This window comes from Pyrus communis, chromosome 10 (assembly GCF_041283825.1).
Source record: "Pyrus communis isolate YQ-2024b chromosome 10, ASM4128382v1, whole genome shotgun sequence".
NCBI classification, from domain to species: domain Eukaryota; kingdom Viridiplantae; phylum Streptophyta; class Magnoliopsida; order Rosales; family Rosaceae; genus Pyrus; species Pyrus communis.
Genome location: NC_142574.1, coordinates 9,338,161 through 9,410,249, shown reverse-complemented (window position 1 = coordinate 9,410,249; position 72,089 = coordinate 9,338,161). Strand labels below are relative to the sequence as shown.

The window sequence follows — 72,089 nt, the reverse complement described above, 5'->3', positions numbered from 1 at the left end:
TTCCCGATAAAAAATAATACTAATTGGAACACCATGATATTTGACAATTTTAGCAATGAAAGGTTCGGCCAACTGACTTAGCAGGTAGTTTCCATGAACAAGTACGAAATACGCTGACTTAGTAAGTCGACCTAGAATCACCCAGATACCATCATAGCCATTACGCGTGCGAGGAAGCGTGTACATGAAATCCATAATGATATCTTCCCATTTCCACTGAGGTGTAAGAAGTGGCTGTAGCAAACCGAATGGTTTCTTTCTTTCTGCTTTAACCTGCTGACAGACTGGACAACGATTCACGTACTCAGCAATTTCTCTTTTCATTCCTTGCCAATAGTAGAAGGGTCGTATAGTATGATACTTTTTAGTACTCCCAGGATACGTCACATAAGCTGAGATATGTGCTTCCTCAAGAATTTCTTTCTTCAATTCATCCACATTCGGTACATACATTCGATCACCTTGCATAAGTATACCATCAAGTCTTCAAATTTTGAGATCTCCCCTATTGCTGTTCAACACTGCTTGCTTTAACTTTTGGGATTCTGAGTCATTCATTTCAGCCTCGAGAACACGATCCAATAAAACTGGTCTAACTTGAAAGTTGGCTAGGCGATATTTAATACTGTAAGATTTCCTGTTGAGAGCATCTGTTACAGTATTCACACGACCTAGGCGATATTTAATACTGTAGTCATAGTTGATGATCAATTCCATCAATCTACACTGCCGAAGATTAAGTTTTTTCTGAGTAAAGATATGCTTGAGGCTTTTGTGGTCAGTGAAGATTTGAAACGTTTCCCCATAGAGATAGTATCGCCAAATTTTTAAAGCAAAAACAATAGCTGCCAATTCAAGATCATAAGTAGGGTAGTTTATTTCATGGGGTTTTAATTGTCATGAAGCATACGCGATCACCTTTCTATGTTGCATACAAGCCAAACCATTTTAAGATTCATCACTGTAGATTTTGAAATTCCCACTGTCATCGGGAAGTCCCAAAACAGGTGCATGAGTGAGACAATACTTCAACTGTCAAAAACTCCGTTCACAATCATCATTCCATTCAAATTTAAATCCTTTCCCAATCAACCTTGTCAGAGGCAGTGTTATGGCTAAGAAATCTTTCACAAAGCGTCGATAATAGCCAGCAAGACCAAGAAAACTCCGTACTTCATTGATAGTCTGAGGTTGCTCCCAATTTAACACTGCTACTACTTTCGGATGATCCATGAGAATACTTTAAGCTGATATCACGTGTCCCAAGAAAGAAACCTGATCTAGCCAGAACTAGCATTTACTAAATTTAGCATAAAATTGATTCTCCCTTAACGTCTTTAAAACCAAGTAAATATCTAGCATGTTGGCCTCACTCTTGGAATACATCGGAACATCATCGATGAAGACAATTACGATTCTATCAAGATATGGATGAAATACCCAATTCATCAAGTCCATAAAAACTGCTAGAGCATTTGTTAACCTGAATGGCATCATAAGCAACTCGTAATGACCATATCGAGTTCATAAGGCTATTTTCAAAACATCATCATTTCTTATTTTTAACTGATAATAATCGGACCTTAGATTGATTTTGAAGAAAACGCAAGCACCACGAAGCTGATAAAAAAGATCATCAATACGAGGTAACAGATAATGGTTTTTAATCGTCACCCAATTCAACTGTTTGTAATCGATACATAGCGTCAACATTCTGTCTTTCTTCTTTGCGAACAAAACTGGAGCTCCCCAAAAGGAAGTGCTGGGCTGAATAAACCCTTTATCAATAAGTTCTTGCAACTAGGTCTTTAATTTTCTCAACTCTGCAGAAGCTATACGATAAGGTGCAAGAGAAATAAGGTCAGTACCTGGAAGTAAGTCGATGGTGAACTCCATTTCACAATCCGATGGCAAGCCAGATAAATCATCGGGAAAAACATCAGGAAAATGTTTGACTACTCGAACATCTTCCACACGCACATGAATATCTTCAGTCCTCACTACGTGAGCTAAGTAGCCTTGACAACCCTTTCTCAACATTCGCTCCACTCTCACGACAGAAATTACTTCGTGTTTCAAACCACTATGTTCACCAACAAAAGTTACAATAGGCATGTCTGGTCAATGAAAAGTAACAATTTTTTGGCGACAATTCAACATGGCATAATTGTAATCTAACCAATCCATGCCCAAGATAACATCGAAGTCAACGATATCCAAGGGAATGAGATTAGCTGGCATTACTACATTCTCAATAAGAACGGGACATCCTCGATACTCCCAACTAACAGAGCAAATTTCACCTCTAGGCATCAAGAACTCCAAATCGTAACCGATGGAAGTGAGGTGAGGTTGAGTCTTTTGAGAAAACATATGAGAAATAACTAAGTGCGTAGCACCAGAGTCAATTAAAATTCAAGCAAAGTGGACTAGAACATTCAAAATACCATGATTAAGTCGAGATTACTCTTAGCAGCCTGTATGGTGATGTTGTTGATGCGACCTTGCACTTGTTCTTTGCCTTCACGACCTCTATTTGCCTGATTGTGATTGCCACGTCCTTAATTATCTTGACCTTGGTTGGTTTGGTTTGTTTGCTTGCCCGAGGCATTGCTAGAAGCTACATCGAGATTTTGATACTGTCCTCCAATACACCACTGTGCTCCTTCACCCTGATAGGGTGCGTAATCTCCCCGGCACTACTGATAGCAACCTTGGTAATATGGAATGTCAGGTGAGTACTAGTATGCTCCTCCTAGATACTGGGATATGTCACCCTGGTAGTGGAAAATACCACTATAACCTGTCCACTAGTAGGCACCAAGTTCTGTAAGTAATTTTTGCTATGGAATGACTGTAGCTGGTAGTGTAGGAAGCTGATTAATTTTTTTTTTATTTTGAGGACATTGATTGTGCCCCTCTTGGCCACATGTGTATCATCCTTTATTTCCCTCTTGCATTCACTGTAGTGATGATTATTGCACCTGTGACAGAACTGAGCATCAGAATTATTGGAGTTTCTTTGATTCTGAAAACATGAATTGCCAATCGATTTGCCGCCCCTTCGAGGTGTATTTGAATTTGAACCCATGCTAGATGATCCGAAAATGTTACCATTTTTCTTGAAATATTGAGTCTTTCAAGGACCAAGGGATGATTACCCTTTATTGTTATTCATCTGAGTGTTACTATTTTTCTCTCTATCATCATCATCATCGGGGCCATTTTCGGAATCCTCAACATGAAGTAAAATCTCAAAGAATTCTTGATAAGTGGAGTATGGAGTTGACACCGCCAAAGAACGAAGTTGCTTACGAGTCCCTTTCTTAATTTGATGAAGCATTTCTTTGGATTTTTAGCAATAGCAGGATAATAACAAGATAAATCAGTGAACTTCTGGTGATACTTTGTTGCTGACATTTTACCCCGTTTCAACTTTGTAAATTCTTCTCTTTTTCGATCCTTATATTCAGGAGGTGTGAATCTGGCATCAAATAGGCATTTGAAAGCATCCCAGCTTATGGTGTCCTATACAAATAACGGGTGTGACTTGTAAACCCACCATGACTCTACTCCTACATGAAAGACCCACATCACTATTTCGACCCATCGTTCCCCTGAAAAATTCCCTTGTCACTACATAGCGCGAAAAGTCTTTTCAACATGCTCAAACCAAACCACGACTACCTCAGGTCCCTCGTTGCCATAGAAATTATTTATTTGAAGATTAGATGTGGTCTCTAAGATAGTCCTTCGGGGAGGACGAATTGTTGTTTGAATGGCAGTGGCGATAGCCTCGCCGAGTTGTCCAAAATTAGGAAAGTTTGTCTCAGGTGAAACAGGTGGTGCTGTACGAGGTGGCATGATTCTGACATAAGAGATCAAAATTTTTTAGGACTTATAACACATATGAAGAATGCAGGACTGCCAACCTTATGCTCTAATACCAAATTGACAAACCCCGATCGGAGTCGAGGCATGTTGGTCGACACCCGAAGGTGATGTAGCCAAAAGGTAAGTGATCTATAAAATATGGATAAATTTAAAATGAAGTTAGAATTTATTTAAGCTAATGAAGAGAGTGCACAGTAATGGGAAGAACCCATAAAACATAAGTAGTCAGAGTATAGATGATAGTACGACATAAGTAGAGTAGTCGAATCTAGTTAAGGTACTTATTACACAACCGAAAATAAGCTCCTACATTTATTTGGGAGAATGTTAGAAAAACAGAAGGTGTGAGTGGGAAAAAACAAAGGTTTATGAAAGATATTTATTTTCTGAACATACTCAACCCTCACTATAAAACATGTATAGTTTCCACAGGTGCTGCCCTTACATGAGCTGACAGATTCCAAACGAATATTTCGTCAGATTGACAGAATATTTCGTTAACTCTAATGGACGTACCTAACGGCATCAGTAACAGTGTGAGAATATTTCGTTAACTTTAACGAAATATTCTCCTTCTTCCCCAACTCTCCGTTCACCGTCGCCATTGTCCACTTCACTGGAATCTGGAAAATTTTGGTCGAATTTTTGTAAAAACTTTAAAACTTTCTCATTTCTCAACCATTTTCGATGTACTTTATATGGAAATGAAGCTTGGGAAGAGATGAACAAGTTTGACTATTTTGAAAGTCCAAAAAAATGGACGGAAATGGACTAAAAATGGCTCAAAAGTCTCACCCCTAATATTGGAGCAATATTAGAAAATAAGAAAATAAGACAAGAATTACAATAATAATAATCATAAGGAAATTCACAACATCATATGTGTACAAAATTAATATAAACAATTAGAGAGAAAGTTAGAAAAACTGACAAATTTGGAGATTAAGGCTTGCATAAATGCAATGTCTTAAAGACAGAATTTCGCCCCTACTCTTGTGCTTGTAGTTTGGTAGGCGTCTGTCTCCCAGGATTCAACAATCTGTAATCCGAAGTCAAAGCACTTCAATTTTTGGACTCTGGCGAACTTTATATATTCCGTACTCTCAAGACACGAGTTAGAATTTGACTAAGAATGAGAGAAACAAAGTGGGGAAACCCTATTTCTCAAGAGTAAAAATTAACTCTAATTTTCTATCATTTAATACCAATGGTTTCATGGGTTTATATAGAATCTAATTTCTACTTATTAAGGAGGTGTAACTTTTCATCTATAAGTATACATCATTTATCAAGGGAATACACCTAAACAACATAACCTTTCTAAGAAATTGGTTAACATTATTTTTCATTCAATTATTAAAATTATATATTACAATATTATGTCCCAAAGCTGTGTGTCTACACATTGGCTTCACTTCAAACTTAGGCTAGGGACCTCTGGGAGTTGTGTGGTTGCTTGTAAACCTTCCAAAACCTTGTAACTAGAACGGATGGACTCGTGGGGATGAGGGGAACACAATGGTGGTGGTTTACAGTCTGATCCGTGAGGTTTGATGATGATTTTTTACTGTTGCAGAGAGAAGAGAGGTACAGTGAGAGAGAAAATAAGAAGAAGAGAAAGAAAGAAGGAGAGTTTTTTATTGGACAAGAGAGAGAGGGTTTCTGATTGGGCAATAGAAAATAGGGAGAAAGGTGGTTGGTTGGTGTGGTAAGTGAGCGACCAATTTTAAAGTGGGAAAGGGTCCAAATTTACACAATTTAAAACTACAAAATATCTAGCTCACCCTATCTAAAACATTTTTCACTAACACTGATTAATTCGCACACATGTGTACAATTTTATTCATTGTTAACGTACTCTAACTAAGTGTAACTTCTTCATTACAAATCCGATTCGGTCTAACTCGTGCTCACACATTCATAATAACGAGTACTATTTAATTACGATAATAGGAAAAATAATTTACAAGCCGAACAATAACGTCCACTTTGGATTCCACTTTGCCAACAAGGGCATAATCGTCATTTTACACACTCGAAAACTAATATTTAGACATCATTTTCACACATTTATATTTGGCCTTTGTATTAAGAGATGAAAATAAAAAGGGTGCTACAAAATAAGAAAAATGGTGCGTAAAATGATTTTTCAAAAATATTTTCGTCTTGTTGACAAAAAACCTATATTAAGTTAAAATTAGTTTTATGGGTTCAATATATATATTTTTTTTTTCTTATTCTTCTCCCTCTTGGAGGTAATATACATACTATCATATCTCTTGTTGTACAAGTAAGTTAATGACTCCTAAACAAACTAGGAAATACAATTATAATGATTATATTCCTAATTAAACTAGGGCTAACGGCAACACTCCCCCTCAAGTTGGTGCATAGATATCTACTTAGCCCAACTTGCCAAGTGAGTCTTGAAATCTTCCAGTGGAAACTGCATGGGTTAGAATATCTACCAACTGCTCTTCCATTCTTACAAATGGAATATCAACCAGCCCAACATCCAGCTTCTCTTTTATGAAGTGCCTATCCACCCCAACATGTTTGGTCCTATAATGCTATACTGGGTTGTTGGCTATCTCTCGTGCTACTTGATTATCACAATACAACAGCATAGGTACCTTTGTAGCCGTTCAATCTCCTTTGTATCATCCCTTATGACAATCATATCATCCATATATATAATGAGTAAGGTCACTTTATCATCCTTACGCTGAATGAACAAATATTAGTTCCCTTGCCGATATCCATACTTCTTCATAGCTTGAGTGAATCGCCTAAACGAAGCTCTCGGCAATTGTTTCAAACCATACAATGCCTTCTGAAGTCTACATACTTTTCCACTAAAGTTCTCAATACCATATCCTAGTGGAAAATCCATATAAACCTCTTCCTTTAAATCCCCATGCAAAAATGCATTTTTCACATAAAACTGTCTTAGAGGTCAATCAAGGTTAGCAGCAAGAGATAACAAAACTCTGATAGTATTCATTTTTACAACCAGTGAAAATGTTTCCTGATAGTCAACACCAAAGGTTTGTGTATAACCTTTGGCTATTAACCTTGCCTTGTATCTATCGATCGTCCCATCTACCTTATGTTTGATAGTAAACACCCATTTGCATCCCACAGATTTCTTTCCCTTAGAAAGTGTAACCACACTCCACGTTTTGTTCTTCTGTAATGCCTCTATCTCTATTTGCATTGCCTCCGTCCACTTTGGATCTCTCTAGGCTTCTTCCACCTTGGTAGGTATTTTAATCATTTCCATTTGTTGAACGAGCGCATAGTATTTTGGCAAGACTCGATGAGTAGAGACATAGTTAATGATTGAATACTGCACATTCTCTTCTGGAAAGTACCTATCTCGATTTTGTTTAGGAGGAAACACAAAAAGTGATTTAACAATTTCAGAGTGAGTATTTACCTCGTGAATATCTATTGGACCATGAATGAGTACTTGAGGAGTTTGAAAGGGGGTGATGTTGTCAGGCTTACTAGAGTCAATGTCTTCTGCCTAAACAGTTAAATTCCTCTCGGCCTTGGCATGCCTACTCGAGCTCACACCTTCATTCTACCATATGGAAGTAACAGGCCCATGTGACTTGTCGACTTCATTACGCACAGCTGGCCCACTCAGGCACTTGGTGGTGTAATGTTCATTTGGCCCACTTGGCCTTGCTGTCTCGGTTTGATTGTGCAACCCACTTGGGCTTACACCTATACCATTCTCACACCCTAATGGGCCTTCACAACTGCTACATGTGGCTTTAGTACCATGCCCAGATGGCCTTTGAGTGCTACCTTGTTCCTGCCCACTTAGGCTTTTATTGTTGCCACTTTCAATGCAACCATCTATTTTATCAAAGACAGCAAGGCATACATCTACCCATCCATAATCTTCACCTCCAGTCGTCTCCCCCTGAAGAGCATGGTTGGGGGAAAAAAAGGTTCATCTTCGGAGAAGGTCACATCCATGGTGACATACTGTCTAGTAGAGGGATGATAACATCTATAACCCTTCTGTTGAGGACTAAAGCCAATGAAAACACATCGCTCCGCACAGGGATCAAGCTTGCTTGTTTGATTTTTGTGAAGATGTACATATGCCACACAACCAAAAACTCAGGGTTTGAGATGAAGAGTGGAAATGAGCAAAACATGATCAGCAAGCACGACCAAAGGTGTTCTAAATGAGAGAACACGCGATGGCAGTCGATTTATAAGATAAATAGCATAGGTGACTACATCAGCCCAGTATGTCTGGGGTGCACATCTACCAATAAGAAAAGCATAGGTAATCTCAAGGATGTGCCAATTTTTTCGTTCGGAAACTCTATTTTGCTGTGGGATTTGAGGAGACGTAGTTTCATGAAGAATGCCTTTTTCCATAAAAAACTGAGAAATATCCTAATTAAGATACTCACCACCATTGTCTGACCGAAGCATTTCAACAGGGAGTGAATATTGACTGTAGACCATGTGATAAAATGTTTTGAAGATGCCACCCACATCGCTTTTATTTTTCATAAGGTACAACCAAGTCATTCTAGTACAGTCATCAACAAATGTTACAAACCAATGCACACCATGCTGAGTAGTAACCGGAGATGGCCCCTACACATCAGAATGAATTAACTCAAACAGAATTGTTCTTTGAGTCAAACTTGGAGAATAAAAAACCCGATGACTTTTAGCTAATGTGCAAACATTACACCTTAATGAAGAATCTGGAATATTACGAAATAATGACAGAAGTAATTTTCGTAAATAACCAATAGAAGCAGGACCAAGACGACGATGCCATAACTGAATAGTCTTCGACCTTTCAGTATTACGACCTTGAACTTGATGTACACGTCCTTGTGCAACATCATCAACATAGTATAGCCCTCTTTCTTTAGTACCACGCCCAACAATTGCCTGAGTTCGGATATCTTGAAGTAAACAAAAAGATATAAACATGAGCACAACACAGTCTAATTGTTTAGTGACCTGTCCCACAGATAACAAATGGCTAGAGAGTGAGGAAACAAGTAAGCAATTATGTAGGGAAAGAGTAGAAGTGAGTATTATCGAACTTGCCCCCGTAACTGGAGTAATACTGCCATTACCAATGACAATACTATCTCGTGGTGGTTATGTTGTCGATTTAAAAAGAGTAAAATCATAAGTCATATGATCAGTGGCTGGAGTCAATAATCCAACTGTATTAAGAGGAATGGATACAATTAAGGTGGACCCTGTGTTACCTGGATCGTCAAATTGGTCCTGAGAATTAATTAAATTTAATAGGGAGAACTCTAGGCCCAAATTTTCTTCTTCTGAAAAAAATGGGCTACTGTTTGTGGATGGCCCAACTGGGCCTACACCCACATGTTTGTCCCTGTCTGTACAAGATTGCTACTTTGTTGGATATTGGGCTCTAGGTTCTGCCCTAGCCCGCTGGAGATCATTATCGTATAGCTTGCTGGAGAATTCATTCAAGGCAAGCGCGTAATCCGAATAAGGAATAACTTGGTTGTCTGCCATGGAAGAAGGCTTGATGGTACTTGTAGACATCTAGGATGCCAAAATTTCTTGCTTCAAGATGTTTGGCTTTGGGTTTTTTAGGTTTGATGTTTGGTTGACCTCTGTTCAGTCAATGGGATAAGCTAAGAAAATTGTTCCCGTTAGCAGTGTCTCTTGCTTCGAGACACTGCTAAAAAAAAATCTTTTGGTTTTTTCAGAGTTTTGCAGTGAAAGATTCAGGATCGGAACCTGCTCTAATGCCAAGTTAAAATTAGTTTTAGGGTTTCAATATATTTTTTTTCTTATTCTTCTCCCTCTTGGAGGTAATATATATAATATCATATCTCTTATAGTACAAGTGTGACAGCCCGTCCCGAATTATTCGTACCGTAGGTGTGAAATGACGATTTTGCCCTTGGAGGGTATTTGTCATTTTGGGATGTTGTTAATTGTTTTTAGGGGGTTGACTCTACAGGACCACACACCTACACCCACATCATCTTCTCCTATGCTCTCTCTATCGCAAACTCTCTCTCATTCTCACTTGTATAGATGGGACTCAAAACCCTTGCAAACGTGACGAATCGAAGTGGAAAATGGTACCTTTGTGTTCATGAGGATCATACAAGTTTAACCATACCAATTTCAGGTAAGGAATCCTTCGATTTCACGTCGGACAGGGAACCTCCGATTTTTTCACTGTTCATGCACACGTCAAATATTGTTTTTCAAGCAATTTGAAGCTTATAGGAAGCTTAGTGAGGTCCTTAGGAAGCTCGGGTTGGTTCGTTAAGTGGAATTGGACGTCAGGAAAGCTAGTTTTGAAGTTGGCCGATTTTTCTCGAATTTCTTTGGCGAGATCCTGTGATCTTTGAGGTTTCAAATAGGTGTAACGTTGTTCTACTCATCTCCAGCTTTCCATTGGTGCAAATTTCATAGAAATTGATGAAGAAACGAGTGAGAAACGAAGGTTGTAAAGATTTTCCAGTTTCCGGTGACCGGCGATTCGCCAGAGAAGAAGACGGAATATTCCGTTAGTTTGGACAGAATATTCTGATGCCATCAGTCAGATTTAATAGAATCTATTAGGCTTTAAAGAAATATTCCTGACGGCGTTAACTGATGCCTTCAGTGTGACTGGCACGTGGCCGTGCGTAGGGGGTGTGTAGGTATAATTACATGAAGTAATGGACTTTTGTGTTTTACGAAGTGATCCCAAAAGTTTGTGTTTTACAATATAGCCCAAAAGTTGAGGTTATTGCATTTTGGCCCAAATTTGTTGAGAACAAAATAAGTTTGCATCTATAAATGAGAATTGGATTTTCATTTCATTTAGCTCCATCTAAATCAATTCCATGGATACAAAAACCAAATGACAATGTTGCATTCAAGTTTAATTAGTTAAAGCATTAATTAATTAAAGAAAGGGTGATTATGAACTTAACCTATGTGAATGGCCGTTTTCAAATTTGTTTGAACCATGGGAATGTGCAGAATAGATTTTGGTTGTAATTTGATACGATCAAATGTTGAAAAAGAGCATATGCTCTTCTTTACTTTGAACTACTCCTTTCTTGTTTTATTTTATATGCATCAAATTGGAGTAGTAGGGTCCAACTCTCAACAAGAAAACACGCCTTAATGTAATTAAACGCATAACTAAAACCAATTACCATCCCAAGACCAAGATCCAACACTAGGCTCGTGTTGGATCGAATCAAAGGTTCATAGTCATCCTAAGGCCTTAAGGCAACTATATAGTCCATCAATGAATGTAAAGCTTATGTTAGTAATACCATCGACTCTTGCTTCAAAAATCATTTTACAAGCTTAGTGCGAGTATCATATACTACTAAGCGAGTAGCACTCGAGAGCAATCCCAGGATGGGTGACCCACTAGGAAGTTCTTGTGTGAGTTCTCAAAAACAAAACCGTGAGGGTGTGGTAGGGGCCCAAAGCGGACAATATCATGCTACGGTGGAGTCGAGCCCAGGTTATGGTGGAGGCTCGAGCCGGGAAGTGCCAATTTGGTATCAGAGACAATCCTTGGCCAGAAGTGTGCCGATGAGGACGTCGGGCCCCTAAGGGGGGTGGATTATAACATCCTACATCGCCCAAGGGAGTGGATCCTATAAGCCTTATATGTATATTCCCATCTCTACCTAGCACGAGGCTTTTTGGGAGCTCACTAGCTTCGGATTCCATCGGAACTCCAAAGTTAAGCGAGTAGCGCACGAGAGCAATCCCAGGATGGGTGACCCACTGGGAAGTTGTTGTTTGAGTTCTTAGAAAAAAACTGTGAGGGTGTGGTAGGGGCCCAAAGCGGACAATATCGTGCTACGGTGGAGTCGAGCCCGGGTTGTGGTGGTGGCTCGGGCAAGGATGTGACAATGGACCAATAGTTGTATTAGGACCAAATTGTTTTAATGAGATTAAAATGCATGATAATATGTGATGAGACCTAAAAACCCTCAACCAAACAATTATTAAGTTGACAAACGTGAAAGTGCTTTGAACACTTTTTCGTGGCCTTCCACTGTGGTAGGCTCCAATCGTTCGTGACTCATACACCGACTTCACCCTATCATAGGGGAGTACAAAGTGCGTGCTTACACTCAGAAGGAGTCCAATATGCATACATGATGTTGTGAAGGTAGGCAACAAGAATGATCAACATCATATCATGGTGAGGTTGTTCTTGAACCCCTACCCCAACTTGCGTGGTGGGAAAGACTAAACTAAGTGCAATGGAGCCAACGTCATATCATTGTGAGGCATCATTCTCTAAAGGCCAAATAAGATGGGTACTTTCATTAGTTGCAAATAAGTAAGCACCCTCTCTCATTATTATTAATGCTAGCCGACATCATATCATTGTGAGGTGTCTTGGTAATAGTGAGCCTCCCATATCCTACTAAGAGTTTCCTCCAAAAACTCTCCAATTCTGATGAGGGATATGGAATTTTTCAAAAATAGCGGATGGTGCTATTTGATTTAAAGACCCAGATCAAATAGCTTAAAATCAATCAATTTATATTCGTTATGTATTTATTTACCGACATATTTGCAAACGCTATCCAAAACTTGATAAAGAAAAGCCAAAGGCTTTAGTTTTCGTACTTGGTACCACAATCCCATAAATTGTCTTGAATGGATTGTATATGTACCTAAGTAGTCTCATCCTCACAATCTTCCTATTGATAATGTATCATTGGAAGAACATGTTAGATAAGTCTATCATAAAGAGGACAACACAAACAACCGATGCTTATTCATATGTTATATGAACAAAGGAACTTACGAAGATTAGCACAAAGACATGGACACTTTTAGTGTCATAGTTCTTCACCTACAAATCATTGTATGAAGAAATAAGAGTTGCTTTGAACAACCCTTACTTAATGCAAACACAATGCTTGTTTCTTTGTTAAATGAACAAGGAACTTGAGTAAGCACAAGGGCATGGACACTTTATGTGCCATGATTCTTTACTTACAAATTGTTGTATGAAGAAATGAGAGTTTCCTTGAACAACTCTTGAAAGTTTGTAATCATGTTTAGAACATAATGGTTGATTGACAAAAATAGTCCATCAACATGGACTTATGATGATTTTGAATCATTAAGTGTTGAAGTGTTAAACCACTTCAGGAGACGAAAACTAGACAAGGACTTCACCTTTAAGTCCCTATCCAAATTGTTCACTAAGTTTGTGGTAAACTATATAGTGAACAATAACCACACGCTCTCCAAATTGTTTGATGTGTATAACACAATTGAAATAAGTTTCAAGAGAGATGGTGGGAGTTTAGGGACCATGACTATTGTAGTCAATGGAGAAATCAAATGAAGAAGGTGAAAAACTCCAAGGGAACAAACTTTCTTTATGAAAGGATGGACATTGGAAGGGGTATTTGCAAGAAATGTCTTGCAAGTGTCAAGAACACACCTTTCGAAGGTGTTGTAAAATGTTCTTAAATAGTTCAAAACAGTTGGTTGTTCTACTTGAATGTTTGATTCCGTATCAGTAACTATGTTTTACAATCATTGTTAAAGTGTGGCTAATGAGAAGTAAAAGATTAATGAGAGAAGAGAAAGTACTTCACATTCAAAACGTGAATCAAAAATAGATCTCTACAAAAGTAGGTAGTACTTACTTCCTCATATGAACTACCAAAGAAAATAGAAAACAAAGATTGTCTTTACATTTCAATATAAGAGATGGATGAATGTTTTGTTTGACAAAACATTGTTCTTTATTAATGAATGATTGGATTATTGTAATCTGATTGATTGTCTCTATAGTAGTGATGATGTGGTACTGTTAATTGTTTAAAATATAACGATGCTTAAAACCCAAAAGGTTGCAAGGTAGTGACTAATCCCACTGAGTTGTGACACCTCTAAAACATGAATTACAAGTTGGTCATAGATGGATGCCTTGGATCGTTTGATCTGGATCCAATGCCTTCTTGTTAAAATTGTACAGGGGCGAAATGTTCGAATCTTTATTCTTTTTTAAGAAGAAAGAATCACAAAGTTATACAACATTCACCGAAGATCGCTCTCGGCTGGACTATCGAGAATGTAAGTTGATGGGTAAGACGACTAAAGTATTTACCTCCTTAGATTTGATCCAATGAAAACTGACACTTTAGATGAGTTTCCTTGAAAGATATCAAGGAAAGAAGCATCAGAAGATAATGGATTTCTCCATTGGGAGAAGAACGAACTCGAATAAAATGTAGTTCGTTGGATGTTATCAATTACCCATATATAAGATATATACTTCTAAGACAATATGATTGTCAATTAGAAGATCTTCCTAAATTTTCATGACTCCATAGGATGTAGTTGAAAAGAAAGACAAGTCTTAATCATGTTAAGATTTGGGGTTGTGTGCTAATAAGCAATATTTGTTTGAGAACAATCTTGTGGGATATCATTAAATTAACTTTTGGATATCACTTCCATAAACCAACTAACAAATGTTGTTTGTTGGGTAGTTCATTGTAATCCTACAATAGGATTTGCCTAAGATTAAACAAATGAACGAGAGATAGAATTCAAAGAATGGGTTCTTTGAGAGACAAGACGATAATCAACAAATATAACAAACTAGTTCCTACACCACTAGCTCCAAGGTAGTCAAGAAGGATCTATAAACCGTCTCAGTTGAATGGTTAGAACTTTATGACTATGTCATAGAGTTACACCTCTTAATTTGAAAGAAATAAGAATGAAAATCCTAATGACGACATTGAGTGTATATACGACATCTACTCAAGGAAATGGTATAGTACCATTTGACCCGAAATAGTGAAACATTTATAGCTAATTGGTAGCTTAAGATGACTACAATCAAAGTTGGAAATGTACCCTAAAGCAAATCATATGATGATACTTTATGGACATTTCACATGTTAAAATAATCTAGTTTAATATCAAGGGCAAAGATTATTGCTTTAAGGCGTCTCATATAAATGTTATATGCTTAAACGATAAGTCCAAGGAATATGTAATTAGGAGAATGTAATCTAAAAAAGTTAGATTCATGAGACCATTCTCTTTCGTATATATATATCCTAAACGTTCCTAATCATAGGATTGCCAATTGGGCATTGACAGTCCGTTAAGATCAGTACGTGCTATGTCTTCTCTCAGGGAGAGTGACTAGTCTCAATTCATTGGTGTGACTGACACTAAGACAAGTATGTAAGTGCTCAATAGAGAATGAGTTCATTGAACACGATCAACAAGGAGTTCTCACACTTTTGACCTGATGCAAGTGATCATGGTTGAGATAATGCAAAGTAGTCCTTTGACCTGAGGCATCATAGTTGTCTTGTGGTTAGGTCCTTGATCTTTGACTATGTCAAGTCACTTCGTCAAAGGGTGCCCATGACTTAGTTCTGGTTAAGCCACTTAGCCATAGAGGCAAGTGCGTCCAAATTCAAAGTTTAAAGACCGGGCAAGAGTTCAAAGTGAACGGACATCGTTTGAAGCCATACTATGAAAACTTTGAGGAGCATGTCATGGATGGTGCAACCTTCCATGCCGTGGGCTCCAATGAAGCTTAAGAGGAAATATCATCCGGTTGGAAGACGTTAAAGCAAGCGCTTCTTGGGAGGCAACCCACGCAAATAAAGAAGAACTAAGAAGCTTCAACACTCCATAACTAGATTTGCATTCCTAAACCCTACTCTTTATTGCTTTTACTTTGCCATGTTTGTCATGTTTGTTAGTTGTGTTATTTGGTTGTTTGTTTGTGAGTCTATGCTTAAAACATTGAGGACAATGTTTGGTTTAAGTGTGGGGGGGAGGGGGGGTGGGGTAAACAAGCTGTTTTTGTATAATTTTCATGGGATTTTATCACCTATCACTTCTAAAGTTGTTATTCACTGTTTTTAAGTGTTTTTAGTGTGTGTTGAAGTGTTTTTATGTGTCTTAAACAAAAAATCCGAACATTTGAAACAAAAAATCGAAAAAGAGTGTTTTAAAAACCCAAAAAGAGTTGTTTTTAGAGTCATTTTTGTTTTTATGTTTGTTTGTGTCTTAGGATGCCTTCCAACACAATGATGAGGATTTGGTTTTTAATTGCATGACTGTTAAAGAAAGTTACAAACATGGGTGGAAGTTTGATATGCTCTTTGGTTTATGCTTAGTTGTAGTTGACATTTACGAATTTACATGTAATCACAAAAAGGAAAAAAATAACTTTTTGTAACATGCTTGAAGGAAGAAACTCAAACTAACGCTACAACCCTGAGAGATTTGAGCCTAAACTTTATTTGGAGAGTTATTAATCTTGATTTCTTGTTTTCTAAAGTCGTTGCATGATCTTATTCTTTGCTTGGTTACTACTTAGAATGCGTTTTCATCACTATAGTTCCAAATACTGGAACTCATGCCCATTTCATTCAAAGCATAAAATTGATTAGCATAACAAATAATAAGATGAAGTTGTTCAGTTAAACCAGAGCCAAAATGCCTTACCCTTTGCATATGTATTGTAGGTTTAAACCCTTTGAGCCTTAGTTAGCCTATTTTCTTTGTTAACCACATTATCCTTACCTAGCCTAGAATAGGACTATCCATACCCTTATTCTTAAAGGATAGTAAAGCATGACTTAGAGGGAATTCCTTTTGATCTAAAAATTGCAGAAAAACAAGTGTGGGGGAAGGATTTTTGTGGAAATCTAGGAGGATGTATGATTTGTGTGCGAAAGAAAGAAAGGGCACGAAAGAAGAAAAGAAAAGAAAGAAAAAACGTGAAAAAGAAAAAAAGAACAAAAAAAAAGAAGAAGAAAAGTTGAAGAAAAAGAAAAGGGAGTTGAAAATAAGTGAGAATGAACTCACAAGTGTTGATTGTTGAAGAAAGGGTCCAAAAGTTTGAATATGGCCTTAAGTATTGTGCGAAGTTTCCCTTGGTGTTCAAAGTTGATTTCTGCATTCAAAAGTGAATTCTAAGTGTTTATTTCATTACTTTGCTTACTATTCCTTTAAGAACTTTTGTTTATCCTTACCTTTCTTTGTTAGCCAATACCTTAGCCCCGTTACAACCCTTAGACTTCTATCTTGATTGTTATGTGTTTCAATATGTGGAGTTTAAAATTGGTTTGAGCATATGGTATCCCTCGTTCTCGCGTCTAAGTAGTGGCATTCCATTCATGAGATCATATATATTCATGTTAATAATTCCAAAAATTGCCTTCTTTGATTATCCATATGTGAGTATTAGTCTATATGTTTACATCAATCTTCTCACATATACTTAGTGTATGGAGTGTAGTCAGAAAATCTGTGTGAAAATAGAGTGTATCCAATGAGGAATTGAGGTATTCTGTAAGGCATGTTACTACATTCAAAATCATGTTTTAATTGATTAAATGTGAGCTAGTGAGTGGTAACTATGATTAAGTATGTGCTTGAGGGTAGGGATAACTAAAATCTAAGTGAGTGGTGATCTTTAATATGTCATGTTGCATTGGAAATCCCTGAGGTAAATGTTGGAAGGTTTAGATTGTGTTTTGTTTGTTTTGTTTATTTCGTTTTGCTCAAGGACTAGCAAAAGCTAAGTGTGGGAGAATTTGATAGGAGCATATTTATGCTACTTAGTTATGTTGTTTCCTTGCATTTAGTTAGTTAATTACTACTTATTATAGTCTTTTAAGCTATTTTCGTATGTTTGTAGGTCCTAATGGCAAAAGAAGCAAGAAAGTGCATTTTGGAGACATTTAGAGCAGTTTTGGGCATCAATTGGATAGCTTATGAGTGAAGCAAGGTGGATGGATGAAATTGAAGTTAAGAGAGGCTAGAAAATGCTACAAATCTGGAGAAACAAGTTCAAAAACAAAGAAGATAAGGAAAGAGCAAGAAATGAGGAACATTATCCAACCTTATCTTATCCTATCCTAACCAACCTTATCCTTTCCTAAATCTAGCATTATCCTATCTTATCTTATCCAAATCAGTTTGTGCCTTAATTCTAGCTATTTAGAAGGGATTAGTTATACATTTAAACACATAACTCAGATTCTAGAAGCCTAATCCCTTATGTGCAGCATATATGCCATTCCTTGGAGGTTTAGGAGTTGTAATCCCTATCCTACACCTATGCCGCGTGTCCTTGTCCCTTTAGGTCCAGAAATCTGTTCTAAAACATTCTTTCTAGAAGCCCTATCTTCCTCCTAAAAAGGTGTCGCACATATTCCCTCTAGAAACCCCAATCCCTGCCGTGTATTCCCTATCCCTTTCCCCCTTGGTTTCTGCCAAACCATAACCTTTTTCCCTTAGGATTGTGCAATCATTTTCCTTTAGAAATTGTGCAAAACCTAGCCTATAAATACAAGCCTTTGTCGCAGGTTTTAATCATCCATTCACTCATTCATTCATTCATACATTCAGCCATCAAACACTATAATTCACACCACATCACCCTAGTGTCGCAAGCAAGGAAGGAATGAGAAGAGGACTTGTGCAATCTGCCATCCAAGGGAGTGCCATGCATGCCATTGGAGTGTGGAGCGTTTCTAGGTTCTTTCTATCCTTAGTTTTAGTTTGATGTTTACTTTAATTTGGCTTTCAATTATGATGAAAATGTGGAACTAATTTCTTTTTAGTTAGAGGTGAATTCGAAGCCATGATTATATGTTTTATATGAATTGATTACATCCAGTTATTATTTTTTGAGTCTTGAATGTGATTTGCTTATCTAAGTTATCAACACTTGTTTATGTGTGTTGGTTGAGGGTCGACACTTAATTTGCATGCATGAATTTGATGCTAGAGTATAATGGAGTTTCACGTAATAGTTATTCACTTATAGTCACAAGTAGTGGAGGTTGCTAGTCACAATCGTGTTAAGTGAATCTTTGGTATGAGTCTCATGCGTTTCATAGTGATGAATGCCTTGTCAATGCTTATGATTTTCACAAAACTTAATGACTTTTGATATGTATCTCTATCATGCGTTTCATATAAAGAACTTGAGAAGGATAATTTGGTTGTAATGCGTATTCATTCAATTCAATGAAATAAGGAAAATCTGATGGTTAGTTGTGCAATGCAACTAACTTGGGGCGTTGTCATTCATGGTCTAAAGGAATAATAACTAGAAATTGGTTTGTATGCATATATCATGTGTGGAGAAGGACCCTCTAACTAGCCTTTCACCCATTTAATTCACCCAAATTCGTTTTTACAAAGTGTTTTATGGAAAGTTTCTGTTTTAAGTTTTAAATTCGTCAAAAACAATCCCCCTTTCATTTAGTCTTGTTATTTGAGTCAAAATCTGTTTTCTTTTAGTCTTTTGAGTCAAGTTAAGTTTTATTTTCATCAAAATCACTTGTTAGGTCTAGAATTGAGTCTTTTTTATTTTTTGTTGCTGTTGTGAGTGTTTTAAGTTAGTTTTGAGTCTATAAAGTCTAGTTTAGTATTTTTGAGTCTTATTTGTGTTGATTAGCATCCCTAGTTAATCCCCGGTCTAGAACGATCCCTACTTCCATATATACTACAATTGTCACAAATAGGGTTTAATTTGTGTGTCAAGTTAATTTTCACATCAACGCTTCGTACTCTGGCCGATTGTTGGTAGTCTCTTGATAGTCTAGGATAAATGAATAACAATGGTGTGCACCCCTGGGATCAATGATAACAACCCAACCTCCAGCAGCAATTTGAGTGCAAGAATCATCAAAATACAGTTTCCAATGAGTGATCCAGAGACTAGCTATTCTTTGTATCTCTTGTTGGATCCATTTTTCTCTGCTCGAAAAGGCTTTGCTTGATGGGATCCACATGCCAGCTACCTCTAGAGTTCCTGGGATGTTGGTAATCTCATCCTGAGACTCTTGGTGCTAAGCCAACAAGTCTGCAATTGCTTGCCCCTTGATCGCTCTCTAAGGTACATACTGAAAGTTGAACTCTGAAAGCACTAGAATAACTTTCCAATCCTCCAGGTTAGCATTGATTTTGACAACACATTCTTGATTACGTCAGTCTTGGCAATAATGTGGATGTGGCAAGGTAACATGTAATGCCTTAGCTTGCATGCAATGAAGTACAGAGCCAAGCACAACCTCTCCACTAGTGTATACCTTGTTTCTACTTCAGTATAGATTATACTGAGGTAATAGATTGCTTGTTCTTTTCCGCCTTCATTGTTTTAAGCCAACAAGCTTCCCATTGATTTCTCAAAGGCGGAAATATAAAGCTTTAAAAGCTTCTCTCTCTGAGGTGGCATGAGCACTGGTAGAGAGGTCAAGTAAGCCTTTATTCTATCAAAGGCTTCTTGGTGTGGTGGACCCCACTCAAATTCTTCTTTGCCTTTTAATTTCAACAAAGGAGTTAGCGGCTAAATCTTGCCTGCCAAGTTGGCAATGAATCTCCTTAAGAAGTTGATCTTTCCCAGCAGCCTTTGCAATTATACTTTATTAGTGGGAGGAGGTGATTCCATGATTGCCCAAGCTTTGTTTTTGTCAACCTTTACACCCCTTTGATGAACCAAGAAACCCAAGAAGTTGCCCGACCTTACTCCAAAAGCACATTTCTTTGGATTCATTTTTAGCTTATGAATCATCATTCTTATTAAGGCTTGTCTGAGGTTTAACAAGTGTTGTTCCTCAATTTTAGACTTTACCACGATGTCATCAATATATACTTCCATGCTATGGCCGATTAAGTCATGAAAAATGGCATTCATGGCTCTTTGATAAGTTGCACCAGCATTCTTGAGCCTGTATGGCATAACTAAGTATTCATAAGCTCCCACATGGCCTAGGCACCTAAAAGCTATTTTGTGTATATCTTCTTTACCCATTTTTATCTAATTATAACTGGCATTCCCATCCATGAAAGATAGGACTTTGTGTTTGGCAACTGCATCTACAAATAAGTCAGCTATGGGCATGGGATATTCATCTTTAGGAGTGGCTCCATGAATGTTTCTATAGTCAACACAACATCGAATTGCTTTAGTGATAGCTTTCAATACAGGTACAATGTTGGCCAACCACTCAACATATTTTCCAAGCCTAATAAATCCCGCATTCACTAGTCTTTCAATTTCTTCTTTGACCTTTTCCTCGATCTCCTTTAACATCATCCGTGGGGCTTGCTTTACAGTTTTATATCCCTTCTTGCTAGGCATCCTGTGTTCTACTAAGGTTGGATCTAAACCCGGCATCTCAGTGTAATACCACGCAAACCAATCTTTGAACTCGTGCAAAAGGCTGACAATCTTTGCCCGATCTTCCACTTCTAGCAGGCCACTAATCTGTATAGGCCTTGGATCTTTCTTAGTTCCCAAATTAATGGTTTCTAAGGGATTTTGTACCTGTGGTGGTGGCTTGTCAGGTTCTGTACACAAAAATTCAACTAAATCTAGATTCTGGGGGAAATCTTCTGGCCCATTCAGGTTATATATACATTCAGCCATTTGTATGGCTGCTTCTAATTCTCTCCCAATAATCCTCTCTTTATCTCTATCTTGGCTGCTTGAGGCTTCTATTCTTTACCATTCTTCCTTAGGGCTTGCTCCCCTCACATAACCATTCTTTGGAGTAAAATACTCCAAATCGAGTTTTCTTTGCAAACTCCCTGTTAAAGAACAGAGTCTTCTTACTTCTCCCCTGGTTTATAAGGAAATCTTCTCCATAATTCTTAACACTTGCACCATGGTGGCTTGTAAGTCTTCGTTAGTTACCATTCCCCCCAACTTCTCAGATGAAGTCGGGCTTCTCAGAACAGCTGGTCTTTGTAAGGAGGAAACATTCTCTGGGCTCGCAATCAAAACTAACCAAGTGCTAGGCGTGCCACTGCTATCTCAGTATAGCAGATGTTGAACAAGATTATGTTTAGTCGATTACTTGCACCCCAAGTTACTCGGACTTCTTGTTATCAAAAGGATTGTCGTGGATGGGTTAAGTCCACTTTAAGCTCTTTTTCTTGCGTTGCAAACACGGACTTTCAATTCATAGTCTTGTATATTTGAATGAAGGGAGTCCAGATCCCTTAAGTCATTTGTTTGGTTCTTGATTGGTATTAAATGAAAGCATATCCATCAAAATGATCAGATCCAGACTCAAATGAGATGGATATAACTTGAATACATGTTGGAGAATACATTAAGCAGTAGATTTATTAATTTGTAAAACAAACAAAGAGCTTTGAGCAAGATTTCACCTTGTCAGGCAAGATTAAACTTCTTGCAATCACTTCTCTTTTGAGTTTACAGAGTTTATATGCTAAAAAAGGATGCATGGCAAACAAGTTTACACAAGGGAATCGATACTACGTCACTAGGGGTGATAGCAGAGCTTCTAAACTAGACAGAAAATGGCTTTTGTAGGGAATGATCTTGAAAACGACTGAGATCTGGGCTAATTACAACTTTTAGATGCAAATCTAACTTGAGAGTAGAGTTTGTTTGTTTATTTGTTTGTTTGGTTTAGTGTCCTTCTCTCTAGGGCCTCTTTATCCTTTTATAGGCAGATTAGCCCAACTGTAGTGACTTTTCTCTTGCCCGAAAGCACTTGGAGGGTAGTGAGTCTTCATCTTCTTACTTGTATTGCCACTGAAAAGTGCTTTTTGGCTGATTGTGAGTTAGTCCCCATCACTTGACTTTTAAATCATAGGCACATGGCCTATGCATTAGTGGGAAGGCGCCAATTTGTCTCTAGGCTTAATGCTGGACTTCGGGCAGGTTTTCTTTCAAATATTAACCCAAACAGGAGGCTTCTGCATTGAAAGTTCCTCCTCCCCCACGTATCACAACTACCTAGACTTGGATCCTCTCCTGAGCTAATGGAGAGGATCCTCCTCATCAATCATTATTGGCCGTTGGATTTTTATCTAACAGCTACAAACAAGGGGGTCCCTTTAAAGTTATAATGATTGTAGCCGTTGGATAAAAATCCAACGGCCAAAGATGATTGATGAGGAGGATCCTCTCCATTAGCTCAGGAGAGGATCCAAATCCCAACTACCTCAACTCCTTAGTCTCCAAAGCCAATGTTGTCGCAGTCTCTGTTAATTACCGGCTTGCCCCCGAGTACCCTCTGCCTGCTGCCTACGATGATTGGTGGGCTGCTGTCAAATGGGTTGCTTCCCATTTCTATGGAAACGGCTCAGAAGATTGGTTAAACCTCCTTGCGGATTTTCATCCTGTTTTCTTTGCCGACGACAGTGCTTGGGCTAATATAGCCCACCATATGGGATTGAGAGTAGGCTCTAAGGGCTTGGTTGGTGGTGCTAAGCTGATTGGGGTTGTTTTGATCCATCTATATTTCTGCGGGACATAGCCAGTTGGGGGCGGAGGTGCTATCCACTCCTGCACGTATAAGAGAATACGTTGTTGCCTTGTGGCGATTTACTTACCCGTTGAGTAGTGGATCCGCCGACCCGTTTTTCAACCCTGGTAAAGATCCGAAGTTGGGGGAAATGGGGTGTGAGAAATTGCTGGTTTTTGTTACAGAGAAAGATGGGTTGAGAGATAGGGGGTGGTATTATGGTGAGATACTGAGAAAGAGTAGACGGACTGGGGTTGTGGAGGTGGTGGAAGCAAAGGGGGAGGAGCATGTTTTCCATTTGTTTAAGCCAAGTTCTGAGAATGCTGTGGCCATGGAGAAAAAGATTGCATCTTTCTTGAATTAGAAAAGTGTACTAGGTAATCTGACCATTGCCTGTATAGCAGGTTGGTATGGTTTACTTTCCATTGGTGCAAGAACTTTTACTTTTTTCCTATGTTTTACTAGGTTTATTTATGTTTCGTGGATCATAAATTGTGATATTAAAATATGAACAATTTTTCTTTTCTGCAAAATCAACAATGCAAATCCATTGTATGCCTAGTTTTTGGAAGCTTACTTGTGTTATTAGTATTCTTAGGGAGGGTAGGTCTGTTTACAAAAGAAAATTCACCTACTAGTGTTTCGGCCTAAAATACAAGTTTCGGTCAAGAGCAACTAAAGTGCAACGGAAGGCCTGGTATATATCCCAGCATCGGTTTGGTAAGTTCAAGGTGTTCTAGTCCAGGACAACGATAGCCTAGCCAAGTCCTTATGATTGAAGGACGGTCGAGAGATTACATTTGAGCAAGGTTTGGGTGAGTCCTACATGGAATTAAAGAGTTAAGGATTGGGAATCGATTCTGATAAGTTTGGGGCTGTGATCCAAATTCATGGTTATCAAATAAGAAGAAATTAAGTTCAGAAAAGACTAGGTTCAGAGTCCTGGCTCGAATGGAAAATCTGAGACTAGATGTGTGTTAAGTTTCAACTAAGGAAGAATAGGTTGGTACTCAGGGGAAATGCCGAGGAGGCTAAGTCCTATCGAAACTATGCCTCGGCAAACCACATTTCCTACAAAGTAGAAGAGGCTTCACAACCGTGTCAACAACCAGCACCACCTTCAGCTTGGTTGTGAAGACCTAGAATTCAAAGTTATTATTTTTAATATCAAAAAGGAAATAGTTTCAGCCCATTTTGTTTTACACTTCGCCCAACCTTTTACATAGGGCATATTGTTATAATTCAGTAAACAAAAGACAAAGACTCTCTCTCTAATCTTCAATTCTGCAAGGAGAAGTTCTTTCTTCCCTCCTTGTAACTTGTTCTTATCCTTTCCTAATAATCTTTTTTCCAGTACTCTATTTTGCTGACTAATGTAGGCTATGTAGCTAGGAGGTGGAGGGTTTTTAGAAAACGGTGGAAACCTTAAGCAGGAGGTGGAGGAGCTATGGGTTTGGTGGAGAGTATATGGCTGCAGGTGGCTGTCCATGGTGGTTTTAGATTACTCTTTAAGCAGTCTATATAGCTGAGTAATCTAAGCTATGAAGCAGGTGGTGGAAGGTCTAGGCTTAGGTTCCAATCATGATCATTTTCTCTATAAATAGTTGCACTTCGAATAGCAAATTTCAGAGCAAGTATTCGTTCAGTTTATAGAGTGAATTTGAGTGAGAACCCTGAAGAAGAAAGAAAGAGGTTTAAGTTTGCAGAGGAAGGCTTAAGAGTAAGATCTTTCTAACTTTTGGGTGTCTTGAGTAATTCTTTCCAATTTGATTTACCATGTTTATATTCTCTATCTTGATCTGTAAACAAACCCTTTCAGTACCTATTTCATGTTTTTACCATCTTGTTAGAAGCTCTGGCCAAAATCAAAAGAATTTAAGCTTCAAAGTGTGCATAATTTTTTTGGTGCAGATTTCAGAACTTTTAGTTTCGTGGTCCATTCTCTCATCCATGTTTTCTTTCACTACAAAGCTTCTTTTCAAATTATTGTTCAGTAGAATTAAAGAGGGAATCATAAGCTTTAAATCGAGTATTTACCCGTAGACTTTCATTGAGATGTGACGGGTCAAAACCATGTTCATAAAGGTGTCTTTGAACCCGTGTGAAACACCGGTGCAGTTTTTCTTTTTCTGCACATACTTGATGTTTTAACTCATGACTTCTGTCCATGACCAACGTATAAGGAGAGGTCGAATTCCAAACTTATCTCTCGACTTCGGAGCTCGGTTTTCAACAAAATTTACAGCGTTGGAAAGATGCTTCTTGAAGCTTTCAAACGAGTATAAATTCATAAATTTTCATCGAGATTTGATTAGGGAAAAAGCTGCTCGTTTTGTGTCCACAAAACTAGAACAAACTTTAGTTTCCTGCAGTTTCTTTTTGTTAGGGAAACTGAACAGTGATTTTATCTTAAAACTAAATTGATGAAATTGGGGTTCCACCTTTAAGCCAATTGGTAATATGGGAAGTAGCCTAAGACCATATAAGCTCATAGCAAACATTTTCCCTCACCGATGTAGGACAACTTGTCTCTCAAGTTTCAACTTTCAACACGCCCCCGCACGTATGGCCGATTTTCAAACCTACACGTGAACAACAACTGGATGACGCGTGTGGCCCTTTGGCTTTCATACGAGAAACAACCTGCTCTAATAGCATGATGAATTTGAGGTTCCACCGTTAAACCAATTGGCAATATAGGAAGTAACCCGAGATCATATAAGCCCATAGCAAATTTTGTCCATCACCGATGTGGGACAACTTGTCTCTCACATTTCAACTCTCAACATAAATGTTTGGTTTGTTTGTCATGTCCTTTTACTCTGACGTTCGGCCTTAGCTTGGCTGGAGTCAAGGTAGGGGATTTAGAGATTAATAATTGAGTAAAACGATATAAGTTAATTATTTACTTGTATTGATAACTTCGTATACTTATGTTTCTATTATTGATTGAGTAATTTGCTTATACTATATTATTGAATTATGAATTGATATCCTTGATGGATATCATTGTGATGGTGTTTATGAAGTTAATTATTTAACTCTTGGTGTTGGCATAGGATGTTTCTATTATGGATAAATATTGCATTTCGTTACATATTGGAGTGAACGAGTTTGTGATTATATGAATATCATTGTGACGGTGTTATGAAGTTAATTATTTAACATTTCAACACTTAATTATTTAACATCTTATGTTAGATATATCTAACAAATATCATTGTGATGATTTTTATGAAGTTAATTATTTAATACTTCAACATTTAATTATTTAACACCGTCTGTTAGATATATCTAACATATTCTTCCATAGATACATTATCACTACAAAGATGGTGAGAATGAGACTACTTGAGTACATTTACAATCATTTCAAGGCAATTTATTGGATGGTTATACCAAGTTAGGAAACATTAGCCTTTGGCTTTTCTTTGTCAAGTTTTGGATAGCGTTTGCAATTATATCGGTAAACAATTACATAATGAATATAAATTGATTAATTTTAAGTCATTTGATATAGGTTTAAATAAAATAGCATTGCCCACTATTTTGGCAAATTCCATATCCCTCAATTGGAATTTGAGAGTTTTGGAGGAAACTCTTAGAAGGGTATGGGGGTTAATAATATAGCATTGCCCACTATTTTGGCAAATTCCGTATCCCTCACTTGGAGTTTGAGAGTTTTGGAGGAAACTCTTAATAGGGTATGGGAGGCTCACCATTACTAAGCTCGCCTCAGAATAATATCTTATTTGCTATCATTAATAATAAGGAGAGAGTAACTCTTGCTCATTACATCTCTTTGAAGTATCCATCTTATTTGGCCTCTAAAGAATATATGCCTCAAAATAATATCATATTGGCCATACCGGTTGCCTACCTTCACAACATCAAATGTATAATAGTAGACTCCTTCAGATAAGTGTGATACCGTGTGTTCCCCATCATTGGGCGAAGCACCATGCACCATCCAACCTTCGTAAGAGGGCTACCGATGGTGGAAGGCAACCAAAGAGTGTTCAAAACATTCTCATGTTTATCAACTTACTATTAGTTTGGTTGAGGGTTTTTGGTCTCACCACATATAAGCTTGCATTTTAATCACATTAAAACAATTTGGTCATATCATAACTATTGGACAATGTGATTGATTTAGTGGCATATGATACTTCCCTTATTTATGTAAAATGGATTTTGAAGTGCAAGTATATAGTACTACTAACGAAAGCTTTGCATTCTATGATGGACTTATATAGTTGCCTTAGGGCCACGTATATGGTTGCCTTAGGGCCTTAAATGATTATGAACATTCGATTTGATCAAGCATGATCCTAGTGTTGGATTTCAATCTAGAGAGATTGATTGATTTTAATTACTTTTTTAATCAAATAAAACCATGTGTCTCCCTATTTGGTGTTGAATCCAACTACTCCAATTTTCATACATATCAAATAAAACATCAAATAAGTATATAAAGTAAAGAAGAGCTTATGCCCTTTTACAACATATCTGATCTAATCGAATTACAACCAAAACCAAAACTATACATTTCTATGGTTCAAACAATTTTGATTGACGGCCAACTACAAAGCTCAATCATCGTTGTTTAGGTTCATCAAGGATGCTCTCCTAAGGACCACTTTTTGATGTCTCGTGAGGGATTAATTTATCGTAGCTGTTAGATTAATCAATCGGTTGAGATTCTTAGTAACTTATTTTAACACATTACACTCGATTAAAAACAAAAAGAACTTCGTGCATTGTTTGACGGCAAAGCTCTATTCTTTCTCCTACCCCACCTTTTCACACGCCCTACTAAAACACTAGATAGGTCATCTTCAATGGAGGAAAACAAGATGATAGTTTTCTAGTGGATCGGGAAAACTTGTTTTACATGGAGGGATTTTTCAAAACTTAGTTTTCTAGATGATTTGAAGCCCTAAAACTTAAAAGTATAAAACCTAGATATTGACCTGAAACTTTCATTAGATCACTCCAAGATGTTCAAGGATTGAATCACTCCAAGAATCCAATCTGATTTTGGACAAATATTAATCAAATAAAAAAAAAAAGATTTTCACTTTCCAGTCCCCGATTTGTGCGCTGCAACAAAGAAATGGCTCAACACCCATTTAATTACTCAAGCCAATTAGGGTTTCCAACGCTCCACCCCCACCAAATGTTCTGGCTATGGAAGTGAGACGAAAGTAACTGTGATGCGACAAGAGTTTCATTGGAATGCTTGGTTTTGCGGTTTTTTTCTTAATCATGTGTAATGCATTTGATTAAGTCATAAAATAATTTTATCCGTTAGATTGATCTGACTGTTAGGATAAGTTAGTCTTTCACATGTCCTCAAAAAGAGGACCTTAGGAAAGCAATGATGTTGGGTTCATAATCACCCCTTCATTAATTAACTAATCACACTAATCTAGGGCTGGGCACGGGCCAGGTCGGACCAGACCTAAATTTGAAGAAACTGGACCCTACCCATTCTAAAATGTAACGGGACGGGCTTGACCGGGTAGAGGAATTTTGAGTTTGAGAACGGGACCCAACCCGACTTGTTTCAAACGTGCCGATTTGGGATGGGTTCACGGGTCCAATTACTTTTTTTATTTAGTTTGGGCATACTGCACTGTCGGTGTCTTTTGTTCTTTCTCCTCTTCACTTCATCACCATTTCCAGACAGCAGCATCACCTGGGCAATTGCCACCGTCGATGTCTTCAACTACAATCGTCTCTCTGTGCAGCATCTAGGTCTTCTAAGAAACCCATCATGAAAAATTTCTGTAACAAATTCAACAAAAACCAGTAAATTACTTGATTTCTAATGCATGGTTAATGAACTATTTAGGAAAGAAAAAATACATCGAAAACGTGGGCCGCAACAAAACAAAGGGTAAACTGCTACGAAAAAAGGCAAGACGCTTTTGCAAAACAAATCTCGTGGTGGAAGCAACAAGCTTGAGTGTTGTGTTATGTACAATCACAGAAATCCTCTCCTATGGCTGATCTGGCATTGTCAGCTTCAAGTCAAAGTCTAGCAAAACCCACCTCAAAAAATCACCCCAAATCAAAACCCGTACCACAAAATTTTCCCAAACCCCTCAAAAACCCAGAAAAACCCAAATTAAATTCCCATATAAAACCATCAGGAACCAAATCAAAACCAATTTGGGTTTTTCAAAAATTGAAAGCAAAATCGCAGCAAGGGGCTCACCAACCTCAAGGTCTTGGCGTCGATACAATCCAATACCAGAGCTTTCAAATGGGAGGAAAAAAAAATACCATAAGCAAAATCTAAGAACCCAATCAATTGCTGCACATGGATGCCAGATCAAGTCCATGGAGGTCATGATTGCCCCTTCTGGTACAAACCCATGCTGACCTTGGGATCCAACTTGTCCATGCAGACGCATCCTGTGCCTAGGAGATTGCCGACATTGTTGTGGCACTTTTCTCTACCGAATGCACATGCTCTCATTCCACGCACTCTCTGCTTCGGGATGGGTCCGCTCCAGCCGTTGTGTTGTGGGATGAAACAATATCGACGCTTGGTTTTAGGGATTAGATCTGCGCCGACTCGATCTCTGCCTATAGGAGACCCAAAATCTTGCAAAGACAAAGCAAAAGAGGAAGGAGACGATGGTAGTGATGGTGGTCGCAACTCGCAAGTCGCCAGAAAGAGGGAGACGAAGATGGAGTTAAGTGGAGGGCTCGAGTCGGTGAATTGGTGATGATGTGCAAAGGCTTGAATCGATGAAAGAGAGATGACAAAGTAGAGTGAGTCTGAAATCCAACGGTGGAGTTAAATCCAATCTAATCTAACGCTAGCTACGATCCGGATCAGGGCCTCGCTACCACAATTTCTGGCATCCGCCTCGCCCTACCATTTCCTTCGTCCTGTCCTGTCATGTCCCGTTCCGTCTCGTGCTTTGTACATAAATTTTGTACCCGCTTTGAATCGCTCAGACTTGTCCCGGTCCGCAGATCCAAGACCCATTTGCCCCACCCTACATTAATCAGTTAAACTACAATGCAACAAATCAATTGGGTTTTGGACTCATAGATTTAATCTTCAATAGAACTAAGTATGAGAATCAAATTCTCATCAAAGGATAAACAATTTGTCCTTTATAATATAATTCGAAATTTTCATAGAATTCTAAATGACGGAAATTACAATTACAATAATTAAAATCCCATTAATTGAAATTTCATTGTTGGATGTTGGATAAGTAGAAATTACAAAATAACGAGAATTACAAATTTCATTTTTTGGACATTCGCTAGAATTTATATTCTATAGAAAATACAAATTAAAAAAAAATGCTCAACTGACCGTAATATCCATTTCTACAACGTTGCAAACTTAAATGCCCAAATACAGATTTGTGCAATCCTCAATGAGTATATCAGTGATAAAGTCATCAAACCAAAAATTGGGGCTGCCAATGCTTAGCACATAGAAGAACACAGCAAATTTCCAACAATTAACTTCTCAAAGCAATACTTTATGAAAATTAAGTCTGCAATAATATGATAGAGTTGATTGAAGTAGGAAGATTCCAGTAAAGCACACTTGCAAATGTTAACGAACATTCATGACATGCAAGACTTTTATTCTAACTAATGTCTTACAAAGTTACATTAAAATGAGAAATATAATGACAGACGGTCCTATGCGCCTTGTGAAGTAAGCAACAATACCATATTATATTTCGTCTCAATTGGGAGTGTCTTCAACATGAGAAATTGTCTGTCATTTTTTATCAACCAAGCACATGCTTTGATTTGTTCTTCTTCATTGAGATATGGTATTGCATTTACTTCATCATATACCTCTGTTGGATCAATTTTGTGTCTGCACAAATACAGTCTTGAAAGGATGAAGCCATCTTGGCAAGTGAATTTGCAATCACATCTTTAGAAGTGGTTGGTTTACTCTTTGTAAAACTTGCTGGCTTTCTCTTGCTTTGAGTCTTTTGACCGTTGGCCGAAATAGGCAAAATCTCATTCATAGTTTCAATATCTTCTAAATCTGCATATCATCAACCAAATCAATATGATCAGGTTCATTATGCGGAGGAGTCATAATCTCAATGGCTTTTACACCTGTTTCAGCACCCTCACCCGTAGCTCTATCTTTGCCACATAAATCCACTATATCCATCCCAATTTGAAATGACCTTCCAACGAAAGCTTTTAGCACCAACATGTGACTACTAATCAAAACATAAAAAATCAATAAGCAAACCATAAGCAAATCAATCAAACCTTAAGCTAAAAGCATAAGAAGCTTTTAGCATATCGACAAAACTTGATGGCTTTCTCTTTGTATTTTAAATGATTCACTTTCCTTCGTATTTTTTCTTTTGGCACGCAATCCAAATGATAAGTTTTTTTTTAACATCAGTGTACTTCTTCAGAATCATTTTAGATAGCATGCAGGTAATTTCAAAACATACACAAATTACTATGATTCGTGACATGTTATCAGTCCATATTCATACCCTAAAATTAAATAAAATTGGATGAACATAGTAAGATATCACACAGACAAAAGAAAAACAATCAATTTATCATACCTTCACACTCTTTCCAGATATAGTCTTCATCTACACTTATCATCTTTTTAGTTGGATCCCACCTAAATCCACTTTAACTTAGTATATCACTTACTATTGCATAGAACTTTTTCCAAGACTTCACATGAATATCAAATTGAGAAGATAATATGGATAAAGCAGAATTATAAGCAACTGTCTGCCAACCACCATTTTCTTTGTTTCCCAATCTTCGTTCTTCGCAAAGTATGTCAACCAAAGCACGTTTCATATCTATATTCCATCTCAAATAATTATTTTCTTCTCCTTTAGTTTCAATTTCTTGGTTCTCTTTCTTTATCCTTGGTTTTGGTTTTGCATACTAGTTTTCTATTGTATCTGTCACATCCCGGCCCGAGGGGGAACCACTTCCCGGGCCCGACTCCACTACCGTAGCACGATACTGTCCGCTTTGGGCTTACCATTCCCTCACGGTTTTGTTTTTGGGAACTCACGAGCAACTTCCCAGTGGGTCACCCATCATGGGATTGCTCTAGTCCCCTTCTCGCTTAACTTCGGAGTTCCTACAGAACCCGAAGCTAGTGAGCTCCCAAAAGGCCTCGTGCTAGGTAGGGATGGGAATATACATATAAGGATCACTCCCCTGGGCAATGTGGGATGTTACAATCCACCCCTCTTAGGGGCCCGACGTCCTCTTCGGTACACACGCGGCCAGGGTTAGGCTCTGATACCAAATTTGTCACATCCCGGCCCGGGGCGGATCACTTCTCGGGCCCGACTCCACTACCGTAGCACGATATTGTCCGCTTTGGGCTTACCATTCCCTCACGGTTTGTTTTTGGGAACTCACAAGCAACTTCCCAGTGGGTCACCCATCATGGGATTGCTCTAGTCCCCTTCTCGCTTAACTTCGGAGTTCCTACGGAACCCGAAGCTAGTGAGCTCCCAAAAGGCCTCGTGCTAGGTAGGGATGAGAATATACATATAAGGATCACTCCCCTGGGCGATGTGGGATGTTACAGTATCATTCCATTGCTCCTAACTTAAAATATATATCAATTGTCACGTTTAGTAAATCATAGACACATTCATGTCAACAATCTGAGTATGAACACACATTAATACATTTATAATATCGAACAAAGCTACAAAAACCTGAGTGTAGTTGCTTGAAAATTTGATCTAGACATAAATTAAATGTTCACAGAATGGTTATAGCACACATATTATCTTTAAAGAAATAGCATTATAAATCAAAGATAACACGTTCAAAAAACACATACAGCCATAGTATTCATCGAAAGCCACATTCACTATGACAATACAAACTAAAAGCAATTAATTTTCCATTAGGAATTATTGGTAGCTCTCTGAGCTTGATAATTGTGGAACATCTACAATGCTAATGTATCACGAAATGATGTCCATTCAACAGTAGCTTGAACAGATGTAATCAAATTTATTTTCATTTTCCTCTCTTGTTGAATGATTAAATAACTCTGAATCCACAGATGCTAAAAATTGTAAATCTTGAACTTCTAAAACTAGATCAGCAGCTTGCTCAGTTCTAATAAAATTATGCAAGACAGAATATGCATTTACAATCCTAACTTGTATTTTAATGTCTAAAAAGGATGGTGTGCGTAATACGCTCCACCTCTTTTTTAACAATCCAAATGCCTTCTCAATAACATTCTTTTCCCTTGAATGACGCAAATTATATAATTCTTTGTATTTTTCAGGTCGATGGTTTCCAACCCATTATTTTAAGTGATATCTAGTTTTTATGGTAGAGTGCTAAAAAACCTAGTCCATTAGTATACTTGTCTACTATGTTAAATTTTGAGAACAAAATTAGATATATTTTAATTTTTTTTTTCTTGATGTAAAACTAATTGGCATCATACATTACTCCTATGTAAAGCATCATGCAAAACACGAGCATCAAATGCAGAGCCTTCCCATCCAGGTAACACATAAAAAAAATCTTAAATCTGAACCACAAACTCCTAACATGTTAGTGGATATATCACTCTTTCTATCTCGATATCTTGGTGTTTCCTCAATCATTAATGTTACTTGAATGAGAATTCCATCAAGTGCTCCAAGACAATTCTAAATAAAAATATCATACAAATGAAACAAAAGATAAGTTTGGGTCACAAAGCAAATAGACTAACTTTCAGGTTCACATGTAAATACATGAGAGTTTATAACCTCACATAATCACAACAAGATCTCTAAGACTCATGCATATTTTAAGTCTCATGAAAAGAACAAAACAATTTCATCTTTTAGTGAATGAAGCCTAAATACAAATTCATAAACTTTAGGGGCAAATGTAAACACTCAAAAGTTCAAAACGTTTAAGTTGTTACAACAGAACCCAAAACATGCATGACCAAATAAAATTTCATTCAAAGGACTTTGTTCCCTTCAGTGAATAAGGGCCTAAATGCGAATGCATGAACTTTTGCTTCGAAATGCAAAAACACAAAAGTACATAACTCCATATAATTGCAAAAAGCCCCAAAAGACCCTTTCTTTAAAGAGTGGCCGGTTTTGGAAGGGTGAGGATGAGTGAAAATTTGGTGAAATTTCAATTATCAAAATTCAAAAATTTAAGATTTAAAGTTCAAAATTTCAAAGTTTTTAAAAATTTCAAAATTAGAAAAAATTTCAAAGTTTCAAAAGTGTGAGGATATGGTGTTGTGTGAAAAAAATGCACACAAACATACACCGTCAAGTTGCCCACAACATTTGTGTGTCAAATCCAAACACTTTTCTTGAACTCATGAAGAACAATGAAGAACATTCAAAGAGGACTCATTAAAGTTCGATGCACATTTTCACTCACATAACACATACTAAAACCATTTTTACATATTCAACAAAGCTATCAACTACTTGGCTACCTTAGGCAAGGATGAAGCTACAATGAGCCGGGCGGGCAGAGGCCCCCACTGAGTTTTTTTTTTTAATTATAAAAATTGTTATGCATTCCAATTCCCTATGACCAACACTAATTAAATTACAATTAAAAAATTAGGAAGACAATTTTGCATCCCCAATGACTTTCACCTTTTAAATTAAAAAGAAATTCAATTGTTGCTTAGTTACTCTCCCATTTCATAACCCTAGGTCTCTAGATTCTAATCCTCACAAAATTCATCCCGCCCACGGACTTCTTCTCCAGAATCTTTCCCTATTTCCTCCCTTTTCAACCAAAGCTCAATTGAATTTGAGTTTCAAAAGCTTTACATCACAACTGCACAAGGTATTTTATTAATTTGTTTTTGCCATTACAATTTAAAATTTAGCTTTTTAATTTTCAGATTTTTATTCTATAAATTCTACAAATTACATATGAACCTTATATATTATTGGTGTCAATATGACTGACCTTGTAGATTGGAACATCATGGAGAGGTTTTTCAAAAAAATATCAAAGCCTATTAGGCCTTGTGGCCCAAAACTAACCTGAGGTCTAAAACAAACTTATCTGTTTGATTAATTAACATAGTAATTAACCCGAGCCATACACAATTAAACCACTTAATTTTCCTTACTCAACTTTGTTGTTTTCTTCAATTCAATCTTACACATTGTACGATTTAATAGGTTCTAATTAGCGAGGTAGTGGAAGATTAGAAATCTTACTAATCAATTGCGAATTGAAAATTTCCTTCCATTCTCCCTTTAATGAAGATTAGTGATTGCTAATCTTTAGAGCTTCCACTAGCCTTGAGTTGCACCTAGCAGTATGTCATGGCTACCCTAGCTAAACATAAGAGGTAGAGAACCTATTCAGTTTGGGATTACAATGCAATATGGTCCTTCTCAGTATCAATACTCTTGATCACATTGTTTGGATAATAGTTTATTCATGTCTACTATCCAATGTGATCTTCTTGTTTACATGATTACTTTGAATGTGATTTGGACTAAATTGTATTCATGTGTTATGGCCATAGACTCTTAATCATATGACAAAGTATTCTCCTTTAACATTTAAAGGTTAGAGACCTCTTGTTGTGCAATCACATGCCTACATGATTAAGTAACTCAATTCCAACAAAGCAGTGGACACCCTCAAATGGAATGCCTTTTAACATAGTGAAAAACTAAGGACCTAACCACAAGACAATTATGAATCCTCAGGTCAAATGACTACTTTACATTATTCCAACCATGAGTTCTCATGTGATATAAGTATGAGAGCTTCTTGTAGATCGTGTTTAGTGGACTAACTTTCTATTGAGTACCTACATACTTGTCAAACGTATGATTAGGAACGTTTAAGATATGTGTATGAAGGAGAATGGTCTCATGAATCTAACTTCTTTAGATCACATTCTCCTAATTACATATTCCTTGGTAAAGTATCATCTCATGATTGGCTTTAGGGCACATTTCCAACAATAATATTTAATGAGACGGCTTTAAACAATAATATATGCTCTTACCTTAAACTAGATTAGTTTAATATTCAAAATGTTCGTAAAGTATCATCTTATGATTGGCTTTAGGGAACATTTCCAACAATGTCCCACTTGCACTAGAGCCAATTAGACAAGTGTTCAATGATGATACCTTAATTGCTTTTTCATCGTACATCAATTTGCCACTCAATTCAGTTCAAACTTGGGACAACTTGATCAGGAAGTTTCATAAGCAATTCTACCGAGCTGCAATGGAAGTCTCAATCTCATCATTGGCAAGATTGGCCCAAGCACCAAATGAATCACCTGCCAAATATCTATATCGTTTCAAGCTAGCTAAAAACTAGCCTTGAGCTCCTCATTCTGAGCCAGAATATGTCCAGATTGCCCTGAACAGTCTCGAAAGGGAATCCCCAAAGAAATTCCTCAGAATAAATTTTTGTGATATGTACGAATTAGCCCAGCATGTCGAGCAATATGACTCATTGCTCAAAGAAGAATTATCAACTAAGACAACATACCAAGGAAAACTATACAAAAATCCGTTCATGAGTTACACTTCAGCTTAGGACATGGGGGCACTATATGCGAGTATAGACGCCGCCGAAATCATAATCGATAAGCCATTTGTGTGCAAGGCATTGTCTCACACGTAGACGAAGGATATTAAGATAGAGGTAGCTTTGGCTGAGGTTACAACCCAACCTTCGAAGGCCGATTTCGACATTACTAAGGCCTATAATATTTTTTTACCAACTCTTTACGACAAAGATAATCAAACTTCAGCCAGGTCATGTTATACCTAGGGTCGAGGACATAAAAGGACAGGTTTATTGCAAATTTCACAATCCCAACAACTATACAACCAACAATTGCGTTGTGTTTTGCAATGCTATCCAAGATTGGATCAATAAAGGCAAGCTCAATTTTCCAGAGAAGGCATAGATGTTGGTTGACAATGATTTTGTCCTACCAGCCACTGTCAACATGGTCAATCCCTTCATACCTAAGTAGGATAAGACACTAAGGGTTGCTCTGACACACAAATCCGGGAGTCGAAAGTCAGGATAACACGTGAATTGGAGAGTTAAGAGTCAGGTTGCTTTAACACACTAATAGTGTTTTGTAGTTGGTGCAAAAATGAAGTCATAATCACTGGGCTGAAATTGGGTATTTGCGTGACACCAAAGGAAGTAGTTTAAAGCCTTATGCATTCCAACTACATAGCCACACTTCTATGCAGGATCAAACAAGGGTATTTGTGAGACTCGGTCTATGAATGGATGCTCAGAAGCCGCCAGTTCAATGGTTGCTTGACTTACGACAAGGGATACTTGGATTCCAACATTGGCCATTCAAGAGCATCGTCACTACTAAGTACATCACCAACACAAAAAACATTCAAGCTGCCAGAGCCTCGAGAACACTAGTGGTATAGTTACAATTTGTCAGCTAATACATATACCATAATGCCAAAATCTCATAAGTTTTAGCGTCAGCACGACTTGAAGCTCGACATCGTGCCAAAGTTACTAGCATTCAAAAAGACATTGCCGAAGGAAAGAAAGAGGTTGTTCAAACAATTGAAACCAAATTGAAGAATCTAAGAGAAGGATTAAGCTTTCACTTCGGCCTAGAGAGCTGAAAGCACGAATCGAACATTGTGCTCAGAAAGCTAAAGAAAACCTTTTTCCCCTTTCTCCAAAGGAACCATTAATCAAGATTTAACAAAGTAGGCACCTTTTTTTCACTAGTAAATCGCTGGAATATATGATAGAGTTTTACAAAAAGTATTCGGCCCGTGATTTGTATGGTTTTCCTAAAGAATGCCAAGAGTGCATCGATTTGGCTCTAACTAGCCCTACGGCCAAAGAAGCAATGACTCAAAAGAATTTCGATCTAGCAATTTTATCCAGATTTCAGCACATCTGTGAAACCAAGGTGCTAGGATTCGTGGTCGAACCATATGTTAACATAGACATTAAGAAGCTTCCCTTCTCTTTAGATAACATATGATACCTAGTGGACATTTCTACGTATTCTCGGCCATCACATTGTTCGGTCTTACTGAAGTAGAGATAGAAAGAAAAAAGCAATTCAATACTTACTTAGGCACTCAGGATGCTATGCCTACTAACTCCAAATTCATAAGAAGGTTTTGGCTGAAGCAACTAAAACCGTAGTTAGATTGTCAGACAAGACAACTATTCTCAATTCGACAGTCGAGAATACGAGTATCAAGCCAACATCATCTTTTATCATAAATGAAAAGTCTAATTTTGACGAGGATGTTGCATCTAGTAATGAAGAAACTCCATGATGCTACGACAGGACCATTGGTCCTAGACAACAAAGAAATAAATATGGCACGTGTTCATCCCCTTGAGTTTCAGTCGAGCATTATCAGTTGAAATTTCTAAGGTGTTTGTGCATTGGGGGGAACAATGAACATCATGCCAGTCTCGGTCATGAAGATGCTAAAATGGTCAAATGATGAACTCATACCATTTGGCATTACTATGGGCAACTTTGTTGTTGCCAGGTCCCAAACTAAAGGCGTTTTACCCTTGGAGGTTATGTCACACCCCAATCCAAGATTAAGTCTAAACCCGGGATTAGATTTAACCTTGGATTAAGGTGTGACAGGTCATGATCGCGGGTTGGCCACACATGATGGCGTTTTTCATCGTGGATTCGAGGACCGAGTATAATTCCTGGATTGGAATCAATTCTATTTAAAAAACTAAGAACTGGGCCAAGAATACTAACCTTTTTTCAGGTTTATAACCTTGCTCTGCCCAAGCCCAAATATTGCCCTTCGTTTCTGAAATCTTCGGCCATGGACATCTAGCCAAAAGGTTTTAAAGAAGTTACTATCTTCCAACCGCCCACACACCAGCATATATGCACCTGGTCCTTATATACGAGTCATTACCCCCTCGACAGCCATAATGGTGCCATGTGTCGAGTCCTCACGATGCCTTTTTATATTCAGCTGTTTCACGCACCTTACACTCCAAACGCATAGTTCGTCGAAACATCCCTCTTTGATAGACATGCCTTTAAAGTCGAGACACGTGAGCTTCGTGCATAATTAGGTGTTGTGAAGGTGGCTTAGATGCCTCGAAATTAAAAAACGTGATGATTAGAGGATTTCTCAAAGATTTTTCCCGATTTTCCTCCACTTATCTTGCCATAAAAAAGTAGATATATTCTTTATTCTTTGCACTTTCAAAACTTCTCTAAAAACCATGCGCATTTGCATCCAAGCTTTTGACAGATCTTCTACGAGCTCCAGTCTATCAAGGATTCAGTTGAGTGCCAAACAGTCAAGCTCTTCTAGATACCTTAATGAACAAAAGTTGAAACACTAAATCCTTGGACCATTGTCAAGAAACTTGCCCCATAAACCATTACTAAGTTGATGAAGGAGGACCTACTAGAGCCACTTCTGAAAGCACTGAATGGGCAAAATAGGAAGTTGCCAAAGCCTGAGTTGCCTGGCCATTGGCTCCAACGGCCTGAGCTACTTGGGTAAACCGAATAGAGCCCACTTAGGTGGCAATTGAATGGGTTTGTGGCTCTTAGGTGCCATTACGATCTTAACTGTCGAGATCAACATAAACTGAGAATTGTTGAGGTAACTCTCAATTTTTTGTGCTGGGCCACTAATAAGATGGTCCTACCCGCCAGTCTTCTGAGCCCGACCGTGCTGTTTGGATGCATAGCTCATTCTTAACATTCCTTATGTAAGAAACAATGAGCTAAAATGGTTAAGAACATTTATATCGGTAAATTATATTTTTCCACCTCAATTTTGGCTCACATAACAAACATATACCTCATTTTTAAACATTGCAATGTCATACATCAACTTACGAATTCATTGCAATGTTAGACCTCCATTAAAAATCCGTCAAATTGACTGTCATGTAATGACTTGGAAAATGTGCGACCTATTAATTGACACGTGGATCCTCCCACTAATTAAAACTTGGATTGACATTCAAATCAATTTTTTCCTGTTTTTCCTTTTTATTTTTTTTATTTTTTTATTTTTTTTTATTAATTTGGTCTTCGATGAAATCCATATCTAGTACACATGGTGATAATTGACACACGTTGGAGAAATAAAACTGGTATGAACCCAAAAAAAGAGAAAAATGAAGTGAACAAAAAGGAAAGAAAGAGAAAAAGAAACTAGACTAGAATGAACTCCCATTCTTCGTATAATATTATGGAGGGTTTCGAAAATTCGAAGTTCTAGTTGAATTTTCAAATGGCCACTTCTAGCAATGATGATACTGTGGTAATTTCTGAAATTTGATTTCTTGAATTTCTAAAATTTAAAATCTTTACTTTTTAAATTTTAAGTTAATTTCTTGAATGTTCTATATTTTATGGTTTTTTTTATCTATGTTTGTCGTTCTAGATTTTGTTTTCTAGGGTTTTTTGTTTTGGTTTTTTGGAACTCTGGGTTTCTGGGCTTTTTATGTTTTTCATTTGGTTTTTTTTGAGAATTTTATATTGTTTGTCATAGACATTTCAAGATCTAGAATTTACTTCCTCCTGCCCGCCCATTGATGAGTCACTTTTATATCATATATTGATGAGTCACTTTTATATCATATATATTTTTCCTAATCTTAGTTTATTCTTGTTATTACTTTCAAAGAATTTTGATACTTTGAAGTGTATTTTCTATATAGAAATGTCCTCTGAGGCAAAACGTGATCAAATGGATAATTTTGGAAAATTTCTAGTTGGGGGACGTTCATGAGTCGCTTAGCTTGATCGTGTCAAAATATTAGATTTTTCTACTAAGTGGTTATTTTCTGGTGATGGAATAAAGAAGTAGTACAAGGTGCTAGAAAAGTGACGTTACAGGCTTGCTTGCAAGTTTTGAAGCCCAAGATGACCTGTTTTGAATTCGGCTCTTTTTGGAGATGTGTTCAGATTGTTCCAATCTTTAAAACAAGCCATCATGGGCCGAATTTGGAGGAGTGGCTGCACAGTTGTAATGCAGATTTTCCTAGTCAAATTGGGTTTTTATTTCTAGTTTAGTTTGTTTCTATTTGGTTTCCTTTATGCGCGTTTGGGAGAGAAGAATTTGGTTAGGGTTCTTGAAGAATTTCAGATTTTTCCTTTAAGGTTCTTCCGATATTTTTCTTAATAATAATATTTTCTCTAGTTTTTATTATGAGTATGCGTAACTAATTTCCATTGCTAGGGTTAGGCCATAAGCCTTAGCATGAATAAGTGATTTTATTAATTTGCTAACGAATGGATGCATGCTTGCTTTGAATTATTAATCACAGGTATAAACTATCTAATTAACTTAGTCATTGGCCACCATTAGGTTAATTAGACAAGTAATTTGATGCAACTTCTGTTGGAATATCACCCTGAAATTGAGGGGAGCTTCTTGTGATTAGTAACTGTAAGTTCACTTAAGGCGAACATCATGCTCTTAAGGGTTGCATGGTTTTTCAAAGGCTTTTCACAAAACTTAATGAGTTTTGCATGTTTATATTTGATCGGAACATCACAAACGGATTGCATGTTAGATATATGTTTTTGCTCGAACATCACAAGGAGAATATGCATTAGGAAAACCTAACCTTCAAAGCATGTATGTGAAAATTCAGAAGTAATTGATAGAATTGCATATGATTGTTAACAGTGACGTTTAAACCCTAGTATTTCCCATATCTATTTTAATTCTAAAAACGTTTTCATCCTTTGTGACAGCCCGTCCCAAAAATATTACAACGTACGTCTGAAAAGACAAAATTGCCCCTAGTTCGATTTCTTTACGTTTTGCGGTTATTTTTGGTTGGTTGTTGGCTAATGGTGGACCACCCATTTCCCTCACTGTTTTCCCCTTTTCCCTGCATCTGTCCCGAGTCCCCATTCCCTTCCCATTTCCTTTGAAACGTACGGACACACCCACACACCCATCAAATCTTCACAGATCGAAGAATCCAAGCATATATTCAGACTCGTGAGGCTTGTAGGAGTCCAACCATACCCATTTCAGGTAAGAATACCTTCGTTTTCACGTCGAACTCACGATGCCCGATTTTGGGTACTGTTCATGCACACGTGATTTCTCACGTTTTAGGGAATTTCAAGCTTGTAGGTAGCTTGGTGAGGTCCCTAGGAGGCTCGGGGTGGTTCGTTTGATGGTTTTGGACGTCGGGATCACTAGTTTCGAAGTTGGCCGGAGTTGGGTTGATTTTTCAGGTGAGATTTTGTGGATTTTAGCACTTGAAAGTGGTATGATTGTGTTCCTCTAGTTCTAAGCTTCATTTTGGTACCAATTTTGTGAAATTTGGATGAAAAACGAAGAAGATATCAAAGTTTGAAAAATTCCCGGTTTTCCGGCGCTGGCGATGGCACCGGAGGCTCGCCGGAGAAGACGACGAAATATTTCGTCAAGTCTGACGGAATATTCCTGACGCCGTTGACAGAATCTGTCAAATCTGACGGAATATTCCCAACGGCGTCACTTGACACCGTCAGCATCCCAGGCATGTGCCTGCGTGTGGCCGGCGCGTGGGGGCGTGTGCGGCGGTGAAAAATTATTTTAAAAATATGGGGATGTTCCTGAGGTTGAGTAGATCACGTTGGTGTATTCATACACCCCATTTGAGCATTGTATGAGAAGTTATTTCTAAAGATTGGTTATGTGCTTTAAAATTAACGTTTTTGTAGTTGTTTCACATATAGGTGATACCTATCCCAAGGACGAGCGTGGTCACTCGAGGCAGGGGGGCTACGACCCTTCCACATACTAGTGAGTGGGCTTTTGGTTTTCCATATATACCTATATACTTATATTTTCCCAGAAATTGATTTAAATGTTATTTAGTTATATGCCATTTTTATATTGCCAGTTGTTATGCATAATTAGTTGCATTTATATATATGTGTGAATGTATTGGTGCTGTGGACGCACAGGTAAGTGCCAGGTGAGTAGTGATTTATATTTACGTCCAGTAATGATTCGAGATACATTGATGTTAGTGCTCCCGCCCAGAGTAGGGCACAGTCCTTCACGTGATGTTCACCTCCCGCACCACACGCTCAGCTTGGATCCAAGTTAGGTGCACAGTTTTGTCGTACATACCACTTTAGGTGGTTCCGACTCATAGGTGACCTGCGATTACTCACCCAGCCTTCACGTGATCGTAGCACTAGAGCGTTTGTATGTATTACACCCAGGCCTGTCGTACAGACCACGTTAGGTGGTTCCGACTCGTGTGCAGGTCCAGTTAGTGAGATTGAGATTTGAGCTCTAGATCCAGCTGTACAGGTCACGTTAGGTGACTCCAGCTACCAGATTTTATGTTATTGATATGGTTTATACCTGAGCACTTGCATTTCATTTTGAGGTTTTGGCATGGCATATTCTCGAGCATGATTGGTATATATATACGTTTATCTATTTTCTGGGAAGTATACAGGTTTTACGGCGAGGGGTTAGAATGTATTTATTAAATGGTTTCCTACTCACACTTTTGCCCACTCACACTTTTGTTTTGCGCCCCTCCAGGTTCTAGTTGCTTAGCAGGTTCGATGGTTTCCCAGAGGGCTTTACCGGCACTTCTGACAGACGATCACCAGCGTAGGGCCACCTTCGGGTGTACTGATGCGAGATTTATACGCACACAAATTAAACCCTCTTTTTGTCAAATTGTAGTGAAGTGTATAAGTAGGGATCGTTCTGGACCGGGGATTAGGAGGGATTGTTAATCACTTGGATTTGACTCAAAAACGTAAAAACACAATATAAAACACAATATAAAACACTATACTAGACTCAAAGAATGCAAAATTAAACTTTAAGACAAACCAAAAAGACTCAAAATACTTTGAAACATAAACTAAACAGATTCTAAGCACTAAATTGAACAATAAAGTAAAAGGGGGGGTTTTGATTTGACGAGAATTGAAATAACAAAACAAGTTAATAACTAAGCAGATTGTAAAACGAATATGGATTTAATGAATGGAATGAATGGATGGGAAGCTAGCTAAGGGGTTCATCTCTATACATGTTATACTTGCATACAAAACGATTTCTAATTGCTTTTCAATAAACCATGAATTTTCAACGCCCCGGGTTAATTAGGTCCGCTTAAATTAACCGTCAAGTTTTCCTTAAGTTAATGAATTGGATGATTGCATACGACAATCCAAAGCATTCCTCACAAGTTCCCTACATGAATTGCATAATAGAGATACAAGCAAGAATCATTAAGCAACATGAAAACTATAAGTGTTGACGAGGCATTCGTTACTATGATTGCATGAAACTTATGCCAAGAATTTGTTTAACGCGATTGTTTATAAGCAACCTCCACTACTTGTGAATATAAGTTCATAACTATTACGTGAAACTCACTTATATTCTAGCGTCATATTCATGCATGAAAATTAAGCGTTCATTCTTAATAAACATACATAAATAGGATATCAATCAAATAGTTAAACAAATTGAATTCACAACTTATGAAACGTAATTAAAAGTAATCAAATCATATTGCAAGCATAAACATATATTTCGAATCACCCCCTAGCTAAGGGGGGTTTAGTTCCTCATAACTTTGAAATCAAAGAAACACCTAAACATTCCAACAACTCAAACTTGAATTGTATGAACGTTTAGGCACTCTTCTCTTTCATTCCTCATACGTACAAAACAAAGAGAATTGAAATTAAACATTGAAATCAAAGAAACACCTAAACATTCCAACAACTCAAACTTGAATTGTATGAACGTTTAGGCACTCTTCTCTTCCTCGTTGTTGTAGCACAAGGTTTAAGGATAGGTTGTGTGATGGTGTGAAGTGTTTTGGAGGGATGGGAATGGATGAGGAGTGGTGGAAATGGAAGGATGGTGTTTGGATTATAGGGGAGACTCACGGCAAAGGGAAGATTGGATGTGTTGTGGTATGTACAATGGAATGGAAGTGTTGTGTGTGAGATGTGAATGAAAATGAGATGTGATTTTTGTGTATGAATGCATGGGTTTTTATAGGGGGAATGGGAGAATATGTGGGTGATTGTTTAAGAGTGAATGTGGTTGTTATGATTGAGAGTGCATGTGGATGAAATGATGAAGTAGGAAGGTGGAAATGCATGTGTTGAATTGGTGGTGCAATGATGAAAGAGTAAGTGCATGTGTGTGTGAATGGTGGTAGCTAGGGTGAATTATGATGAATGCATGTGGAATAAAGATGGAGAAGGTGGTGTAATGATGAAGGATTAAGTGCATGTGTGTGTGAATGGTGGTGCAATGATGAAAGAGTAAGTGCATGTGTGTGAATGGTGTTTCTTGATGGTTTTGGGGTTGTGATGCATGTGAATGCATGTGGCTAAGGGTTGTTGATTGGGCTAGAGGTTTTGCATGGCTCAAAGGATTGTTTGATTGGGCTAGGCCCTTTGTTTTATGTCCAAAGTGCATACAAGGCCTTCAAATTCGTCCAACACTTTGGCTCCAAGCAAATGCAATCCAATCCAAGCCCAATTTTGCTCCAAAATGCTCCAAAATGCATCTTTTTGCTTCCTTAGCCATATGAACCTAAAAACACACGAAAATGGCTTAAACTACTAAAACAACTATGAATTAACAACATAGATGCACGAAAACAAGCTAAGTAAGTCGCATGAATATGCTCTTATCATGTACTTTGGTTGCGTCATTTTCATTTGGACTGCTATGCTCTGAACTAGGGGTCGCACTGACGTTGCACTTATTATCACTTGATGTAAAACCAGTGTTTTTTATTTATTCGTACTGTTTACATTACTATTCTTTTAGCTTCCGCACTGTGCACATGGTTACGTCACTCCCACGTGATGGCCAGCATGCCCTGATCTCGATCGGGGTGTGTCAGTTTGGTATCAGAGCCTAGGTTTGGCAGTCCTGTGCTTTTGTGAGTATTCTAATGGTTTTGGTGTCTTTTGTCAGAATTATGCCGCCTCGTCGGGAACCACGTCGCTCTGATGAGCCTAGTTTCCCCGATATTACTCAGCTGGGGGAAGCTATTACTACAGCTATTCAGTCGGCGATCCGCCCTCCCAAGAGGACTCCTTTGGAGACTATGTACAATTTGAAATTGGATAAGTTCGAAAGTAGCGAGGGTCATGAGGGTGCAGAGCGATGGTTAGAGCACATTGAGAAGACTTTTCGTGTGTTGCACAATCAAGGGAACCTTCCTGTTGAGAGGTGGGTTGAGACTACATCGTGGTTTTTGGGTAAGGAGTGTGCAGCCTGGTGGGAGCAGGAATCTCGTCGTTTGACTCCAGCTGAGAGGATTGATTGGGATGTTTTCCAAGAGTTGTTCAGGAGAAGGTTTGTGCCTCCTGAGTATATTGATCGGAAGAAACAGGAATTCACTGAGTTGAGACAGGGGAAGTTGATAGCTAATGAGTACTATCGCATGTTCACTGATTTATCTCGCTATCATCCAGATGTGGCTGGTAATCCGGGGGAGATGCTTCGTCGTTTCCGCTTAGGCACAAGGAAAAAGTGGATTTCGATGGCGACCACTACCCACTGTGATACCTACCAGGATTTCTATGAGATATTGTTGAGGATTGAGGATTCAGAGAACATGCCGAGCGAGAGTGAGGAGGAGGAGAAGGATGGTAATCAGAAGAAAGATGATAAGGGTAAAGGTCAAGCGTCGCTCGGACCTCGTATGACACAGAACTTCAAGAAAGGTGGTACTAGCTCTAGCTCTTCTAGCGGTGGTTTCAGCGCCACTGGTCAGGGACGTGGAGGTAGGTTTGCTGGTGGTGCTCGAGGCCAGAGACAGGGTGACGGTGGTAGAGGTAGAGCACCAGTCTGCCGCAGGTGTAATAATCGGCATTTCGGTGAGTGTAGGCGTGGCAGCAGTGGTTGTTTTACGTGTGGGCAGATGGGACATCGGGCTGCAAATTGTCCCCAGGGTCAGCAGCAGAAGCCGCAGCAGACTTTCTTGCCGCCACCTGCGCCGATTCAGCAGATTCAGGGTCCGGGTAGTTACGGACAATCAGGTCGAGGTGGTGCCTACCACTATTAGGGTGATGTTGTTCCCTATGCCCCGGGACAATATCAGTATCCCCAGGACCCATATTCTCAGTGTGGTTATCCTCCGTATCCTGGAGGCTATATGCCGTATCCTCTAGCTTCAGCAGGCGGTTCTCAGTGGTTTCAGGGAGGACATTTCAGCCAGGGGAGATTGCTACGAGTAGCGCGGGGTCTTCGAGGCAGTCTGGTCAACCCAGTCAGGGGCGTGGTACTCAGAGTCATGGTGGTCAGACGAGCAGAGGTCGCGGTGGACGACAGCAAACCCAGGGGCGTATTCATAATATTTCGCTGCAGGATGCTCAGAACAATTCGGATTTGATTATGGGTACGTTAAATATCCTTGGTTATTTTGCTAGAATATTAATTGATTGTGGTGCTACACATTCTGTGATTTCTCATACATTTGCTCAAGTGACTCAACCTCGCCCCACACCTCTAGGGTATGACTTAGAGTTTACTATGCTTAGAGGGGAGAGATGTATTGTTGATCGTGTGTACCCAGGATGTCCAGTGGTAGTGGAGGATGTTGTTATGCCAGCTGATCTTATCCCGTTAGATATTGTTGACTTTGATGTGATTCTGGGCACAGATTGGTTGCATTTCAATTGTGCCAATATTGATTGTTACAGGAAAATAGTTACGTTTCATCGTCCTGGACTACCTATGGTTACTTTTGTGGGCGAGCAGAGTGGGGTGAGACATGGTGTTACTTCGGCTTTACGAGCGAAAAGGTTATTGTCTAAAGGTTGCCAGGGATACTTAGCTCATGTGGTGTTGGATGAGGCTGCTCCTAGTAGAGTTGAAGATGTGAGGGTAGTCAGACACTTTCCCGATGTTTTCCCCGAGGATTTACCTGGTTTACCACCAGATCGAGACGTGGAGTTCACTATCGAGTTGCTTCCAGGTACTAATCCTATTTCCTTGACTCCTTATTGTATGGCTCCTGCTGAGTTAAGGGAATTGAAAGTTCAGTTGCAGGAATTAGTGGATAAAGGTTTCATTCAGCCTAGTACTTCACCTTGGGGCACTCCAGTATTGTTTGTGAGGAACAAAGACGGAACTTTGAGGCTATGTATTGATTACAGGCAATTGAATCGGGTGACGATTAAAAACTGTTATCCGTTGCCACGTATTTATTTGATCAACTTCAAGGTGCTTGTGTATTCTCCAAGATTGACTTGAGGTCTGGATATTATCAGCTGAAGATTAATAGGGATGACGTTCCTAAGACGGTGTTCAGGACTCGTTATGGTCATTACGAGTTTCTGGTTATGCCATTTGGGTTGACGAATGCACCAGCTGCTTTTATGGATTTAATGAACCGGGTGTTCCAGCCATATTTGGATAGGTTTGTCATTGTTTTCATCGACGATATTCTGGTGTATTCTAAGTCAAAAGCGGAGCATGTTCGACATTTTACTTTGGTGTTGAAGAGGTTGAGGGAACACCAATTGTATGCTAAGTTTAGCAAGTGCCAGTTTTGGTTAGACCAAGTAGCGTTTTTGGGGCACATCATTTCAGCTCAGGGTATTTTGGTGGATCCGCAGAAGGTCGCAGTTGTGGAGAGTTGGGAGCAACCGCGAACCGTCACAGAAGTGAAGAGTTTCCTTGGCTTAGCAGGGTATTATCGACGGTTTGTTAAGGATTTTTCTGTGATTGCTTTACCACTGACGAGATTAACGAGGAAAGACGTTAAATTTGAGTGGGATGATAAGTGTGAGCAGAGTTTTCAGCAATTGAAGTATTGTCTCACTCATGCACCTGTATTGGCACTCCCGGACGATAGTGGTGATTTCGAGGTTTATAGTGATGCTTCCTTGAATGGTCTGGGACGTGTATTAATGCAGCATGGTAGGGTGATTGCTTATGCTTCACGACAGTTGAAACCTCATGAGTTGAATTACCCTACACATGATTTAGAGTTGGCCGCTATTATTTTTACGTTGAAGTTGTGGAGGCACTACCTCTATGGAGAGAAATGTAGGATCTTTACAGATCACAAGAGTCTTCAGTATCTTTTTACTCAGAAGGAACTTAATCTTCGTCAACGGAGGTGGACGGAGTTGCTCAGCGATTACGACTGCACGATTGATTATCACCCTGGTCGTGCAAATGTAGTGGCTGATGCATTTAGCAGGAAGTCTCAGGGCCGTATTAATGCGTTGTATGCGAGTCATATTCCTCTTTTGGCGGACTTGCGTGCTACGGGAGTGAGGTTAGAAGCAGAAGATCGAGAAGTAGCGTTACTTGATAATTTTCAATTTAGACCAATTTTAGTTGATCGGGTACTTGAAGCTCAGGTAGCGGATAGGGAAACCCAGAAATTAATCCAAGCTCGAGATCGGGGTAGGAGGAGAGACCTCAGAGTTCGTAATTCGGATGGCATGTTGATGCAAGAGGGTAGGATGTTCGTGCCTAATAATTTGGATTTAAAGAAAGAAATTCTCGATGAAGCACATATCTCGACTTACGCCATGCATCCAGGAGCTACTAAAATGTATCATACCATTCGACCATTTTATTATTGGCCAAGTATGAAGAGGGAGATAGCGGAGTATGTGAGCAGGTGTGCTGTTTGTCAGCAAGTTAAGGCAGAAAGGAAGAAGCCGTTTGGATTGTTGCAGCCGCTTCCCATTCCAGAGTGGAAATGGGAAAATATTACTATGGATTTTGCGTACAAGCTTCCGCGTACACATAATGGCTTCGATGGCATTTGGGTGATCGTTGATCGACTTACTAAGTCGGCACATTTTATCCCTGTGAGGGAGAAGTATTCTTTGGGCCGTTTAGCGGAGTTGTTTATCTCAAAGATTGTGAAATACCATGGTGTCCCTGTGAGTATTGTCTCGGATCGTGATCCACGATTTACATCTAAGTTTTGGGTGGCTTTTCAGGAAGCGTTGGGTACGAGACTACTTTATAGTACTGCGTATCATCCTCAGACGGACGGACAGTCAGAGAGAACCATTCAGACTTTGGAAGATATGTTGCGAGCTTCGGTGCTACAGTTTAGTGATGCTTGGCACAAGCGGTTGGATTTAATGGAATTTGCCTACAACAACAGCTTTCATTCGAGTATCGGCATGGCGCCATTTGAGGCATTGTATGGTAGATCTTGTCGCACACCGTTGTGTTGGTTAGAGGTTGGAGAAAGAGTTTTAGTGGGTCCAGAGATTGTTGAGGAGACTACTCAAAATGTTCAGGTAATTAAGTCTAACCTGAAGGCAGCCCAGGACAGGCAGAAGAGTTTAGCAGATCGGCATGCTACTGACAGAGTGTATGAGGTTGGCGATTGGGTATTTCTGAAGCTTTCACCGTGGAGAGGAGTTGTGCGGTTTGGAAAGAAGGGTAAGTTGAGTCCCAAGTACATCGGACCATACATGGTCACAGAGTGAGTTGGCGAGGTAGCTTACAGGTTGGAGTTGCCTCCGGAGTTGGCTAGAGTACATAACGTTTTTCACGTGTCTATGCTTCAACATTATGTTGCTGATCCGTCTCACATGATACCTCCTCAACCCTTGGAAATTAATCCAGATTTGACTTATGATGAGGAACCAGTGACGATAATTGATTGGAAGGAAAAGGTTCTGAGGAACAAGACGGCGATTTTGGTGAAAGTTTTGTGGAGGAACCATTCTGTGGAGGAAGCTATGTGGGAAACAGAAGATCGAATGAGGGATTTGTATCCTCGGTTGTTCTTTGATCACTAGGGGATATTGTTTGGTTGTTTTGAATTTCGGGACAAAATTCTATTAAGATGGGTAGGTTGTGACAGCCCGTCCCAAAAATATTACAACGTACGTGTGAAAAGACAAGATTGCCCCTAGTTCGATTTCTTTACGTTTTGTGGTTATTTTTGGTTAGTTGTTGGCTAATGGTGGACCACCGATTTCCCTCACTGTTTTCCCCCTTTCCCTGCATCTGTCCCGAGTCCCCATTCCCTTCCCATTTCCTTTGAAACGTACGGACACACCTACACACCCATCAAACCTTCACAGATCGAATAATCCAAGCATATATTCAGACTTGTGAGGCTTGTAGGAGTCCAACCATACCCATTTCAGTTAAGAATACCTTCGTTTTCACGTCGAACTCACGATCCCCGATTTTGGGTACTGTTCATGCACACGTGATTTCTCATGTTTTAGGGAATTTCAAGCTTGTAGGTAGCTTGGTGAGGTCCCTAGGAGGCTCGGGGTGGTTCGTTTGATGGTTTTGGACGTCGGGATCACTAGTTTCGAAGTTGGCCGGAGTTGGGTTGATTTTTCAGGTGAGATTTTGTGGATTTTAGCACTTGAAAGTGGTATGATTGTGTTCCTCTAGTTCTAAGCTTCATTTTGGTACCAATTTTGTGAAATTTGGATGAAAAACGAAGAAGATAACAAAGTTTGAAAAATTCCCGATTTTCCGCCGCCGGCGACGGCGCCGGAGGCTCACCAGAGAAGACGACGGAATATTCCGTCAAGTTTGATGGAATATTCCTGACGACGTTGACAGAATCTGTTAAATTTGACGGAATATTCCCAACCGCGTCAGTTGACGCCGTTAGCGTGCCAGGCACGCGCCTGCGCATGGCCGGCGCATGTGGCCGTGCCTTGTCCGGCGTGTCGGGGCGCGTGCGGCGGTGAAAAATTATTTTAAAAATATGGGGATGTTCCTGTGGTTGAGTAAATCACGTTGGTGTATTCATACACCCAATTTGAGCATTGTATGAGAAGTTATTTCTAAAGATTGGTTATGTGTTTTAAAATTAACGTTTTTGTAGTTGTTTCGCATATAGGTAATACCTATCCCAAGGACGAGTGTGGTCACTCGAGGCAGGGGGGCTACGACCCTTCCACATACCAGTGAGTGGGCTTTTGGTTTTCCGTATATACCTATATACTTATATTTTCCCAGAAATTGATTTAAATGTTATTTAGTTATATGCCATTTTTATATTGCCAGCTGTTATGCATAATTAGTTGCATTTATATATATATGTGTGAATGTATTGGTGCTGTGGACGCACAGGTAAGTGCCAGGTGAGTAGTGATTTATATTTACGTCAAGTAGTGATTCGAGATACATTGAGAGCTGATAACCTGCACCCCCAGTGTTAGTGCTCCCGCCCAGAGTAGGGCACAGTCCTTCACGTGATGTTCACCTCCCGCACCACACGCTCAGCTTGGATCCAAGTTAGGTGCACAGTCTTGTCATACAGACCACTTTAGGTGGTTCCGACTCGTAGGTGACCTGCGATTACTCGCCCAGCCTTCACGTGATCGTAGCACTAGAGCGTTTGTATGTGTTACACCCAGGGCTGTCGTACAGACCATGTTAGGTGGTTCCGACTCGTGTGCAGGTCCAGTTAGTGAGATTGAGATTTGAGCTCTAGATCCAGCCATACAGGTCACGTTAGGTGACTCCGGCTGCCAGATTTTATGTTATTGATATGGTTTATACCTGAGCACTTGCATTTCATTTTGAGGTTTTGGCATGGCATATTCTCGAGCATGATTAGTATATATATACGTTTATCTATTTTCTGGGAAGTATACAGGTTTTACGGCGAGGGGTTAGAATGTATTTATTAAATGGTTTTCGAAAAGCTTTGTTTTTGCCCACTCACACTTTTGTTTTGCACCCCTCCAGGTTCTAGTTGCTTAGCAGGTTCGGTGGTTTCCCAGAGGGCTTTACCGGTACTTCTGACAGACGATCACCAGCGTAGGGCCACCTTCGGGTGTACTTTGGTTGCGTCATTTTCATTTGGACTGCTTTAGGCTTTATGCTCTAAACTAGGGGTCGCACTTACGTTGCACTTATTATCACTTGATGTAAAACCAGTGTTTTTTATTTATTCGTACTGTTTACATTACTATTCTTTTAGCTTCCGCACTGTGCACATGGTTACGTCACTCCCACGTGACGGCCAGCATGCCCTGATCTCGATCGGGGTGTGTCATCCTTTGCTGCAATTATTTCCAAATTTTCTGATTTCTTTTATTGTTAATTTAATCTTTTAAAAATTTCAAATCTTTGATTAAAAATCTGTTTTAATAATTAATTAAAGGGTTAGTTTAATTACAAGTTAGTCAAACAATTCTTCAGGACAACGATCTTGCATGAGCAATTATACTACAATTTTATTGTACTTTTGCAAGTATTTTAAGTAATTTTAATCATATTTGAGCAGGTATTAAAAATTCTATCACCCACCTCCTGCTTGCCTACCCCTTTTTAATTTTATTGGTGGTTTTCCTAAGAAAACTGGTGAAGGCCAAGAACCTGAAGAAATTGTGGTGGGGCAGTGGGGCGACATGCCCAGTCGGTGCTGGATTCAAAAAAGAGGGAAAAAGAGAAGGGGAAGAGAGGCTTTATTTTTTTATTTTCTATTAATTAATTTAATCTGTTATTCTACATGGCAAATTTGGTGGGCTTAACGCCTGCTACATCAGTGGTTACTAAAAAATTAACGAATTTCTTAACAAAGTTTTAGTATTGTAACGAATTTATAAATTGACGTATGAAATTTTAATGTTTAAAAAAAAAGTATGATTTTGTTATATGACCAAAAAATTGAGATGTTAAAATATTATTTACCCTTTATTTTTACATCCAATGTCCTACATTTGATTCCTCCTCTTCAATGCAGTTTGAATTAAAAAATATGGTCAATGGGTATTTTGAAAAGTCAATTTTTATCTAGGAAAAAAGTGCACCACACAAGTCATACTCAAACCATTAGATATAGTTGTACTCAAATCAATAATATTCATAGTACTAATAAAGTAACCTAATAAAAGATGTAGGCCTGACTTAAAGTTTTGTGCTCGTACTTAAGCTTAAATTCCTTTCTCCGTAATTAGAATAGTAAATTCCAATAAAGCATACAATACTCAAGAAAGGGATCAAAGTACAGCAATGAAGTGAGTGTGATCACTCTAAAAACGAGTGATCGAATTGCTGAGAAGAGCAAATTCAAGTTGCAGGTTTTTATTGCTTATTACAGAACTAAAGACTTAACAAAACTACTATTAATTTAGAAATAGAGCACCCAATTTCAGGCATTTATATATCCTGATTAAGGAAGGAGGCAATTTTCTTGAGCAAAGCCACAGCATTGTCTCCAACTGGATTGTTCAAATGGAATACATGGTCCTCCTCCTTAGACTCCACAACCTCCACACTTCCTCCCCACTCACTTTTCCTCAATAAATCACTATAATACCAACCCCTTTGCCTCAACGCATCTTGCTCAGCAACACAAACCAGCACTCTCTCTGCCCCTAATTTCGACAGCTTCGGATCCTTTCCGGGGTTTATAAGCAGGTCATCCGCTCCGCTAGTAGTCGGATAAGCGAACCGCCATATAGCCTCAACCCTTGCCCTATTCTCAACCACATCAGTCTCACCCTCAATTGGTTCTGAACCCCAAAAATAAGGATGCACCAAAATAATACCTTTGAGATTGACACCAACCAAACCCTCATGCCCTAACCTCACAGCCATGTGATGAGCTATGTTAGCCCCAGCACTGTCACCAGCAAAAAACACACTTTCGAAATCGGCATAGGAATTTAGCCACTCTTCAGGCCCTTGCCCTTCAATATGGGATTCAACCCAACCGAGAGCAGCCCATGAATCATCATACCCTAAAGGCAGAGGGTTCTCTGGGGCCTTCCTGTAATCAACAGAGACAGCAACAACATTTGCCTCGGCAACTAGGGTTGTGAGATAGTTGTGGTAGTAGGCACAAAACGGTGACCCCATGCAAAACCCACCCCCGTGATAGTAAATAAGGAGAGGAAGCTTTGTTGAGTTTGTGGTAATTTTGGTTTTGGGGATGTAGAGTCTGGCTGACACGCCAGTTTCGGCAGAAATCACGGCATCCTTACATTCGACGCCTGTTTGTGGATCGAGTGATGTGGGAACAACATCAGTGCCTGAAAGTCTCTCCACTCTACCATCTTTGTATATTTTGAGGAAGGGAGAGAAGTCTCGAGCCACTTCGTTGCTCAAGGCTGAATCCATGGAGGCAGATGAAGACGATGACAAGCTGATGGTGTCGGGTTTTCTGTGCGGGAAAGAAGGGAGAGGGAAGAGAGGGAAAGATAGATTTGTGAATGAAGATGGGGTTTTTGGTTTTGGCCATAAACACATGGATAGGCCATAACATGTTGCCATCGGTCTCTCCTCACCAGCCAACCAGCAAATACAAAAGGTCAGAATATTATCTCTCCAGCATCTAGATGCTAGCCAATAAAAATGTGAGTTGTGTAGCTTGGGACATCCACTTGATACATTCACTGCCCTGATATATAGGCGTCTCCCAAACTCAAAACTATCTGTTAATTTAAGACTGCCTAATAAAAACAATGGAAAAAAGGGTCTCTGCTAAATAACCATTAATACTATTTGTTGCAGTCATATTTAGAATAGGAATGTGATTGTGTAAATCCTAGTGGATCTATGAATATTTCTTATATTCCTATTTACCTATTAGAGTTGTAATCCTAATATTAATAGTTAATTCTCTATTAGGGTTGTAATCCTAAAAGGGTAAGGATTCTACCTATCATACTACTATAAATAAAGGCATAATGAAATGATACAACACACACCTCACAATTAAATCTCTCTCTTTTCTCTCTTATCGTCGCCAGCCTCCCCCTCTCTATTTCCTTAGAATAGTTTAGTCAAATAAGCCTACAAAACATTATCAGTACGCTCTTACCAGAAGCTAAGGAACTGAAGGATCATAGAAGAAGGCTCTCTTCTACAAAAATTCAAAGGCTTTTATTTGTTTTCTGCTAATCAGGTACGCTTAAAATAAAGTAAGACAATTGAAACGTCCATGAAGCATGAAAACATTCTCCATGACACATGAACCCCTTATATTTATATTTTCCTTCCGATATATATATATATACGTTTCTTGCATTACGCAATTATTTTCCTATGTGGAATTTGTGAGTCAAAGCATATAAATAAATTAGAAGCAATTTAGGTTTCTTAAACCCTAAAGAAGGCGAAAAAAAATGTATGGGGAATTGTGCAGCATAGCCGCCATACCACCATCGTGGCACCGCCGGACCACCGCTGGCCTGAATCCCATTCACATGGAGCATATCATGACATGGTGTCGTTTTGACACCCTTGGACCACATGGCAGCAGCCTCTGCGCTTTGCTACGCATACCCAAACACATCAGGCCTTCTTGGCCCGTTGTTTTGTGAGTCTTTAGCCCAATTCAACAGCCTAGTGTTGCTAGGCTTCCTTTTGCCCCATGATTGGATTGCCTGCAACAGCCCGTAGCCAACTGGGCTTTGCCCCAGCTTTCGACCCACTTGCCTGCAACCTTTGCTGCTGAGCTTGGCTTTCCCAGACCCAACCCACGGCCAACTTTTGCTGGGCCTGCCCCATGTCCACCCATTCAACCCAAATGTCAGTAGCCATGTTTGCTGGGCTCCCCAACCACACGTTCTGAGGCATGCAGCCCTTCCGTGACCCGTTTGTCATTATTTTGCTTCCACGATCGACACTAATCCATTGAATTAATTAAAAGTGATATGTAGTCCATTAATCTGATAATTAATCCAAAATTATTGACCTGAATATCACGTTTGGGCATTAACGATCAAATAATTTATTTGTATACTTTGAACCATTGACATCCTTTCATAGTCCCGAAGCTCTCACTTGAGTTCCTAAAGCAACTCAAATCCACTACACTTCAATCAACATATTACATTATGTATTCTTGCAGAAACCTTTCCTTTATGAACTAATCGTTCATAAAACTAAATTGAACCTGTAGTTTCATATTTAGTCCTTTGAAACCTGAAGTTTTCACTCAAAACTTACCACATGAAACTTGTAGCTTTCATGTTTAAATTAAACCAATACATGTCTATAGAACCTGGATGTTCTACAATGGATGTCTATAGATTATCATATGACTAACTACATTTTGTTGTACCCTCCATCTTAGGGGCATGTCGAACTTAAACAAGCTCGATTTCACCACTCTGGAAGTATTTGGAAGAAACTGCCAGAAGTGGGTTCAAGATACGAAGCTCCATCTTACTGTAAAGGGTATTAGAGCCACCATCGAGGCACTTGCCGATGACAAACCCGTCGATGAAGCTCAGAAAGTTACTGCCATGATCTTTATTTGAAAACACATCCATGATGCACTGCAGACCAAGTACCTCACTGAGGAGGACCCACACACCCTCTAGCTTGCTCTGGCTAATCATTTTGATCACCAGAAAGACATTTACTTGCCTGAAGCAAGACACGACTGGCAACATTTATGCCTCCAAGACTTTAATTCTATGAATGAATACAACTCTGAAGTTTGTAGAATTCGATCACTGCTTAAGTTTTGTAAATAGGACTTAACCGAACATGATCTCCTGGAGAAGACCTATTCTACCTTTAATGCCACCAATATTGTCCTGCAGCAACAATATAGGGCACAAAGTTCACCAAATTTTTGGATTTGATCTCTATTTTACTTATCGCTAAAAAGCATAACCAACTTTTGACGAAGAATCATCAAGCTCGACCCACTGGCTCTAACGTTACGCCTGAAGCGCATGCGACCAATTATAGCAACCACAAATGACGAAAGAATCGTCGTGGCTGTGGTAATGGGCCCCACCATAGGCCCAAGGTCAACAGAGCCAAGGCCCACCCAAGGGAGGAAATTTGACACAGAAGCGCCAACCCCTTACCCCGAAAGCCCTAAACTTTAAGAACAAGGGAAAAACTACCGTTCAATCGGCTTCCACTAAAATGGGCATGTGCTACCGTTGTGGATCAAATGATCATTGGTCACGCGTATGCAGAGCTACCCCTGAGACCATTGCTAAGTATCATTCCCGTCATGGGTCTAACTTTGCACGTGTGGAACATCCCGAAGATGCTACTACATCCATGGAGATATCAGATTTATAAGAGGCATCAACTCTTACGGACGAATAATTTTTATTCTTCTAGACATATTTTAGGGTGTTTTACCCTGAGCGGCCGAACCCACTAGGAGTGGCCGTCCCCCTCCCCCCTAATTTTTTTTAGGTTAATGGTTTAATTTTGGACAAGTTTTCTAAGTATTTGGAATAATTTGTTTGGTTTTGGTTTGTTTTGAATTATGGATTGTTATTTTATGGATATTATTTCTCGAATTGATTAATTGAATGAATGGAATTATATTTATGCATGTGACCAATTCAATCAATTTATTTCTAGGTATGTCTAGTGGGGAAGTTAGTTGTCTGGTTAATAGTGCTACCACGCACACCATATTGCATGAGTGACACTTTTACTAACTTCGTACCTCAGAAAGAACCTCTAATGACTCTCTCAGGCTCATCCAACATGATTGACGGATACGGAAAGGCCCGTATCATGTTGTCTAATGGTACAGTCTTAACCATTAAAGAGGCTCTCTATTCTTCACATTCTGGAAGAACGCTGCTAAGTTTTAGAGATATTCGAGATAATCAATATCATATTGAAACTACTGAAAAGAATGGTTATGAATTTCTTTGTATCACTTCTTATGAGTATGGCCAGAAGCATATTCACGAGAAGTTGGAACATCTTTCGAGTGGGTTGTACATCACAACCATTTGCGGCATAGAAGCACACCATGTGGCCAACCCTGTGCTTAAGTTCCAGAGAACTTTGCTGCTTTGGCAGGACTGTATGGGAAATCCTGGACGTGACATGATGCACCATATCCTCAAATCATCACATGGGCATCATTTAACTCCCTACGTTGGATTCCCGCCATGCAAAGCTTGTTCTTTAGGGAAGTTGAATACTCAATCCTTGATTAGAAAGATTTTTCACAACCCTCCTAAGTTTCTTCAGAGGACTCAAGGGGATATTTGTGGACCTATCGAACTAAAATACAAACCATTTAGATATTTTATGGTATTGGTTGATGTATCGACACGATGGTCACATGTTTGCTTGTTGTCCACACGCAACGCTGCATTTGTGAAACTCCTAGCACAAATTATTAAGCTCAAGGCTCACCACCCTAATTATCCAATCAAGTCAATTTGACTAGATAATGCTGGAGAGTTTACGTCACAGACTTTTGACTATTATTGCATGTCAATAGGGATTGAAGTCAAACATCACGTACCCCATGTTCACACCTAAAATGGCCTGGCAGAAGCTGTCATAAATCGCTTTCAATTGATAGCTCGGACTTTGGTTATGTGAACCAAACTGCCAGTATTTGCTTAGGGCTATGCAATATTGCATGCAGCTATGCTGGTTCACCTGAGGCCCCACTGCTACCCAACCTCATTCACCGTTACAGTTGATTACTGGATATGAGCTTGATGTCTTGCATTTACGTGTGTTTAGGTGCGTAGTCTATGTGCCAATAACGCTGCCACTAGGTACCAAAATTGGTCCTTAGAGAAAAATGGGAATCTATGTTGGTTATGATTCACCATCAATCATTCGCTATTTAGAGCCCTTGACAGAAGATCTCTTTACTGCATGTTTTGCGGATTGCCACTTTGATAAGACAGTCTTCTCGTCGTTAGGGGGAGATAAGCATGTTAACGTTCTTGGAGAACACCGCGAATTATCGTGGTATGCTCCTACTATGTCTCATTTAGATCCTTAAACTGCCCAGTTTGAAACTGAGGTGCGACGAATTATAGATCTTCAGAGCATTGCTCAAAGCATGTCGAATGCTTTTACTGATCTAGCTAAGGTGACAAGATCACATATACCTACTACAAATGCACATACAAGGATAGACGTACCCTGCGTACATCGTAACATCGCCTAAGAAGGCCGGACCGTCCTCGAAGGTGGGGAGGCTGCACCTTCCACATGGCCTTTTAGATTGACGGCTAGCCAATCATCTGCTTCGACCCTGAAGCATGGTAGACCCCCTTAGTTCAAAGGATTCATAACCCCGGAAGAGGAAATCGGCATCAACTAGTGACCCTAGTTTGAATCCGACCATTGCTTACTCATCTGCTCTAACGCATAAGGTTATTCTAGAATACGATGATGTGTTAGATGAGATAACCCGACGTCTTGAGAATCGTGAGATTTATACGCACACAAATTAAACCCTCTTTTTATCAATTGTAGTAAGTATGTAAGTAGGGATCGTTCTGGACCGGGGATTAGGAGGGATTGTTAATCACTTGGATTTGACTCAAAAACGTAAAAACACAATATAAAACACTATACTAGACTCAAAGAATGCAAAACTAAACTTTAAAACACTAAGACAAACCAAAAGACTCAAAACAAGTTCAAAAGACTCAAAACTGCCTAAAAACACTAACTGGGCAGTTTCTGACCTTAAACCCAATTTTGGACGAATTTAAGATTATGACTTGATTCAAAACACTTTAAAACATAAACTAAACAGATTCTAAGCACTAAAGAACAAGAGAGTAAAAGGGGGTTTTGATTTGACGAAATTAAACTAAATGAACAGATTGTAATTAAAGGCAGAATGTAAATATGAATGTGATGGAAATATGGATGGAATGATAGCTAGAAGGTTCTTCTCCACACATGTTACACTTGCATACAAGATTGATTTTCAGTTGGTCTTTCGATAAATTATGAAACTCAACACCCCGAGTTAATTAGGTCCGCTTAAATTAACCGTCAAGTTCTCCTTAAGTTAATGAATTGGATGGGTTTGCGCAACGCAATTCACAACATTCTCCAAAAGTCCTTTACGTGAACAACACAATAAAGATACAATCAAAGATCATTAAGCATCATGAAAACTATAAGTGTTGACGAGGCCTTCGTTTCTATGAAAAGCATGAAACTAGTGCCAAGAATTCATTTAACGCGATTGTTTATAAGCAACCTCCACTACTTGTGAATATAAGTTCATAACGATTTGGTGAAACTCACTTATATTCTAGCGTCATATTCATGCATGAAAATTAAGCGTGCACTCTCAATAAACATACATAAATAAGTTATCAATCAAACGGTTAAACAAATTGAATCCACAACTTATGAAATTCCAACCAAAGGTAATCAATTCATATTGCAAGCATAAACATAGTTTCGAATCACCCCGTAGCTAAAAGGGGTTTAGTTCCTCATAACTTTGAAATCAAAGAAACACCTAAACATTCCAACAACTCAAACTTGAATTGTATGAACGTTTAGGCACTCTTCTCTTCCATTCCTCATACATACAAAACAAAGAGAATTGAATTTAAACATTGAAATCAAAGAAACACCTAAACATTCCAACAACTCAAACTTGAATTGTATGAACGTTTAGGTCCTCTTCTCTTCTTCGTTGTTGTAGCACAAGGTCTAAGGTGAGTTTTGGGATTATGGATGATGTAGAATGATAGGTTTTGTGGAATGGTGAAGGAAGTGATGGTGTGAAGTGTTTTGGAGGGATGGGGAGTGGTTGGAGTGGCTGCAATTGAGGAGAAAAACTGCAGAAAATGGAATGAATATGCACGGCAAGGGTGTTTGTCTTGTGTGTTGTGTTGTGGTGAATGGAATGAATTGTATGAATGTATTGCATGGTTTTATAGGGAGAGAATGGATGGGAGAACATGTGAATGGCAGCTAGGAATGATTAAAGAAGGGAATGCATGTTGAATGACAACTAGATTGGTTGGTGGAAAGCTGAAAATGCAAATGGGAATGCTGGAAATGCAAGGGTGGCCACGGCATGGGTGTGTTTGTGTGTTGTGGCTGATTTGTTTGTTGGTTAAAGATGCATGTGGATGAATTATACAATGGGAAAGTATGTGATTGACAACTAGGGTGAATGGTGGCTACAATGATGAAGTGTGATGGCTGAAAATGGCAAGGGAAGGCACGGCAATGGGTTGGTTTGTGTGATTGTTTTGTGTTGTGAATTATGATGAATGCATGTGGATTAAAGAAGAGTATGGAAGTGAATAAATCATAATAGGGCTGCAAGTTTAAAGGGCTAGGGTTTAAGTACATAGAATGGGCCTAAAATAGGTTGGTTTGCATGGCATAGAATGTGTTTGTGTGCATGTGGCTGAAATTGGTGGGTTATGCATGGGTTAGGGCCTTTGTTTTATGTCCTAAGGTGCATACAAGGCCTTCAATTTCATCCAACATTTTGGCTTCAAGCATAAGCTATCCATCTTTAGCCCAATAGTTCTCCAAAAGGCCCAAAATGCACTTCTTTGCTCCTTTAGCCCTTAGAACCTGAAAACATACGAAACTAACTTAAAAGACATAAAGAACTAAGAAATAACAACGTAAATGTACGAGAACAAGCCATCTAAGTTGCCTAAATATGCTCCTATCATGTTTAGGCATGTAGCTTATACTCTACCACATGTAAAGCCCGCGAGCTACATGTGGGTTTTCATGAGAAAGCGTAATGAGAAGAATGAAATGGTGCGATACAAAGCACGCCTCGTAGCACAAGGCTTCTTTCAATACCCTGGGATTGATTATGAGAAGACGTATTCCCCCGTAATGGACATCATAACGTTCTGCTATCTTATCAGTTTGGTAGTTTCCGAAAAACTGAATATGTAGATTATGGATGTGCTAACTGCGCATCTCTATGGGGATCTAGATACGGAAATATACATGAACGTTCCAAAAGGACTTCCATTGATTGGTTCAAATAGTTCTAGACCACGAATCACTCTCTATTAGATTGAGGAGACCACTCTATGGATTGAAACAATCCGGGTGGATGTGGTATAACCGTCTGACTGAATATTTAACAAGTCAGGGTTATGTGAACAATGAATTATGCCCATGCGTGTTCATAAAGAAGTCACATTCCGAATTTACGATGGTTGCAGTTTATGTCGACGACGTGAACCGCGGAACTCTTGCAGAGGTTGAGGAAATTACCGCGCACTTGAAATCAAAATTTGAGATGAAAGATCTTGGGAAAACTTGATATTGCCCTGGCCTAGAGATCGAGTATTGTTCGGATGGAATCCTAGCATATCAATTGAACTACACCCAAAAGGTCTTGCAACATTTTAATAAGGATAAAGCAAAGCCTTCGAGTACTTCTATGGTTGTTTGGACTCTAGATGCTAAACGAGATCTCTTCCATCCCTAGGAGGATAAGGAAGAGATTTTGGAGCCTGAAGTTCCATACTTAAGTGCAATTGGGGCTTTATTGTACTTGGCTCAATGTACTAGACTCGACATCTCCTTCACTGTTAATCTTTTAGCTAGATACAGCAACACGCCTATACGCAGACATTGGAATGGTGTTAAAGACAATTTTCACTACCTCAAAGGTACGACGAATTTGGGCTTGTTCTACACCCACAAACCCTCGAGAGGAGCCGCCGTCCCTTTGGGTCCTCAGGTTGATTCCTGCCTTGATGGTTGCGTAGATGTTGGATATTTGTCTAACCCATATATGGCACATTTTCAAACGGGCTATGTCTTTATCCTTTGAGACACCACTATATCTTGGAGGTCTACCAAGAACACGCTAGTTCCAACTTCTTCAAACCATGCTGAGATTCTCGCCCTGCATGAAGCATCGCGTGAATGCTTTTGGTTGAGAGCAGTTATGGAATATATTCGAAGCACTAGTGGTCTTACTTCCATGGTTGACCTTCTTATGATGATCTTTGAAGACAATGCAACATGTATCGAGCAATTAAAGAAAGGATACTTCAAGGGAAACAACACCAAGCACATAGCGCCAAAATTTTTTTATTCTCACCAACAACAACAGCATCAGAACATTGAAGTCAAGCAAATATGTTCCCAGGACAACCTGGCCAATCTCTTCACCAAGTCATTGCCCAAGTCTACTTTTCAGAAGCTCGTCCAAGGAATCGGTATGCGTAAATTATCTGAATTGAATCGCTTGTAGTTCTTTTATTTGGAAGTTATGTCTAACTCAGGAGGAGTATTTGGAAGCATACTCATTTGATCTTAATGTACTATTTTTCCTACAATTAGGAGCATTTTTCCCACTGAGTTTTTGCTACCTAATGAGGTTCTAATGAGGCACCTATCCAGGGATGATCATACTCCGTTGAGTTCACCACTTTCGTCCTCTTTGACGTTTGTTTTAGACATTATACATACTTCTCTCTTTTCTCCTTAGTCTATGGGTTTTTCTCCCACCTTGGGTTTTACCATAGCAAGATTTTGTTAGTTTTACTACCAATGCATACTTTCTTATATTTGAGACTCGCATTCTACCTTATCTGCTGAAGATCCGATTCGACGTTTGTTTGAGTATTTACACACTCAAGGGGGAGTGCTGCAGTCATATTTAGAATAGGAATGTGATTGTGTAAATCCTAGTGGATCTAGGAATATCTCTTATATTCATATTAGTAGTTAATTACCTATTAGAGTTGTAATTTTAAAGGGGTAAGGATTCTACCTATCCTACCATGGGGTGATACAACACACACCTCACAATTAAATCTCTCTCTTTTCTCTCTTATTGCCGCTGGCCTCCCCCTCTCTGTTACTCTATAATAATTCAATCAAATGGACCTACAACACTATTTTGTTTTTAATTTTTAACTTTCATTTTTTGTGACATAAATAAAGAGAAAGAAAGTGAGAGAAATGAAGAAAGAAGAATATAGTAGTGGATGAAATGTATATGAAATGGGAAACAAACTAACAAAACTACATACCATTAATTGTAAAATTTTTTGAAGTTGTTTCCACGTTTAAGTTTCCATTTTCATATATTCTTCTATATTTTCTCTCTCATTCGTCCCAACCTCTACTCATTTTTCTACATTCATTTTTACTGTATACTTTCTCTCGATCTACCTTTGGGACAAAAAACAAAAAACTAAGAATGAATTTGGTATCAAATGAGCTAAGAATGAATTTGGTATCAAATGAGCTTTAATGTTTACATAAAATTCTCCTGTACTGTCTAGATTTTTTTTTTTTTATAAATAAAATAAAGAGGACGTCTTGTTCGCTCTGATCGTTTGTGTGTTGCTATTGCAGTTGATTGACTAGGACAAGAGAATCTTGGAGGTTGGTGCATTTGTCATGTGATCAATCATATATAGGAGAAAGCCAAAAATATTTCTGACAAAACTGATGGACATGAGCAAGGGGGACCGATACTTTGAGTGGCATTGAGGACCACTTTCCAATGAAATAATCACTCACTTTAGATCGAGCTTGTTGGGTAAGTACTGCAATTTTTCTTTAGACATGGTATAGATGCCGTCTCTAATCTCTATGGGATGTAAATCGTGATTCTTTTTTTTTCTTCTCAAATATGACTCCAGGGGCTGTTTGAATAAGGAGTTTGGCCTGTTTGGAAACTCAAATGAGTGTATTAGATTATTATTTAAATGTTGATTAACATGCTTATTTCATATTAGTGACATATAATTTGGTTTGTAAATTTAATTTAACATTGTATTGCATTAATATGTGTTCGAAAAAAATTGCACCATACAAATCACAGTTGAGCCCCATGGTCCACGGATATAGTAGTACTCCCTCAATGATGCAAATTTATTATATTATCATTGTAACGTACAATAATCAACGATGAGAATTATCACTCCAAATTCTGAAACAAGAGTACTGTTTCAGTTGATGGAAATAAAAAACAAGTTCAGAAGAGAATGCCCTAAGGCCATACCTTTGTTTTCAGCTTCTACACTAGGATGAGCAACCACATTTTGTTTCTTACTCCTCCATGTAACCAAGTTACGCCCAACGAACGTAAAGTAACCTAATGTTGAGCGCTTATTGTCCACTGAACCTGCCTAGTCTACATCAGTATAACCTTTAGCTTTAAGATGATTATTCTTTTTAAACAAAATTTTCTTTGCCCAGACTTCCCTTCAAATATTGCAAAATCCTCATAACTACATTCATATGTTATTCTCTAGGATCAAGCATGTATTGGCTCATTATGCTCAAGGCATAGACAAGGTCCGGTCTCGTGTGCTCCAAGTACATTAAATGGCCTACTAACCTTCGGTATCTCCTTTTGTGAGCTGGTGCTTGATTAGGATCAACACTAAGCTTCAATCCTTCCTTTGATGGTGTAGCTACTGGCTGACAAGCTGACATGCCAGCTTCGTGCAACAAATATAATATGCTTCATTTGAGATAAGACAATTCCAAAACTGCTTCTCGAAACCTCGAATCCCTAGAAAATATTTCAGGGATCCAAGGTCCTTCATCTCAAATTCTGTAGGCAAGTATCTTAGCAAGGCCGTATGTTCTTCTGGATCATTCCCTATTACCACCATGTCATCTACATACACAATAAGTGCAGTAAGCTTCCAATTTCATTTTTTTTCAAAAGCAGACAAAGTATGATTGGAGTTACTTTGTCTGTAACCAAATGCTCTGATGGATTTTGTAAATCTTCCAAACCATGCTCGAGGGGACTGCTTCAAACCATACAAGGATTTCTTCAACCTGCACAACTTTCTTTTGTATTTATCTAGAGCACTATATCCTAGTGTAAGATTTGCAGCTAAGGACAATAAAACGCGGTGTTGATCTTGGCCACTAGGCAAATGTATATGTATAGTCGATTCCATATTTTTTAAGTGTACCATTTTGCTACTAGTCTTGCCTTGAAACAATCGACCGTCCCATCAACTTTGTATTTCACAGTGTAGACCTATTTGCATCCCACAGGTCTCTTGCCAGTTGGCAAGTCTATGATTTGCATTCCTCTTCAAAGGCTTCAATTCTTCATTCATTGCTGCTTGCCAACATCGTCGGCTAAAACCTCCTACACTATGTTAGGCATAGATACTGTAGATAATTGATACATTAATAACTAATTTGATTATGACAAATGACTGGTAGACACATAATTACTTAACGGGTATAACACATTAGATTAGGGTCGGGTTTATTTATCATATACCTAGTTTTGTATTTAGGGTCAAGTTCGTAAGTAAGTTTAGGAATCCTCAATTGACATAATTAGGGAAACAATGTGGTGGTCATGCATCCAGGATCAAAGATGATTGATTATAAGTATCATGGCTAAAGAGTGGCAAGACCAATTGTGAGGTAGTTGGTGGCACTAAGTCGTCCAACGGTGAGTTGTCCAGCAGAGAGGAAGGCAGTGAGTTGTCTGGCTGTGTCAGCTCATCGCTTTCGAGGTTTTCAGCATTGTTTTCATGTGAATGACCACTTGGCTCCAAAACATTACTACTTGATTCCAAGTCAATCACATCATTATTTTATTGTGAATATCACCACTTGTTTCCAAGACGTCACCACTTAAATCTAAATGATTCACAACATTAATATTTGGAACATTATAATCAAGAGTTTGAACTCCTATCTGATTCTCCCCCTGAAGTGGACTTATAATTGGTAAAATACATATTGTTTTCATGACATGCAATATCCATGATGACAAACAAATTTTTCATTGGAGGGTGATAGTAATGATATTCGTTTTGATTGGAAGCATGTCCCACAAACAAACACCATAAGGCTTAAGTTTCAAGCTTACTCCATTGCTATTTATGGAGATAAGCGAAGGCCACAATCCAAATACGTGGGGTGAAAGATTGGGGGTTCAAAGAACATCAACATGTGATAAGAAAACCTGAAATGGTGCTTGAAAATCAATTTATCAGGATAGAACATGATTAATGAGATATGCACTAGAAACATGCCTTAAGCAAGGAAGCACAAACAACCTCCAGAAGCTGATGGTTCTTGCACTTGCAATCCCATATAGTTGTGGAGTATATGGACATGTAGTTTGATGAGTGATACCATGATGATCCAGAAAGGCACGAAGTTCAAAGTTCACATTCTTGCCACTATTATCACTTTTGAGAACCTGTATTTGTGGCTTATATTTTATTTGCACCATTTTGTGAAACCATTAGAAAAAAAAAAAAAAAAAAAAAAAAAAAAACCTTCTCTTTTGGACTTCATGTATTAGAAAGGAGAAGCTTTACTACTTGGACTTGACATTGAATAGTACTCGGATATTGACTCAAGCTTTTGCCGTGGGAGGATTTTAGGATGAGTAGAATAAAGATTTAGAGCTTTGGTTGTGGCATCATTGACTTGGACATGCTTATTTTGGATATTTATGAAGATTGTTACCTAGCCCATTTGTTAAGAATGATGTTTCTAGCTTTTAATGTGGTGTTTGTGAAATGGCTAAAAGTCATCGTACTTCATTTTCGTCGAGTTTGAGTAAAAGTTCAATTCCATTTATGATAATTTATTTTGATGTTTAGGGACCATCTAAAAGTGCTACATTTGGTGGTGCGTTTTGATTCATTGCTTTTATTGATGATTGCACACATATGACTTGGATTTGTACCCATTGTCTTACGAGTTCGAATATCCTTAAAAATATAGAAAGAGGGCCAAAAAATCACAATACAATGTAGGGCAACAAATGTTTGATCAATAGATAATAAATCATAATCAAGATAAGGAGCAACAAGTACAGTATCAAGGTTAAAGGTATCTGAAAGAGAGAAGGCGCATTCCCCAGTAATGGGGGCAACGTTACCCTTGGCAATACTCACGATAGCTTTGATAGATGGTTTTGGGGTTTATACCATTCTAGAATCACAAGTCATATGTTTAGTAGCACTAGAGTCAATTATGCATGTATTATTCATAACAGATACCGAAACTTTTAAAGCCTTACCAGTGTTGCTTGTATCAATAAGCAGGTCAGACACTTTCTCGACTTTATGTTGAGAACCTACATTAGCTTCGATAATCAAGGCACGCAACTTGTTACAGCAAGGATCAAAAGTATTGGGCTGGTCACGATTGGTTTTACTCTCTTGTCTGATTTGGTTAAATTGCTTTGAATGGAACGAGCCTAGACTGCCATTCCCAAGCAGCTTTAATCAATAGGTGATTGATAAAGCTCAAACTTCCTAGCAAATCAAGCCTAAGTAGCTTCAAATAGTACAGCCTAACAAAAAGATGGCCCAACAACCACATATAGCCAATTAAAACTTAATAAAGTAAAACCATGAAACACGATTTATAAGGTGTGAACAAAGGTTTGTAGACAGTGTGTGCAGAATGTAGACCGTAGGATTAAATTTGAACGGCTGAAAATGAATCCATCAGAAATGGCTTAGTGTCAAATCGGGTTAAAAAAGACCCGTGAGTTAATGAAAACGGTACCCAAGTAAATTCAAAAAATAAGGAATTAAACTCTCCTCCTCCCTTCCTACAACAACAATAGTTAAAACCAGAAGCAACAGTTGAAACCATAAAATTTTCTTCTCTTCCTAAAAATCTCTTTCTCATCCCGACATCGTGCTCATTCAAAACTTTGCTACTGTTCGAAACCCAATCGGAGTATTGTTGTGGTTGTTATATTTGGCCTAAGTGCACTTAGACATTCAAGCATCTTTGGTTTGAGGGTTAGCAATTGATTACACATAAAAAATCTGGTGGTTCGTTGATTGGAGTGGGTTCAGAGTCGCTGCTTCTGCGAAAGTCAACGTTAAACTTGATTCCGGAAACTAAATTAGAAATTTGGTGAGTTTGGAAATTTGGAACCCTAGAAAATAATTTTGTTATGTATGTAAAATTGTATACTTTTCTTAGTGTCTATGGTTAATTATGTAAGTGGGTTGATGAAATTAGTTGATGTAGAAGTATTTGGAAATTTTGGTGAGATATAGGTTTATGAACTAGGGTTTACAGGTTGTGTACAAGGTATATGTGCTTCAGTTTGTTTTGTTGAATTTGTATTGTTGAGTTGGGAGTAATTTGTGTTGATGAATCTTTGTTAATTTTATGAATTAACTTGGTATTTCTTAACTTATGAAAGTATGTAAACAATACTTGTATAGTTATGAGAACTTATTGACAAGTTGTGTCAATGAAAAACATTGTTGTATTTTGTTGTTATCAGGGTATATGTTGTTCAAATTGGTTGTGATGAATGCTTGTATTGTTATATGTACAGGAGATGGCAAATCAGGGAGTTGAACTCACAACTAAAGTGGAAGAATTTTATAAGGGAAGGGTTAAAAACCTTTCTCAAGTTAGTCATGTCTTAGGAGTCTTGCGTCATACATATAATGATGCATAACTTGCTGATTTTAGGGCCTCATGCTTTGGCCACTTAGAAGTGTCTATAAATTAGCCTCTGTTGGGCAGCTGGTGCATGAATTGTCAATCCGTAGAGTGGTAAATAATGAAAAACCTAGAGGAACTCACATATTTAATATGTTGTGAGGTCACTCGATTCATGAACAAGGACTTTGAAGAAAGCAACCAATAGGTTATGAACTCACATATTTAACAGGTTGTGACAAACCCTATGATCTAGAGTTTAAGCCTTCCAACATTAGGCTATTGACTAAGTATTTTCCTCATAAGTTTGGTTTCGTTCGAGAGAGTAGCAAGGGTAAGGGTAGGGGTAAAGGTGTGAAGGGCAAGGGTAAAGTGAAAACCACCCGCAAGAAAGCAACCAAAAAGGTTTCAGTAACATGTGCTGAGCTTAAAGGGCATTTAAAGAATGCGAGGATGGGGATGATGCGTTGAAGATGAGGCTAGTTTACTTCACCAAGGGTGTGTTGATAAGGGCGAAGAGTAATATGGATGTGAACCTATAGCACTTGGACCTCGTAGAGGGCATGAATAGGTTCAACACTTATTCATAGGGTGCGATATCGTTCGGCAACAACAAGACAACCTCTGTTTTGCTGCTGCTATGAGAATGAGAGGAAGATAGGATAGTGATGCGGAAGGAGATGAAGAGGATGAAAATGAACAACTGAGGGGAAGTAAGAGGACGCATAGATCTGGATGGAGCTGCAAAGGGTTTAGTTATGCCTTTCAGGTACAATTTGTTGGTTTGATTGAGTACTAATAAAGGTCAAATTGTTGTAATTGTGATGAGCACTAAATCAGTGTAGTGCAGGTGTGGGCATACAAAAAAATTGCACAACTGGAGAAGCCACTACGGTATTACAAGATGATTGATTTGACAACCATCTCAAGAATTCTTCGGTGGTCGACAATGAATTTGCAGCTAGTCCATGAGCAGGTTTAGATGTACATAACTGAAAGCAGAAAGGTATGATCTTATTTCAAAAGTTATGGACTTTATGAAGGATTATGAAAATATTTGAATATCTATGTGGATTTGCATGAATATTTTTTAATGTTTATGAATTCTTGTTTTGAGAAATGTAATTGTGATGACTGGCGATAAATGGTTGGCGGTGAGGATTTGAGAGATAGTGCCCACTAAAGTAGATAAGAACTCATGCTACTGGGCATAGGGAGATGATGCTGATTTTGTGATACCGAAAACCCTGACTCTGGATACAAATGATGTCGGATAGCTTAAAGTACAAATTAAGGAGTTGAAGGTGGTTATGGAGCGTTTAGCCCATGAGAAGGATATTTTTTAGAGGAATCTGTTGAAGAAGGTGTAAGAGTTAATGGATGAGGTAAAGGCATTGAGGAAGGAAGTTAAGGAAAAAGAAGAAGAAGACAAAGAAGAAGAACGAGAAGTTAAGGAGGAATAAGAAGAAGAGGAAGAACAAGAAAAAGAAGAAGAAAAAAAAATAAGAAAAACAAAAAGAAGACGAAGAATAAGATGTAGAAGATGATGATGAAGAGGGGAAATAATGAGGTAAATAATATGAAAAAGAAGAAGAAAATGGTGGTAAAAGTTGGGGTGGGTTACAAAAGGGTATCCAAGAAACCAAAGAGGAATCAGAAGGTGGTCAAAATGGGGGTGATGAAGGTAACTGTGGGGAAGCCGAGGGGTCAAGATGGAAGAGGTTATGGGACGTGTAGAGGAAGTGGG

General features: G+C 38.7%; 1 protein-coding gene, 2 long non-coding RNA genes and 3 pseudogenes across 5 annotated transcripts; 3 read left to right on the top strand and 3 right to left on the bottom strand.

The window, feature by feature from the left end:
• The first annotated feature begins 22,853 nt into the window (after positions 1-22,853).
• On the top strand, positions 22,854-23,768 carry LOC148693490 (putative carboxylesterase 13 pseudogene; annotated as a pseudogene).
• Positions 23,769-28,593: 4,825 nt separating this feature from the next.
• On the bottom strand, positions 28,594-30,117 carry LOC148693489 (uncharacterized). Of its 2 annotated transcripts, none has more exons than XR_015952055.1 (2): positions 29,079-30,117; positions 28,594-28,997 (listed from the first exon to the last, which is right to left on the bottom strand). It is a non-coding gene; the product is annotated as an uncharacterized LOC148693489 (long non-coding RNA). The 2 variants fall into 2 exon arrangements; XR_015952056.1 differs by having other exon boundaries at positions 29,435-30,117.
• A 773-nt stretch (positions 30,118-30,890) lies between these two features.
• LOC148693488 (uncharacterized) lies at positions 30,891-32,048 on the bottom strand (annotated as a pseudogene).
• A 14,142-nt stretch (positions 32,049-46,190) lies between these two features.
• Positions 46,191-48,045, top strand: LOC148693487 (uncharacterized). Its single transcript, XM_088678028.1, has 3 exons — positions 46,191-46,998; positions 47,331-47,573; positions 47,990-48,045. The coding sequence occupies exons 1-3, from the start codon at positions 46,203-46,205 to the stop codon at positions 48,043-48,045; spliced, it is 1,095 nt and encodes a 364-aa protein (XP_088534154.1). The 5' UTR covers positions 46,191-46,202.
• Positions 48,046-54,120: 6,075 nt separating this feature from the next.
• LOC148693486 (putative carboxylesterase 12 pseudogene) lies at positions 54,121-55,897 on the bottom strand (annotated as a pseudogene). The gene has a single exon (XR_015952571.1). The product of XR_015952571.1 is annotated as a putative carboxylesterase 12 pseudogene (transcript).
• A 122-nt stretch (positions 55,898-56,019) lies between these two features.
• Positions 56,020-65,655, top strand: LOC148693485 (uncharacterized). The gene is made up of 2 exons (XR_015952572.1): positions 56,020-56,102; positions 65,276-65,655. It is a non-coding gene; the product is annotated as an uncharacterized LOC148693485 (long non-coding RNA).
• The last annotated feature ends 6,434 nt before the right edge of the window (positions 65,656-72,089 follow it).

Coding starts and splice junctions, on each gene's coding strand:
- LOC148693487 (XM_088678028.1), top strand. CDS start 46,203: ATGCCGCCTCGTCGGGAACCACGTCGCTCTGATGAGCCTAGTTTCCCC. Junction 46,999..47,330: donor CGGTGGTTTCAGCGCCACTG/GTCAGGGACGTG, acceptor GGACAATATCAG/TATCCCCAGGACCCATATTC. Junction 47,574..47,989: donor ACGACAGCAAACCCAGGGGC/GTATTCATAATA, acceptor GTGGGCGAGCAG/AGTGGGGTGAGACATGGTGT.